At 39.3% G+C, this 72,089-nt stretch overlaps 1 protein-coding gene and 1 long non-coding RNA gene across 4 annotated transcripts; both read left to right on the forward strand.

The window, feature by feature from the left end:
• The first annotated feature begins 3,635 nt into the window (after positions 1–3,635).
• bsdc1 (BSD domain containing 1) lies at positions 3,636–14,379 on the forward strand. Its single transcript, XM_047345542.1, has 11 exons — positions 3,636–3,778; positions 4,282–4,336; positions 6,318–6,434; positions 6,522–6,689; positions 9,518–9,572; positions 9,856–9,971; positions 10,069–10,137; positions 11,498–11,582; positions 11,668–12,126; positions 12,223–12,326; positions 13,020–14,379. Exons 1-11 carry the CDS (start codon positions 3,768–3,770, stop codon positions 13,050–13,052), a joined length of 1,272 nt encoding a protein of 423 aa, XP_047201498.1. The 5' UTR covers positions 3,636–3,767; the 3' UTR covers positions 13,053–14,379.
• Positions 14,380–14,886: 507 nt separating this feature from the next.
• Positions 14,887–56,284, forward strand: LOC124855577. 3 transcript variants are annotated; one of them, XR_007035110.1, is made up of 8 exons: positions 14,887–15,040; positions 15,354–15,491; positions 43,490–43,710; positions 47,882–47,980; positions 48,065–48,380; positions 48,456–48,593; positions 55,495–55,653; positions 56,116–56,284. It is a non-coding gene; the product is annotated as an uncharacterized LOC124855577 (long non-coding RNA). The 3 variants fall into 3 exon arrangements; XR_007035109.1 differs by lacking the exons at positions 55,495–55,653; positions 56,116–56,284 and adding an exon at positions 54,498–54,553; XR_007035108.1 differs by lacking the exons at positions 55,495–55,653; positions 56,116–56,284 and adding an exon at positions 49,089–51,387.
• Positions 56,285–72,089: the final 15,805 nt, after the last annotated feature.

Consider the following 72,089-nt stretch of genomic DNA (forward strand, 5'->3'; position numbering starts at 1 on the left):
ATTTGCCTAAGCTATCTAAGCTGCAATGCATTAATTAAGTGCCTCAAAGAAATGCATTTAACAATCCAAGAATGCTGTCATAAAGTATTACACATTCCCCTTTTTGTTAATTTAATGTCTACGCCCATGTGGACAGATGGATAAATTAACTGCTTCAGATTCTGATCAATAGAGGGCTGTTTATCCCAACTTGGCTCAGGCCGACCTGCGCTGACAGAGTTAATTAGGGAACTGAAAGGCCCAATTAAGGGGACTGAGGGGCTGGATGGGGGGAGACATATTGAAGGACATACGCACACATTGTGCAGCGTCTGGAGAAAGGGGAACTTCAATTAAGGGAGAACACACTTCCAGAGGCTTGTTGCCTGTTCCTATTCATTTGATGCTCAGTAAAAACACCCCCTTCTATCCTTTTTTTTCTACACAGAATACTGATGAGGGGAAAAGCACAGCTGCTTGGGGTCAACACATATATCCAATACGGTGAACACTTTTGCTCACAGATGTACAGAGAGGAGGAGACTGATGATAGGATTCCGGCTGGAATTGCTAAACGCTGATTAGTTTACATAATAGCTGAAAAAAGAAAGCTTTGGTCTCGGTACATTTAGCTTATTGCTTTAATTGGGTTTCACTGACAGGCAACTATTTATATGTGCTTAAACTGCAATAATCCCTTGCTGAACGTTTACTCTGAATATTATCCGTATTTTTTGATACACTAAAAACTATTCTTTTGTATTGCACTTTTTCACATTTTCGCCATGTTGGAATCACACAAACTTTGACATATTTTATTTGGGTTTTAGAGAAGAAAGGAAATGATGCATGGCTCAAAAATAAACACATCAAACGTATAAAGGGGTATTTGTATTCATGTTAAATGGGTGAATAGTTTGTGGAACCATTTCTTGCTGCAAGTCTTTTGGGTTACATCTCCTCCAGCTTTGCAATGCTAGAGACATCTAAATATGCTAGAGATGTTTTTTGCTGAATAGATTAAGGTTTGGTCAGGTTGGATTTAGACCATCTGTGAACAGCAAATTTTAGGTCTTCCCACAGATTCTCAATTGGATTTAAAAGAAAAAAAATAACATTCATCACATGTATGTGTTCCTTTTTGTCTGTTTGTTATATAGGTTTGTGGTTGAAATGTGACAAAATCTTATTAGGCTCAAGGCGTGTAAGTAATTTTGTAAGGGTTTGTAGGCTTTACTTTAAAACGGAAACATCCAAAATAATTATTAAAATGTGAATGTCAAAAGTAGCCTCACTGAGGAAAATTAGATTTGAATTGTCAAGGAATTACATTTAAATTATCATAAATTATTATTAATTTCATTTTAAATAAGCACAATAATTTAATCAGATACTGATTTCGTAATTTGTCTGAAACATCCAATGATTTTCCAGGAATAAGAAAGATAAATATATTTTTTCTGATTGGAGCAACCTTGGCACTTGAAAATCGAGATTATGCACAATATAGCCTCATTTGAAGAAATTTTGTGTGTTCTTAGACTCAGGTTTTGTGCATGCGAAGTTTGCACTATACAAGAAAAAAACACCATGAATAGTCATGTATGCTTTTAAATATTTTATCTTTTGTATATTTATACAAATGAGAGCAAAGTGCTTGCAAATTTAAACATTGCACTACGTAAAAAATGAGGACAAATGTGTTGTCGTTTGGTAATTTTCCCTAAGGAATTAAATTTGTTTCAAATTGCAATTTGCAACGTTTAATAATGTTCTTGTTACTTGTAATAATATGCCTTCTAGGCCAGATGTTTTTTTTTTTTTTTTTTTTTTTTTAAAGTTGAATCCATTTTTTTAAAGCTGTTTCTGAATCACAGTAGCACTTCCGTACGGAAAGCAAATTCCAAAAGATGCATCCCACTTTTTTATTTATATGACACGGTTAACGGAAAATTTTAACACAACTGTAAATATTATGACTTATTTTCTTGTTTAAAAAGTGAACATTTGTCTGAATCCATTCATAAAAACATTACATCTGGCTTATCAATGATAATACAATAATATTGACTGGGTCATTAATATACTGTTTTGTAACAACGGTGTTTATGAACAGTTCAATTGTTTAAAACAGAATTTTATAAAAATATAACAGGAAAACAGAATTTCCTGCCTCCACTTGAGGCAGGAAATTCTCTCCAACCTTGTCCTCTTCAGGTTGAAGGGGAGTTCCTGCCTCAAGTGGAGGAGTTTAAGTATCTCGGGGTCTTGTTCACGAGGGAGGGAAGAATGGAGCGGGAGATCGACAGACGGATCGGTGTGGCTGCCACAGTAATGGGGGCGCTGTGCCGGTCCGTTGTGGTGAAGAGAGAGCTGAGCCGAAAAGCGAAGCTCTCAATTTACTGGTCGGTCTACGTTCCTACCCTCATCTATGGCCATGAACTTTGGGTCATGACCGAAAGAACGAGATCACGGATAGAAGCGGCTGAAATGAGCTTCCTCCGTAGGGTGGCCGGGCACTCCCTTAGAGATAGGGTGAGGAGCTCGGCCATCTGGGAGGAGCTCGGAGTAGAGCCGCTGCTCCTCCACATCGAGAGGAGCCAGTTGAGGTGGCTCGGGCATCTATACCGGATGCCTCCTGGAGGTCTTCCTCAGGAGGTGTTCCAGGCACGTCCCACCGGGAGGAGGCCCAGGGGACGGCCCAGGACACGCTGGAGGGACTATGTCTCTCGGCTGGCCTGGGAACGCCTTGGGCTCCACCCGGAGGAGCTGGAAGAGGTGTCTGGGGAGAGGGACGTCTGGGCGTCTCTGCTGAGTCTGCTGCCCCCGCGACCCGGTCCCGGATAAAGCGGAAGACGACGAGTACAAGTACGAGTACAGAATTTCTAAAAAAGGGGGATTAGTTAAAAAAAAAACTTACTATTTTACAGACGACCCAAAATGTAAATTCCCCTTTCATTGTAACTATCATATAGTTTCATTTCACAATCTGGGGGAGTTATAATTCTCAATATTTCACCTTTTGTAATTAAAATACATAAGCCAACCAAATTTCTAACAACATGACAGTATCATTAACAATTAAAACATTTAAATGAGGCTGCTTGGCCTTTTTGAAATACTGGAAATAAAATAAACAGAAGACAAAAAATAATCACAAATAAAAGTTAAAAACTCCCTCACCATCCAAACCCAAAATTTATACAATGTAATTATTGTTTGAAAATAGTGAAAAAAATGTATTTTGCCTCTCTTTCGTTCTTTTTATTGCCTTTTCATTATTTATTTATTTTGTATCAACTGAAATTAATAAAATTTCCAGATTAAATTTTCACCTAGAGAAATTTAAATGATCAGTACAAGATGAGCAGTGCAGTTAAGTCAAAGTTAAATGGCTTAAATGCCACAAAATAAGCATATGTTTAAACTATCATAAAGTTAAGCTTTTTTTCTTTAATAGAGATAGCAGTTTAAAAATTTGTTTTCACTGCAGCGTTTTTTTTTATTTATTTAATCTCCTTACGTCAGCTTTTTGCGTTGCAGAACCGTTTGTTTCTTTGCAGCCACCGTAGTTGGCGCAGCAAACGACTTTTTAAACATTTCTAACACTAAAATGCTTTTTCAAACTGTTTTATCAAACGGTTTTATCTGGTCCTATATGCTTCGGTAATGACGACATATATGTGTAACTGGCAAACACAATGTTAGACAGAATGACGTGGAAAAGGTTTGATATCTACGGATCGGGGTCGGAGTTCAACATTTACTGATGATGTCATCGTCTGAAGATGGCTGAAGGGTGAGAGAGAAGTCGCGAAATACTTATTGTTTTTCGTTTTATTTCATCTAATGGGTGGAAAATTACAGTTGCCATGTTCGTTGTTAAGCTATGTCTTTAAAATGTGTATGTGGGTAATTTGTTGTAACTGTGGCGAACTGCAGTTTTTAGAATGAGTTCAGGAAGTGGATTTGTTTACCAAAACATAGCAGCGTTAGCTTTAGCTTAGCCTGGTTAGCTTTGAATTAAAACAGTTCAAATATCTGAGTTAAAACTCCTAAACTGTACACATTCGTATTTTTCAAGCCAGACGTTCGCATTCAGCAGTTTAAAGTGCAACACATGGCATCCCTCGATATTTTTGTCCTATATTTGTCGAACAGTAGACGCTGTCTTAGACGTTATCTCGCTCGGCAGTGTTTGACTAACAGAAACATGAAAAATAGCCGCATTTAGACCGTGCGAACAGTAACACGCTGTTTCTATTAACATCTAGTATGCTTTGATGTGTTTTTTTCCAACAGAGAAGGCTGGTGGGGAGGCTGGTTTCAGCAGAGCTTCCAGGCCGTGAAAGACAAGGTAATCATGTCTCTTAATCAACCCTCATTAAAATAAATGAATGTTCTGTCATTATCCGAAGCACCAGCCTTGGCCTGTCCAGTTTTTGCGGTGTTTAATTGTACTGCCATGCAATTATTTATTCTCTTCCATCTATATCTGTCTGAGCAAGATATTTATGGATATGGGCAGATATTTATCAAAACATTTTTATAATTAAGTTGAACTCATTTGAGAACTGTGCATCTAGACCTGGGGTCTTCAACCTGCAGCCCTAAAACCACATGTGGTTTTGACAGTAGGGATGGTAGTTCTTCTATCCTTTTCCATTTATCACAACAAATTATACTAATGGCACAAGTTTCATTTTTATTGTATAACATTAGGCTGCAAGCGATGTGCATCGTTTTTTTGTTTTTTTTGTTTTAAGCAGGCTATCTTCGGTAAATATCGAAAGGACCCAACTGGCCTCTCTACATTAAAGTGTGTGTTGTTTTTACCTTGTAAAGTTTGATGTTTTTTCTTTGTTTTCAGCTCTAACAATTAATGAATTTAATTTCTGAATGAAACAAAACAACAGTATATAGTATAGTATTATTGAAAAACTTGGCAAGTTATTATTTTGTAAGAGTAAAGATAATTTTGCAGCTTTTTACAAAATAATTTTTTTAGGAATCAGGGCAAACATGACTCTTTGGATTGTAAAGATGGCTGATTCCTGGTTCAATCATTCAACATATACCTGTGCACTCAACCTGAGAGGCTTTTGTTTTAGGTGTGTTAAGAAAACTCAAAGAATTTTATATCAAAACAGTCATTTCATTTGTAAGATCTTAAACTAAACATTTAAATGATACTGAAGTCGTGTATTGAGGTTAATAATTAGGGGAGTGACAGCATTTTAAATCACGGGCACAAAATGTTGCATTGGCTAAAAAATGTATGTGCTAATGTATTAAGTCAGTTGATTTTTGCTATTTAGGTCATTAAAGGAAAGTCAACCAGACCATGGTTTGTCATAGCAGCAGACCTACATAGAGACCACATGTTGCTAGGGGCAGCAAGGCATCTACTTTTTGGTTTTAAAATAGATAATGTTGTTTTATAAGATCTTGGAAAACATAAAATGATAAACTATTTGTTTTTTGTTTTTTAAATATATGGATCCTAAAGGGGTGATAGTAGTTACTTTAAAGTGTTTGGTATATTTCCTCTAGAATTTTGTTTAGGAGAAAACATAATTGTCTACTAAATTACAACATGATGTTTCTCTTGTTTTCATAAAACTGTAAAGAGAGTTTAATTATTATCATAATGTATGCCAAATCCTAATAACTTATTTTTTTTATGAATTTAACCTTTTATTTTTTTTTTATGCTGAAATCTAAATATGTTATCATATTTCAAATTAGCTTCCTGTATCTTTAAATACCTTGCAACTGTTCTGACCTTGGCATGTGTAAATTGATGCAAATATGCAACCGAAAACCCACAGGGGCACAATTCAGGATGGATACATTCATTTAGTGCCAGATTAGTGTAAACTGTTCCACGTATATAAGGGGCTCAAGTAACAGTGGTGAAACTCTATGCCTAATTTTTTATGTATAAGTGAGTAAAGGTCCTTTTTTTCACCTTCTTATGGTTTTTTGCTAAGTGTTAGATTTCATTTAACCAATAAATATGAAAACTGATTTTGTGACCGCTCGCTACATTTGAAGAGAGAATTTCCCCAACAGAGACGTCTGCAACATTTCACAAACTGTGACATGTTGGTTGAATTCTCAGGGCTGATGTTAGTATGAAATCTGTGTTCTGATCCAGGTATCTGTTCCTGAACTGCTTTGATCACTTTAAGTTGTTCACATATTTATGTTTGAAACGTTATAGATGTTTTGGTATCGACTTTTAGTTGTCCATCTTGTCACTGACTTCCATGTCTTTTTTTTTTTCTCCCTCGTTATTATTGGCTCACTCCTTGCAACAACTCTCTGCCCTGCAGTCATCTGAGGCCATAGAATTCCTAAAGCGAGACCTGACTGAGTTTTCCACAGTAGTTCAGCATGACACGACCTGCTCAATTGTGGCTACAGCCAATGCTGTCAAAAACAAGCTGGCTGTAAGTCTATGTCATTGTGTCATTAAAAGAGTGTTCAAATGAAGATGGTTCCTTCACTCCTGCTGTAATATGTATGCTTCTTTCCAGGTGGAAGGGTCTTCTGAGACAACAGAAAAGGTCAAGAAGAGCCTGTCTAGTTTCTTGGGGGTGATAACAGACACTCTTGCTCCACCTCCTGATAAAACCATTGATTGTGATGTGATCACATTGGTGGCAACGCCAGCAGGAACCACAGAGGTCTATGACAGTTCTAAGGTCAGTATTGAATAGTTTTAGCAGGGCTGATGGCACTCCGACGGCATGTCGGATCTTCAGCGTACCTGTGTGATACTTTGTGCGCAAGGAGGCTGCTGTGGGGAACTAGCGGAAGAAAATTTCTGTCACGACACAAATCAGACCCTAGTCAGAAAGTAGCTGTCCGAGCCATTCAACACACCTCACGTAGCTGCTGTGGCTGTTGTTCCCGGCAACAACCATTTTCCACCCTCATTGGCTGATGGTGCGACTGCTTTAAAAATTAGAGTCTGGACCGTCATTGCTGAGCTAAATCTGTCATTTACTGTCGCTCCTCCGCTCGTCAGTTTAGCGGAGGATAAAATCACCCTCTTGCATCTGTCTGTTTCAGGGGAGCATGTATGTAATCACAATATCTTAGCAGAGTTTTGAAAAGATCTCTTTGAAATCTAAAGAGTAGCATGTTTCCAGCCAACATCGATGAAGCCGTAGATAATGGTATGGAAAGAATTTTAAATCTATTGGTCCGATGTTGCAACGAGGAAGTGAAAAGATAAAAACTGACACTGTTTAGGAGGCTGACATTACAAAAACTAAATTATACCTAATGATAACAGTCACGACCATTAAGAGTGTCATTTATGTTCTTGATTAATGTCATGTTTATGACAGGTTCATGTCAACCCATTTAAATAAAGTCTTACTGTTTTAGTCATTTTTGTCACTCTTGTCAATAGAAAGTGAATTACTTCCACCGATTTTACAGCTTCAGTAGCTGCTGTTGTGTTCGCACAGTAACAGCAGTCGGCAGGCAGTGAAGTGACTAGTTAAAAGCAGGGATGGATTACCGAACTTGTTTACCAGGCCCAGGGGCCTTAGAGCTCAGGGGGCCCCTGAAGCCTGGGCTCTGCCCAGAGAATCTACTGCATAGGCTCAGATTGGGTTTGTTCATTCTTGTGTTGTCCATTTATATCCACAAAATTCTTCAGAATATAGTATTTTATTTTTCAAAATTTTCTCTCGGGGAGCATACTCTCAGACCCTTCCTTGATGAAAATGTATGGATGACCAGGGTTATAAAGACTTTTTATACATTTGGGCCCAGGAGCTTACTAGACCATAAACTGCCCATGAGTTAAAAGGGTTATTTTCATATAATTATTATGTTATTTGTTAAAATGCGTCACATACATGGCACCTCCCACCTCATGTCCACTTCCCAGGCATGGAAAGGCTCAGGCTCAGGATTTTTTTCCACTGTCAGCCCTGAATATGTTTAAAAAAGAAATGAAACAAGTATTTTAAAACAACAAAAGATTTTTAAATCTTTTTAAGATGTTCATGTTAGCTGTCAAAGCTATATAAACCTTTTAAAGAACTTAATTTAGTACCACTTTAAGACATTTTTAAAACATTAAAACATCTGTGACGTGAATGTGCAATGGTTTGCATAGATATTTATACATACATCATAAACTTTTTCACATTTACTCATGTGAGAGACAAAATGTGAAAAAGCAAAGTATTATTCAGGAAAGCAGTCAATTTCAATTAGTAAGATCTGCAGTGATCCACAGTCCAGGAGAAAAAATCTGTGAACGAGACATGGCGAAGAAGGTGCTCTGGTCAGATGGGACCAAAGCTTAACTTTTGATCTACATGCAAAACCTTTGTGTGGCAGAAAACTATGACTCCACATCGCCTTGAACACAACATCTTCATATTGAAACACGGTAGTGGCAGCATCAGGCTGAAGGGATGGATTTCTTACACAGGAGCAGGGAAGCTGGCCAGAGTTAATGGAAGATAGATGGAGATAAATGCAGAATAATCCTGGACAAAATCCTGTTAGAGGCGGCAAAAGACTTCAGACAGGGACCAAGGGTCACCTTTAAGTAAGACTCTAAACATACAGCAATGAAATGGTTTAGAGCAGAACATGTTTATGAGTTAGAATGGCCCAGTCAAAATCCAGACCTAAATCATACTGAAGATTTGTGGAATTCAAAAATGATGTTCATGATGATGATGTAAGTACATAGCTCGAGAACCAGTGCTGTAATTGTAGGAAATCTGGTTCTGCAAATGATTGATTCAGGAGGCTGACTTGTTAGAACTCAAGTCTTCATCCAAGGCTGCAGGACGGAGCAGGTCGTATGACCGATAAAAATCAGAGGTGCAACTTCACGTGCTGCAGAATCTTTTTTAGGTCCATAAAATTTCAGCAACATCTGGGACTACAAAACCTGATCCTTGTTGATTAAAGTATATGACGTATATGATGTGTGATACTTGATTTGTTTTAGCTTGATACTTTGTTTTTATGTGTTGTCTCTGAAGAAGCAGTATTTCCACTGGTTTTCCCTTGTTCTCTCTGCACAGGGACACAAACAGTGTGGTTTTCTATATCAGCTGCCAGCTTGTAAAAACATCTCGTTCTAAGAGTTAGTGTGCCATTACAGTAAAGCAATAATGTCTTCGAAGCTCATATTTTTTCCTGTTTCACTTGAACCTTTCTCTTCACTCTCCCGGCAGTATGATTTGATAGTACTCTCAAGTATATGAGTCAATAAAACACAAAACAATAAAAAGTGTGAAGTCTTGCCTCAGCAGGTATTCCTCTGAGATCAGCTGCTAACCTGACAGCTGGCTTTTTAAGGACTTTTCTGAACACAACTTGCTTTTGTGCAGGTTTTATAGGGAGTTCCTCTGCAAGCATTGAGCAGCTGGATGTTCTGGGTGTCTCTGGTTTAACTTTGTTCACGACTGGACCAACAGTTGAAAGTGAGCACATGATTTCTATGTGTGAATAAAGCAACCGTTGTTCATTGATTTATTGTCTCCTGCAGGCACGTCTCTACAGTTTGCAAGCTGACCCTGCTACATACTGCAACGAGCCCGACGGTGAGATGGGGTTTAGTGAAGCAGTTTTTATGAGGCCTGAAACATTGTCTTTAAGATTTGATTTGTTAATATGTTAAAAGGTCGATTTTTCTGGCTGGTAGGTTTTATTATTTATCTTCTTCATTTTCTTTATTTATTCTTTGAAGAGATTTTACTAACTCTTCCCGAAGTAATTACTGGTATTTTAAAAGTTGAAATTTAAATGTTACAATATTTGTGTTAAACGTTTTTTATGGTTTTGTGAAGCCTTTTTACTTATTGGTCATTATTTTCATTCCTGCAGGTCCCCCTGAGCAGTTTGAGAGCTGGCTCTCCAGTTTCAGTCTGGAAGAGAAGAAAGGAGAAATCTCAGAACTTTTGGTCAACAGTCCATCTATACGGGCGCTTTACACCAAAATGGTATCCCCTATGATTCTCAACATTTTTAACCTCCTGACCTTTGCTCGTCTTGTTTTGATATAAGAAATCTGGTAAAAGGAGTTTGTTTTTACTCCAGGTCCCAGCTGCTGTATCCCATTCAGAGTTCTGGCAGAGGTATTTCTACAAGGTCTTCCAGCTGGATCAGGTACACTCCAGTGTTTATTTGAAAATATAGAAGAAATAAAGTAAAGCCATAATGAAACAACTGCATGTGGCTTTTCAAGATGCATTTAGGCTTCCAAGATGGACAGCTGCAATTGAAATATTTGTCATGAGTATTATCCCAAATTTTCATGCCTTACTGAGGAACTATGTGTGTAAATGTATGTGCAGTTGGAAGATATTCAATACGAAGAGCTTTGATTGAAGTAACACATGGTGACACAAGATATAGGTCAAGCTTCCAGAAACATTGGAACAAGTCTGTATATTTTGTGATGGTTTCCATGCTTGAGAATCAATGTTTGCCCATGTGTTTTTTCTTTATTGATATATACCAATTTTGTCTGAAATGAAGGTAAATGTATTTCAGCCATTAATTTTACTAGTACACGTGTTGAGTGCCATCTGCTGGACAGCTTTGCAATTGCCCAGGCTTTTCAGGCATTCAAGGGTAAACTGAAGTGTCACACCAGAACCAACTTTAAATTGGTTCTGTTGACACTTTACCAGCAGCTTGTCATAAAGGCAAATTTGTTTCCATTTCTTTGGTTGAATCAGTGTTCTGAAATCCTGTTTTCTGTCTTTGATAAATAGAACATTAAATCACTTAAAACTTGGCAAACTGTGTTTTCCACACTGGCAGAAGGTGCCCCCCCCCCCTCTGCTGTTTGCACTCATGCTTACACATGTAGGCATGAGTCTTAAGAGTGAGTCTTTATCACTCTGCGACAGTAAAGAAAAACTCAAAGAAAAAAAATCAATACAAATATCAATTAAAACCATCAGACTAAAATGAAAAAAAGCAATCGCACTAAATCATATTTTAAATGCATGTAGTGAGTGAGAAAATGGATAAATACATAATCCATATTTAGTCTGTCAGAGCTTATCAGCTTGTCCCTTGGTAATCCATAACCTCCCTGTTATCCTCCTAAAATGTTTTTATTCACTCCAAATTGATCTGAAAACAGCTCATGACATATAATGCTTTGATTCCCTCGATCAGGAGATGTGCAGAAGTCAACTGAACATTTTCCTCCCAAAGCTTGTTGGAAGCACTAATGAACACGGAACTAAACTATGACCTAAGCTTTTTAAATTTATTTTGCGCATGGTGTGCAGGTCCCCAAAATATTCTGACTTGTGAGCTTTGTGAGAAAAGACGAAGTTTAACAGAATTTCAGATTTAGACCATTTAAAAACTTGTGGCTCCTTGGAAGCAGAGTATAAAGAAACGAGGGCTGGTGTAAAACATTTGACAGTAATGTGAAATATCACCAACAAAATGAAATTGGTATAATATTTAGAGCAATAAAATTTCAGTTTTTCTGTGCCGTCTGTAGGAGGAGGCAAGGAGAGTTGCACTGAAGCAAAGAGCAGAGCAAAGTGCCCACACAGAGACACTCGGATGGGAGGAGGAAGAGGAGGGTATGCAAGCAGCATTTTAAAATCAGACAGCTTTCCTATAAAACCTTTCATTGAATCTGCTCTGTTGTTTCTGATCATATTTCAGATGATTTTATTGGAGCTGCCTCTCCATCTCATCTTAACCTCAAACACCCATCAGACAGTAACCCACTCAGCACCACTACAGCTCCTACAGAGACGGCCATGATAAGCCCTGTCCCTTCTCCAAGCGAAGAGCCCAACACCACCCTCTCAGTCAGCAGCGACAGCGTCAGCCTGCCGACGCAGGTGGAGGTGCAGCCTCTGTCCATTGCCACAGAGCTCACCAAGAAACTGAATGAAGTAACATTGAAGGATGTTGTTGACAAGAAACAAGAAGAGCAGAAGCCTGGAAAGAATGACTCCCCTCCCGAGGCTCAGGTGGAACCATCCGGCGGGACGGCAGTGCGAGGTCCCGTTTCCAAACAACCAGAGATTGCGAAAGAAGATGGTCCGCAAGACCTGAGAGTGTTCGAGCTCAACTCTGACAGTGGAAAGTCAACGCCCTCCAACAACGGCAAGAAAGGTACAGTGTCATCAAGGTTAATGTTACCAGTTACTGGATACTAAGAACCTGATAGTTTTAGAAGAAGCAGCAGAACAAAACGTCTTCTTCTTCCAGGGTCCAGCACCGATGTGAGTGAGGACTGGGAGAAGGAATTTGACCTGGACATGACGGACGAAGAAGTCCAACTGGCTCTATCTAAAATAGGGGATTCTGGAGAGGTAAGTGTTTCTAGATCTAGATATCCTGCAGGTAAATTTGTCTTAGACAATACTGCTATTTGCAGCTCCAAACATTGGCGCCATACACAAACTTTTTCACATTTTGTCAAGTTATAACCACTAACCTCAATGTATTTTGTTGGTATTTGCGAATTCTTCTATACAAAATCGTTCAAGCTGATGCATATTTGATGGACAGCATCCATGAGCATCAATTTTCACATTGTGGCAAAAATTTTCAGCTCAGTCGTGTTCCAGGGTGTTCTGTTCTACTACATGAAATGCTTTGATCTAAACCCTTCTATGGTAGCTCTGGCTGCATGTTTAGCATCCATTGTCCTGCTGAACGGGGTCTCAATTGTACACCCTCTCAAGCTGGGCTCACACTGAGCCTTCACCAGCTGCCATGCCTAAAAATGGCGGCAATGCTAAGCACTGTGAGGACATCAGTAAAAAAAAAAACAAAAAAACACCAGCTGTCATAAGAGTAATAAAAATGTATCAGTTAAGAAGATCTACGGAAGAAAAGGAAAATTTGCCTTTTGTTCTTAAATTTACTACCTCTGAACGGGCAACTGTTCATATTAGGGATTGTATGGAGTTATCTAGAATTTTATTTGTGTTATCTTTGATAAATAGTCATGCATGAAGTTGGGACTGTTCTGCTAACTCTTTCCCTCCTTCTCTTACCAGCTGGATTCTGAAGATTGGGAGAACTGGGAATGAGAGCCTCGCTAGCAGAAAGTGTCTCGCTATCAAGGCGGTTCTTGGCAGATAAACCATGCTTCTCGTGTTTTAACTCTTTTTCCACTTTGTCACCATGTCATGATTGTCAGTGGGGGGGTTTCTGGCTGGTTTGGACCATGTGGTAAACCGGTTGAAAAGAGAAACACGAAAAACCCTAGGGAATTGGACTGCTTCGTCAGCTGTCAGATTAGTGTAGATAAACCTCTAGAGAGCGTCTCCGAGTGTCCTCTCATTTGGAACGCTACTGACACTACTGTACAGCGGGTTACAATTCTTCTGTCCTTGAAGCTAATCAGCATTCATGGTCAAGATGGTACGTTTTGCAGTGGCAGAGGAGTTGTAATTTTTCTCTTTATGCCATTAAATTCATCTCATGTTGAGTCTTAAGTGTAGGCCATAAACTGTAATGCTGCTTGTCACCTTTCTAAGATGAAAGCAATCATTGAATGGTGACGCATCTTGTGTCCCCGTCGTTCCTCATTTTTCATATTTTATTATGCAAGCAAATCCAGGAAAATGGGAAAAATATTCTGGCCACCTTTTCATTTTGGATTCCTCCTGCCGTTGGTCACAAGGCCTCGTAAAACACACACAGCAGTGTGACGACTTCATCCAAATGTTTCCTTTCCGTGTTTGCTCCATCACATCATCTAATTGAATATTTTTGCTTGTTGCCGACTGTATGTTTCTTTGTGTCACCTTCAAACATGTCAAATGAGTTATGAATGTGTTTAATTAGAGGGAACTTGTTAATCGCCGGCCACTTTTGAGAATGGAGAAATCAAACTGGTATTATATTCGGTCCTTGAGTTTGAGGGAAGCATCTCTTTCTATTTACTTATTTGAGAAAGGATCTATTAGGTTTCTCTGTTGGTTGGGGAAGCTCAGCAGATGGTGTGCCAAGCAGACCAAGGAGTAATCTTAGCAAACTCCAACCTTTTTTTTTTTTTTTTTTACCCGTACCGTATCTGAGAAAAGTAAGCCTAGAGGTGTAATATTTATACTGGAGTAAATGCTTAATTATTGTAATTATCTGCTTTTGATTGGATGTCTGTGCAATGATATTATGCAAACATTGTACAGATGGTCAATGTTGAGTTCTATGTGTTTTTGTTTGTTGTTTTTAGGCTGTTATTCAAGTCTTTGTTGCATGTCTGTAATTTTCAGCTGTGTATTCCCCTCAGTTTAAGCTAATCAGAGCTGTTCTGCACACATCTGTCTTCAGAGCTGTTGGGATTTTTTTTTCCAAGAATTTTAGTTGAGCTCTCAACTCTCTATAATCATTAAAAAAGTCATGCATACTATAGTTTGTGTCATGAATTGCAGCATATTTCTGATTATATAGTGGAAGTTCATGCATAAATGCAATCAAGCCCCTCCATCATCATACAGAGAAGTAAGATTCTCATTTCCTCTCTTTTACAAATGGGTTTCCTGAAAATAAAATAAATTTTTTTTTTTATTTCTTTCACAAGGAATTTCATGTTATATATGTATAAAAAAAACGAGCAATAAATGAAAAAGATAGAAAGAAAAAACTTATATGGTTACCCCTTTAAAACAAATTAAAAGGTTGGCTAAATCTCAGGCTGTTTAAGAGAATACATTTTCAATGTAGAATAATCCGGTTCATTGAGTTTTAGATCATGAACTGGAACTAATCTGTTGCAGTCCAGATTCCTTAAAAACTGAAATAATTAAGGCCCTGTTTACATGAGAACAATCCATTGAAAACTAGATTTTCTTGTTTTGTTTCTGTTAACACATCTACACGACAACGTTTAAATTACAATCTTCCGTTCACATGGCAACAGTAGAGATGTGAAAATGGTGCAATCCCCCCCCCCCCATGCTATTACTTCTTGGTATGTTTTTGAAACTTAGCACTTCCTTATTACAAAACGGGGGAGAAAATTATCACTTTTTTGAAGAATCGTTTTTTAAAGTCAAAAGACTCAGCAGCACAAGTAGGTACTCTGCAATCCGACATTGTTATTGTTGATTTCTTTGTCTCCTGTGGGTTTTAAACTGGTAAGCAGCCGCTACGTTGTGTGGTTTGTATGAATTTCTACTGATTTCAGTCATACTGTGCATACTGTGTCAGGGCTTCCCACGGTTTTCCCGTTTACATGATAACAGAGACAGGGACGTTTTTAAACTTACACTTTGGAACCCGTTTTCAAATTGTGCCGTTGTCGTTTAAAACAGTAGAAACACAACTAAGATTTTCTGTTTTCACCAGAAAACATGTAATCATTTAAACCGTAATCATTTTGGCAGGAATTGCTTTAAAATCCAGCATGTGCACTGTGCACAACACATGCACTTCCTGTTGACCCGTTCTTGACCTCCCATGCTCTTCCTGACACAGTGGCGCCCTGGGTACAGAGCCACAAAGGCCATGTCGACAAGCTACAGGTAATAAGTAAACATTTTTACACTTTCAGAAAATAACCTTAACCTCACTCACTGCTACAGCCACAGTATCTATGCAAAATAAAAAAAATCTTTATGGAGGAGTCATTTTAAAGTTGTAAAGGGAAGAAAGACAAGGTAGAGGGGATTAATTGGTAATAATTGTACATTTTCCCATATACTGTGGTTAAAAACTTTACAAACTGTGCCTTAAGTAATTACTGCATGAAATACTATTATTATTTGTGTTTTAGTTCCAAAAAGACTGATCATTAGTGCCTCTGACTTTATGCATTTTAAAAATCCCCCCCCCCAAAAAAAAATTCTTATGCCTTCAGAAAGGCTGGAGAAATATTGATTAAGACCATTTCAATATTTACTCACTACAGTTAGAAAAATCATTAAGGCTTTTAGCCTACAGTGTGCAACATCATTCAATATTTTACATTAGTGGATCAATTTTGTGATGACAAATCCAACCACCAGACAGCGCTGTGTCTCCATCCAGTGATCCTCAGTCATAACTTGCCACTCCTTTTCCTTCAGCAGCAGCATCCATCTCATCTCTCATTAGCCACAATGTTTTTCTCACATAAATGTATGTTGTTTTTTTCAACATTTCTGAAAGGAATCATTTAATTAATTACTTTGACTTGCTGTCTCAAGGGAGGAATTTTGGAAATTTGTTGTTGGGGTGTGTACTTGGAAGCATCAGACGCTTAAAATGTAGGTCACGGTGGAGGGACACCTGTGCAGCGTGCTGCCTTTGCAACATGGATGCTGCTTGTAAAAATGGCTACTGTTTGAGTAAGTCTGACACGATTTTTTTTCTCTCCCTTTTAGCACAACAGAATGAGTGTGGTGGATGTGTTATTTATTTCCTAGGATGGGGGCTATTGAATAAGAATATTGAAATTTTAATTACTTTCAGTAATTTAGTTGAAGTTATTCTATTTGGGTTAAATACACATGAAATTATATATATTTTGTTCTGTTAATTTTGATTATGAGTATGGCTTACAGCTAAGGAACACCCAGTTACTCAGAAAATTCAAATATTATGTAAGACCAAGAAAAAAAAGATTTGTAGCAGAAATATTGTGCTATGGCCTACAAGAGTGCTGAACCATCCATCAAGAAGCTAAACCACAAAAGATGGAAGTGGAAGGAAAAAATGAAGACAATATGAATTTCACTTTTTAAACCTAATTACTGAAATAAAGTAACTAGGGATGTACTGATTGAACGGTTTTGATTTACTTAATTATAATTGGTTGCGATCGGCCAATCACCCAATCTTACCGATCTTATCTACCTCCGGAAAGGTCTGAAAATGTGAAAATAACAGACGAAATAAACCATTTCTTTTTGTTTAGTTAATTGGATTGTTTGGACAACAATGCTCTAATCTTTTAATTTATATTTGAAAGCATTACCTCATGTGCAGTTAAAACAAGTTTGTATTGTTTCATGAGTATTGAATTATTGTATAAATCAATAAAATAAAATTGGAACATTGACGGTGTATTGTGACCTTATAACACCTGACACTGTCATTTGTAAAAATAAATCGGTATCGGCCAAAATCGGAATCACCAGGTCAGGCTTTTTAAAGATTGTAATCGGTGATCGGCCAGAAAACTGCAATCGGTGCACCCCTAAAAGTAACCTTTTAATGATATTCCAATTTTGCGAGATTTGTCTGTATATTCCATTAACTGCTAAATTACTCAGCATCTTTGGTAACATTGTGAATATAACCACATCTGTAAGTGGCTTTGAATGACTACATTCAGACCGTAAGACGAAAAAATTTTAAAATCAATGTTTGTTTTGTTAAAAATGGAAAAACCACCACATTTATCAAGCATTATTAAAACTTTGTACTTTAGAAATGGAAAGAAAAGGAACAAAGTTGGAAATAAAAAAAAATCTATTCTCAGGTTTTTTCCATTATTATTCAAATCTGAAAAGTGATAAAAGCTAACTTCGCACATTATAGGAACTTGCAGGGCATTGCTGAAAGGAAGATGAGAGACATCAGATACAACCAGGTATATAATGTACAGAACATAACAGTATATTTTTCAGCAGAATGACATTTCTATATTAAAATAATTTTTGTTAATCCAATTTGATTTTCTAACTTCTTTCACCTTTTGGATTTCAATCATATTTTCATTTATTGAGATGCACTTGTAAGAGTCTTATAGGATATATTTAAAAGAGACTTCTCTTTTGTCATCTTCTTATGTTAATATTAATCCATCTTTTTCATGCTTGCGACTGACTGGTAATGGCTTGCACATATGCTGCCCTAAGTGGACCCTAAATAACCAAGCACCGTATATGTTACATTCTTCTTCACTCTGTTCCCAACCCGGAGGCCTTAGTCAGCAGAAAGGATGTAAAGGAATTTCCTGTTGTAGCCCAATGCTCCCTGCGCCCACCACCGGCTGTGTGTATGTGTGTTTTACATTAGCACCGGCTCCCACTGATGTCAAGTACAGACCATTTCACAGAGGACAGTAAAGAGGAGGCCAATCAGACTGTTGAAAAAAATACTTCTCTCTTGAGGATGCTTACAATTGCTCCAAACATCCCCCCCATACTCTATCCTTGACCAAACTCTTCCTGCCTCTTTATAGTGTATATACTGTCAAAAGATGCAAATCAACTCGCAGATCCTAAAAAAATGCAAGCGAAATCAGGAGTCGAGATGAGGTCATTGTCATCAGTGCGACCATTATTCTCGACACCCTGAAGGGAGAAACCCTGTAACCCCTCTGCCTTTCAGTAAGCACAAAGGAGCCCCCCTGAGAGAGGGGGGAAGTCATGGAATGTGTTACCAGGGTTTTCTATAGAACTGGTCCCCAAATTCAAATCCAGTTCAGACTGTCTACATGTTTGGGAATTACTTTGTGTATGTTTTCGGTTCTAAAATTTTTACAGGAGCTACAATCTGAGTGAAACACGTTGGTATGAGGCAAGAAGTGTTGACGTATCCCTAAGCATTGTGGAGGAAAATAAAATCTTCTGAAGTGCTCTTGAGATGCTTCAGGATTTTTCCATGACAAACCCATCGCCTTTCCCAACGTGGAGCAGTGGGAACAGGCTACTTTGTTTGTCTGGGAAGAATGCAGGGTTTAGCCCAGGAGGGGATGGTTGGGGAAAAAGCATGATAACTCCCACTACCATTCAGATTTATGGTGAAGACAGAGGGGCTCCTCTGGATGTACGTCAAGGGACCAGCAGAGCACCACCCCCTCTGTTCCGGGCCAGCCAAAGCAAATGTTTGGCTGAACAAACCCCTAGCTATCCCTTACTTCCCTGCTTCTTTGTCTTCCTCTTGTGCACGTCTCTCTCTGCTCTATCTTATGGGAAAGCTGTCTGCTGTTCTCCTGTACATGCTTGACTGCATTCATATTTTAGTATGCGCTTTGTATAAACGGGTCATGAAGGTTATTCAAAAAAACAAAGTTCAAGAGGCTTAATGTGAGAGGTTTTGAGAGAAGAGAAAAGAGGTTAAAGGCCTTTGATAAAATCTCCTGAACAGACTACTTTTTGCTTTTTCCAGTTGCGGCTGTCCCAGAGAAGAAAATTGGATATGTAACCAATGGTCAGTACTGCTCTTAGGAAATAAAATCCAACAAGAAATTAATTTAGGACATACCCATTAATCAGGTGTAGCATGTGGCTATTATATTTCCAGTTTTACATTTAGAAGCGTTACATTTCAGTTGTATTTCATCAAAGTCTGAGAGGCGTAAGGCATTTAAATGACTAAAGGTCTCAGAATTCCTCCAAATGAGCCCAATACAAGCGTGGACAAACCTCAACTTGGATCTGTTTTCAGTTTATCATCCATTTATTTCTTTCTTCCCCTTTAAAGATCCCATTCCTTTTAACTGCCACTACATTGTTCTTCGTTCCATGATTCAGTTACTGCCCCATACATTTATGAATCCATTCATTTAATCCCAGGTTTTCCATCACTTCTTCAGAACACCTAATGCGCTATTCATCTTATTCATATTATGTGTTCCTCTTTGCCTCCCTGGTCTGATCAGACAGTCTCCCTCTCCCTCATCCAAATTGAGGTCTGTAATTGAAGCCCAAATTGTTTTACAGAAATGCCACCAAGGTCTTTAAAAAAGATCAAAATTTGTATTTGTGGTGAACTTGAGCACACAAGATTTGCAGAAAGTTTTGCAGGAAGTTTTGTTTCAATGCCCCAGTCATTAAAAAGGTATTAGGACTTTAGTAATACATAACTGATATTTTTGGACATTACTGTGTTTTTACTCTAAAGAAAGCATTAAAAGAAAATTGTTAATTACTGGCTGGATCTCTCATGTTAGAAGAAGTTAACGTCTGATTGGTTGGTCAGCCCCTTGTGACAACTCCTTTCCCAGAGTTACATGCTGCTGATATTTAGCAAGACTGAATCATACCATACAATTGCCTCAACCATACAATTTGTTGAGGCAAGAAAAATATGGTAACGAAGACATGTGTTGGGCTAAAGGTTCAAAAGAAAATGCTTATCATCATCTAACATGGATCATGCAAGTAAAGTGTGCTTATTGCTTTTTCATTAAAGGTCATATAACAATGCTAAGGTGGATCGACCATAAAAAACCTCAAACAAAATTAAAAACTAAATCAGCCCTGAAATACGAATCAGGAATAATATTGATTATTTCTGTCTTGCTGTCTCACCTTTTCATATAAGAAGTGTTTTTATTTAAGATAATTTGCTTTTGCAGAGGTTTGCTATTAGGAGACGCCTTCTACTTTACCTGAGGCAGTAAAATTAATACTTAAGTACCAAACAATACTGTCACAGAAAAAGTAAAATAATCGCCCTTGGACTAAGTATAGCTTCAAATCTTGGGATAATGAGAATAACTAGAAAGTGTGGCTTCATGTTGTGAAAATTTCTACAATGAAAAATGTGTCTGTAAACACCTATCTTAGACCAAAGGGTGTTTAGATATGTATGTATCTATGTTTTTTTCTATATAGAAAGAAAGAACAAGAGTGGCTAATCCTAATCCCAGGCTACTGCTATGTCCAATGTCAGCCTCTGTGCTGAAAGTCATTTGTAGGCCTTGGCTTTGCAATGAGATAAAAATGTGACTGGACTGTCTGTATTCAGGCTCCTGACACTCTGGCCCACCAAAGCTGCTGATCCTGGCACTGAGGTTGACAGCTTCCAAAAAAAAAAAAAAAACCTCTTCCTCTGTCCCAATCCAGGAGATCTGATTGATGCTGTGCGAGTGCCATCTGCCCCTGGACAAGATTACGCAGTGCACTGGGCCAAGAAATCCTCTAGATTAAATATGAAATATAGGGCAGGAATGGCTGTGTCTAGATTTAGTTGGGCCATGCTGTCCTATCCACATTCGTGCATCTGAAAGATTGTTTTTGCAAAATCATGTCACAAATTTTCTTCAGTTGTCTGATCGCTAATTTATTGTCTGAAAATCTGCCAAAGTGATTTTAATCTCTGTCTTTTTGAGCTTTAATCAAGGCAGTTCACATTTACTTTATTCATATATTTAGCTAGTTGGTATGTTAAACTGCAGGAGGAACAGAAAGCTAATTGACAAAAGCAGAGAGTGAACAAAAACAACTTAATCCAAAATGGGTTACTATAGAAACTGCCCGTTTCCCCCTCCTTTAGCTGGTTTGAAGTTGCACATTTCTAACAGAAATAACAAATTAGCACCACCCACTTGTTTTGTATTCTTCGAATTTGCTAATGGCACAGAAGTAGTCAATTAAGGATCCCTCATTGAACACACAAAGGTTTTCTCTAGTTAGAAAACAATATTCTTTGACACTAATCAAGGTCCTTTTAAAGAAATCTAAGAGCATTGAACAGTCCCAATTTTTAAAGGATTCTACTTTTCATTTGTTTTCTAACTGAATAAATGAAAGTGCTGAAGAGCTTCAGTAGAAAATCCCTTCCTCAGTAGCCTAAGAAAAAAACTGGTCTATTCAGTTGGCAGCAATCTTCTTAACCACAACCTTTTTGGTCAGGGCTCTACAATTCGTCACATGGTTAAAGTCCTGAGGGAGTGTTTTTTTTTCTTCTTAACCAAATCAGTTTTAATTTTATTTAGTAGTCAGTTCTTGCTGATAGCCATTTGGTTGTAGTCACAGCTGCACCTTAGAGGAAAGAAGAAAGGCTGTTTAAAAGTTTGAAATTGTCATAATGCCACTGGCGGTTTTTGATATGAGCAATAAGGGCAGTTGTCCAGGGTCGAATTAGACACCAAATATTACAGATACATCTCAAAAAGTTAGATTATCATGAAAAAGTAAAAGAAAAAGATTTGTCACTCATTTCTAAAGTGAAAATCATATTGATTCAATACACATAGGGTAAAATGTTTTGATGATTATAACCTATATAACATGAAAACCCAAAATTCAGTTTCTCAGAAACTGTGAATATTACATTAGATGAATAAAAATGGATATCTTATCAGATATGTCAGGCTTTTGAGTAGTATGTGCATTTCCGTACACAATTGGGGTCAGACTTCGTTTTGCATGAATGCTGCATCAATGCAGTGTGGCATTGAGACAATCAGGCTGTGGTTCTGCTGAGGTGTAAAGGAAGCCCAGGTTGGTTTGAAAGTGGCCTTCAGGTCATCTGCAGGTCTGGTCTGGTGTCTCTCATTTTCCTCTTGACAATACCACATAGATTCTCTATGGGTTTCGGGTCAGGCCAATTTGCTGGCCAGTCAAGCACAGTAACACCATGGTCATTGAACCAGGCTTTGGTACCTTTGGTGGCATGGGAACGTGCCAAGTACTGTTGGAAAATGAAATCAGCATCTCCATAAAGGTTTTCAGCAGAGGGATGCATTAATTGCTTAAAAATCTCCTGGTAGATGGCTGCATAACTGTGGACTTCAGAAAACACAGTGAACCAACAACAGCAGGTGATATGGCACCCCACTTTCTACTAATATGCATGGATAGAGCCACTCTGAACAACCACCCTTTTAGCAAAGCCCTTTTGTGGGTGACCCCCTTTACAAGGGCGTCAATGATTGTCTTCTGGACATCTGTCAAGTCAGCAGTCTTCCCCATGACTGTGTAGCCTACTGACCCAGTCTATGAGACCATTTAGAGGCTCAGGAAACATGTGCATGTTTTTTGTGTTAATTACCCATTTAGGGTATAATACAATGACTTTACAATAGTTTTTCACATACTTTTTCATCATCTGTAAGCCATAATCATCAAAATTACTAGAATTAGAGGCTTGAAATATTTCACTCTATGTGTAATGGATCTACATGATGTACTTATTCATCATTCGTTTAATTAACTGAAACGAGTGACAAAAATATTGATCTGTTTTACGATATTCTAAATTTCTAAGTCCAGTATAGGGTCAGGGGCTGAGAGGTTGGTTGAGGGATTTGGGTAAGTCTGGGTAGACAGTAGGGGCCTGGATGCTGGGAGCACCTGCATGGACCTGCGTGGTGGCTGCGCTCCAGGTTGGTCTGGTGGATCTGTGGATCCTGGACTACCGGCCGTGGGCTGCTTCCCTTGGCTGGCCCGGGTTCTCCATGGCCTGCTCCCGCAGTATTTGGTGATCTCTGGAGGTTAGATTATACACAATTGTAGAAACACAAAGTGTGAATCATGTGATTTTACAGTGTTAAACTGTTTTTGAAATACCTACAAAGATTGACCAGAATTCACTGTACAGAAACATTTGAAATAATTACATTTCAAAGCCCTATTTAGCAATAGCACCACTGATCAAAGAGTCTAATGTCACTAATTTGCATCATACCTACATTTATATTAACGGTATCTGCATATTTAAATGAATCATCTCTGCCTAATTTAGCATCTGCTTGAGAACAAAAATAATATTTTTTGGGTGTTTGTAAATACATTCAGGCACAGTGCTCTTGCAGTAATTGAATCGCCTTCTTAAAATGCTTACCATGTCACATGCTATTGCCAGTTAACCTTTTGTTATAATGGTGCCATCTCTGTTTAGTGTCAGGTTCCAGTTTATGTTGTGACAATGAAAAACATTAGTTTTATGTTCCTGTTGTAGCTCATTTTAGATGTATATAAATAGTTTTTACTGTGCTTTCTATTTTTTTCTTTACATTGTTTTGTTATTCTCTTCCCACCACACAAAGCCAATGTTCTCCCCCACAAACACTCTCCCTTCTCCCGTCATCCCGAGCTCATCAGGCCGGGATGCCAAGCTGTTTTCACTGAGTGCCCATTTGTAGATTACTCACTAAGAAATCATGTGGCACAATTGAATTACCAGGGTTTTGAGAGACTGCTGAGGCATCTTAGGAATGCACTTTTTAACCACCCAATTGCAGCCTAAATATCCATGATCCTTGTAAACAAGGAGACCTTGTTTTCTTTCCCTGGCGGCCCCGGGCGCATTTCTGTAAAAAAAATTATATTTGGTCTGGATGAACATCTTTGACACAAAAGGAGACAGAGAATCCAGAAAATAAAGCTGCTTTATTATTATTTTTTTTATACGTCTTCACCTCTGAAAACTAAGTTATGAAACCCAGGTGTGTTTTCTGAGTCTGTTGTTTCCATCAATCCCTCCATCTTTTTACCTTTGTCTTAACAGTCCTGAAGGTATTGACAGCTCTTCCACTAGTCCAGATGTGTTTTCTATAAAGGAATCTCCCATAAAGATTTCATTTGCAGTTCTAGGTGTTGAATTTAACCTACAAAGACATTAGCACTGAAACGGAATCTGCAGCAGTCCTTACATTAAAAGTATGGGGCATTCATACTTTCATCTTTTATATAAATCTCTTAGAGAAAATAAAAAAAAACCTTATCATGTTGATTATTATTTTTAAACATATATTTTATTACTTTTTATGGTTCAAAATACGCTTTTGAAACTGTCCGTATCTGCATGACTTTCTGTTACCTTTAATCTCATATGATCTGTTTTTGGTTTGACTGTACCGATGACTAATACACAGATTGAGCAGCTGCTCAATCTGTGTATTAGGAAGGCAGATGCCATCAGGCAGGTGTTGAGCAAATGTGTTCTTGATGTGGATAACTATATGAGGTAAAGCCTGCAATACAAATGAGCGGTGTCAGCTATTTTGAGAACTGTATCTTTTGTGAGAAACAATCTCCCTTTTGGTGTTTTTAAACCTGCCCAATCCACCAAAAACAATACAAACTCCCAAATGAAATGCCAGTATCAGCAGAACACACCAGTATGGGAATGGTTCTACTGGTAAACTGTTTGACGCTATTGTGTATGTGGCTTTTGTTTTAAAAGTGTAAGAAGACATGGTGTCATAGGAAAATACTGCTCATTGCCTTGGATTGGATTTAAAAATACAGCATACACGATTTCATGTCTAAATAGACAGGCCTCCACAGAGTTTTTTTTAGACATACCATTTTGGGAACATTTTAATCTAACGCCATGCTATGCAGATGCTTCACCCAACTCTAGAGGCAAAATGCTTAAAACTGAAACTTAGGCCGTCACTCACTGTTTGTTTAATTTGGCTATGAATTAGCTGACCTCTTGGAGACACTGACATGTTATCCCCAAGATAATTGGTCCTTAAATACAAAACAGAACATTTGATGAGATAATAACATCACAGACTAGTAACACTCAGTAATGATGCAACAGAACAAAAATAGGAAATGACATGATGACACCTTAAGGGATGTCTTTCCTGGCGTTTTTAATGCAGAAAGCTTAATAGTCCAGTCATGTCAACCAAATCCAGAATTCTTTCAATATTGCTTTGATAACAAGTGCTTATTTTGTTAGACAAAACTAGCAGCAGGTGTATATAAACATAAAGACAGACAAGAAAAAAAAAATGCAATCTTGTTTACAATGCATGTGCTGTCATACAGCTACCTTTCAAAAGGAGGTGCCATGTATACACATAACAGACAAGATGATCATGGGAAATGATGTGCTTAGTTTGTACACTGAGGTCCGAATTCCAGTTTAAACATCCCCTGGCCAACTTCAAGTCAAATTCAAGATGGCTGCCACGCAAACAAAAAACATTACAAATGTTTCCAAGCTAAACTGTTTATCAGGACTTCCGATAGTTTGTATTTAAATAAACAAGCAATAATTAATTTTAACTCTATTTTTGTTCCTTTGGTGTTTGAGGGCATGAAAACGAGAGAATAAATTGGTATCAGCTTCTATCAATGATAGTGGTTAGCTTGATCACTGACCACAACAAATAGGAAATCCCAATGATTTTCCAACATGCAGCTTGAACTCAGTCACATCAACCAATTATTGGTTGTTTTTGTTTGGATGCAAAAAACAAACAAACAAAAAGTACTGGATAATTTGTTGTAAAATTTTTTGAAAGTGAACCTTCATGATGTTCATTTTCTTTGGAGGAATAGGACAGGCGTGGTAAGGAGTATTCATCAATTCCTGTTTTCGCTGTTGCACTCGGTGGATTGTAGGGTGTGTGAAGGCTCTCTCGTTTAATCTGATTTCTCTCTACTGTGATACCTCTTACTTGTTCGAATACATAAGCACGTTAAAACACATACTTTCTGTTGCTGCTTTTAACCTTTGGGAACTTTCCGTGTTTTACACGTTTTTTTCTAGTAGTGGTAAAGGGTCGTTAGCTTAGCGTTAGCTTTAGCTACACCATGGCTACCCGTTCTGCTGTTTCTCTCTCTGAGTCTCCTCCTCTCTCCTGCTTTCTCTGTCAGATGTTCAGTTACTCCTCTGCCTCCTTTAGTGATAATGGTACGTGTAATAAATGTAGCATTTTTGTAGCTTTGGAGGCGAGGGTGTCGGAATTGGAGGCCCGGCTCCGCGCTGTAGAAAAACCAGCAGATAGCCGAGGCCCCTTAGCCAGTGCGGAGCCACCGAGGGTAGCTCCCCGTAGCAGTCCTTCAGCAGAGCCCACGCAGCCGGGGCCTCAGGCCGGCTGGGTGACGGTATGTAGAAAGCATAGTCCTAGATCCCAGCCCACAGGTCACCACCAACCACCAACTATTATAGTTAACATTCATGTTGACACTGAAAGTGATAGCTTAAAAATAGCCTTTAATGCTATCTTAGACTCAATTGGCTTTGCTCAAAACATTAACAAACCCACCGACCTTTGTCTTCATTCTCTGGACCTTGTGCTGACATATGGCATTGAGTGTAAAGACATAACTATTCTCTCATAACCCTGTCCTGTCTGACCATTTCTTAATAACCTTTGAGTTGAATTTAACCGAGTACTCCACACCTGAAAGAAAATTTCATTATAGTAGATCATTATCAGACATTGCTGTAACAACCTTTAAAGAATCTGTTCCACTTTTAATTTCCTCATTATCACAGAAAAACACAGTGAAGGGCAATAATTATGTTTCTGCCCCTTCACAAATTGATTCTCCTGTTCATAGTGCTACTTCATCATTGCGTGATGTATTAGACAATGCAGCCCCCTTGAAAAAAAAGGTAATCATTCATAGGAGGCAGGCTCCTTGGTTCAATTCAGAGCTGCGTACTTTAAAGCACAATGTCAGAAAATTGGAGAGAAAATGGCGCTCTACACACCTAGAGGATTCCTACTTAATCTGGAACAATAGCCTACTGTTGTATAAAAAGACACTTCACCAAGCTAGATCAGCTTATTTCTCATCATTAATAGAAGAGAACAAGAATAATCCTTGGTTTCTCTTTAGTACAGTTCCTTAACTTACACAGAGTCATAGCTCTGTTGAGCCATCCATTCCCTTAGCTCTCAGCAGTCATGACTTTATGGGATTCTTCCAAAATAAAATTTATTCTATTAAAAAGAAAATCTTTGACATACTCCCGAAGATGACTACTTCATCCTCAGCAAGTGAGACAACATTGGAAGTAACTGTAGAACCTGATTTGTGTTTGGACTGTTTTGATCCTGTGAAGCTTCCTGAGTTATCGGAAATATTAGCTTAATCTAAACCTTCAACTTGTATGTTAGACCCAATCCCAACCAAATTATTTAAGGAAGTGTTCCCTCTGATTACCAGCCCCATTTTAGATATGATTAATCTATCCTTAGTAAATGGATATGTACCACAGGCTTTTAAGGTAGCTGTAATTAGACCTTTACTTGAAAAGAAACCTTTGCTTGATCGAGATGACTTGAAAAATTACAGACCAATATCCAATCTTCCATTCTTATCTAAAATTCTTGAGAAAATAGTTGCTAATCAAATGTGTGAGCATTTATATAGCAATGACCTGTTTGAAGAGTTTCAGTCAGGTTTCAGAACTCATCATAGCACTGAAACAGCTCTGCTGAAAGTCTCTAATGATATTCTTATGGCCTCAGATAATGGACTTGTGTCTGTACTGGTTCTGTTAGATCTCAGTGCTGCATTTGATACAGTCGATCACAATATTCTCTTAGAAAGGCTGGAATATGCTGTAGGGATCAGGGGAACAGAGCTAGGCTGGTTTAAATCTTATCTGTCTGACAGATTCCAGTTTGTTCATGTAAATGATAAATCATCTTTAAACTCCAGGGTTAATTGTGGAGTACCACAGGGTTCAGTACTTGGACTAATTCTCTTTACTATATATATGCTTCCAATAGGTAAAATTATCAGGCAGCATAGAATGAATTTTCACTGTTACGCTGATGATACTCAGCTTTACTTATCTATGACTTCCAATGAGCCCAACCAGTTAGATAGACTACAAGCATGTCTTGAAGACACAAAAACTTGGATGACCTTAAATTTTCTACTTCTAAATTCAGACAAGACAGAAGCTGTCATCTTTGGACCGGAGTCTTTAAAAAAGAAACTGCTTACTCAATCACTTAACCTGGGTGGCATTAAATTGACCTCCGATAATAAAGTAAAAAACCTTGGTGTTATTTTTGACCAGGACATGTCATTTAAATCCCATATAAAACAGATTTCTAGCGTTTCCTTCTTTCATCTCCAGAACATTGCCAAAATTAGAAATATCCTGTCCAGGAGTGACACTGAAAAACTAGTTCATGCATTTGTTACTTCAAGGCTGGAATATTGTAATTCTATACTATCAGGATGTCCACAAAATGCAGTTAAAAGCCTTCAGCTGATTCAAAATGCTGCAGCAAGAGTTCTGATGAAAATTAAAAAGAGATCATATTTCTCCTACTTTAGCTTCTGTTAAATCCAGAATAGAATTTAAAATTCTCCTCCTCACATTTAAAGCCCTTAATGATTTAGCTCCATCATACATCAGAGATCTGATTGTTCCATATGTTCCAAACAGAGCACTTCGTTCTCAGACTGCAGGTTTACTGGTGGTTCCTAGAGTCTCTAGAAGTAGAATGGGAGGCAGATCCTTTAGTTATCAGGCTCCTCTCTTGTGGAACCAGCTCCCAGTTTTAGTCTGTGAGGCAGACACCCCGTCTACTTTTAAGGCTAGGCTTAAAACTTTCCTTTTTGATAAAGCTTATAGTTAGAGTGGCTTAGGTTATCCTGAGCTATCTTCCTTATTTTTTACCTCTATCTTCTTCCCTCCCTGTTGGATGGAGTAAGGGGGAGTCAGGTTTAGCCTAAACCAGCTCAGTTATGGTTGAGGTGCAAACACACCCTCCATTTCTGCTACATGTATGACCCCTTCTCTTTTCCAATGGTTATGGTCAATCTGACAGAGAGAGGTATCCCAATCGTTGTGGTTTATAGTATAATAATGGCCATCAGTGGGCTCTAGATGGACACACTGTCTACTTTTAAGGCTAGGCTTAAAACTTTCCTTTTTGATAAAGCTTATAGTTAGAGTGGCTTAGGTTATCCTGAGCTGTCTCTGTAGTTATGCTGCTATAGGCTTAGGCTGCTGGATGACATAATGACCACTTTCACCCTCTTCGCTACATTCTCACACTACTCTCTAATTCTGCATTATTTGCTGTTATTTCAGTTTTTTATTTTATGTTCTCCTTCTTTTCTCTTCCTAGAAGCTACAACTGGCTTGACTCTGTGTCTACCTGTGACACCTTTCTGGAGAGGGGCATCGTCCAAGCGTCTGCTGGCAACAATTTAATGCTCACCCTCTACCGATGACCCACATAGCCCTGTCTTTCGGTTTTAACCCTTTCTCTTTCCTAGATATAGCAATTGACTGAGCTTTTACTGTAACTAATTATATGTGCTCTCTTTCAGACTATATCATTGAAAACTGGCTCAAAGTTTATCTGTTCTTTTTTTCTAGATGAAACGACTAAAGGAGCTACATCCACTAACATTTACTTTTCCTTCCCATAGAAAGTACTCCTGGATCAGTGCTTCCTTGTTCTTTTTGTGTCTCTGCTCTGTTCTTTCAAACCCCCAGTCGGTCGTGGCAGATGGCCGCTCACACTGAGCCTGGTTCTGCTGGAGGTTTCTTCCTGTTAAAAGGGAGTTTTTCCTCTCCACTGTCGCTACATGCATGCTCAGTATGAGGGATTGCTGCAAAGTCAACGCCAATGACTGTCCACTGTCTACATGCTCATCCAGGAGGAGTGAACGCTACAAATCTCTGACTCGATACAATCTGCTGGGTTTCCTTAGACAGAAAAACATTTTATCCAATTTGAATAAATAACTGAATCTGACTGCACTGTTCAATGGTTAGGATTAATTGGAATGTATGAACCTGACTTTTGTGAAGTGCCTTGAGACGACATGTGTTGTGAATTGGCACTATATAAATAAACTGAATTGAATTGAAACTGAATTGATGTGAAATATGAATGTAAAGTTTAGGGAATCCTAAAATATTTTCCGTTTAAATGAAAAAACAGAATTTCAGAGGTTCATATTGGCAGAATACTAAGTCACTAATCCCAACCACAATATACAACATGGCAGCTTCAGGCATAAGAAGTGGTTATAGCAGAAATTATAGACTGTTAATTACATTTACTGTTCTGTTAGGTTATTGTAAACCAGTCAATCATAGTTGCGTTTTTTCAAATTGTTGTTCATAAACAAAATCCCTTTTTCACATTTACACAATACTTTGTGTTGGTCTATCACATAAAATTCCAATACAATACACCAGAGTTTGTAGTTGCAACATTAGAAACTGTGAAAAGGCCCAGGGGATATGAACACTTTAGCAAGGCATCGTATTCCTGCAAGAGGTGTTCCATTTTCATTACAGGGTTGAATATTTCAACTGGTCTCCCCCTGAGCAAAAACACACTTGGTATTTCTGAGAGGCAGCAATGATTGTGCAATGAAAAGTGCAATGAAAAGTACACTGAATCAGTTAAATCTGGATCAAAGTGTCAGACTGACCACAGAATAAATGTCCACACCTCCTAAAGCAACAATTTCATAAAAGGAGAGGGGACAGAGAAGAGGTGTTTAGGTTTTTCAGTGTATGGGTGCTGTTCCCCAGACATTTTATTACAAGGCCATTTCCCTTTTCAGAATGAAAGATTTATATTCATAGAATTCCTATTGAAATAAATACCAAGTCTTTTAAAGGTTAATAAAATAGCCCAGCCACTCTTCAATTACCGTCGCCAGCGCCGACCTACTGCGGGCTGCCTTGGCAACACAAACTCAGTTGATTTATACTTCAGATAATTAGGCGCAAAGATGACAGAGCCCAGAGGTGTGAACACAAACACTCACATTCATTAAAACATGCAGTCATAAACACACACTGCTACAAAAACCCATGACATAGTGCTTTTGATTATAAGATTTAATGTCCCCTCCAAATTTGGTAAGCCCGGTCATCATCGTTTATTCTCAGACTGGCAATTTGACTGGCTTTCACTGCAGATGCACTTTCTCACGTTACACGCACACATCTGCCACTACCGACATAAGAGCTCCTACGCCCCTATTACTGTGCAGAAAGAAGCGGCGTCCCTTTGTGGGGAGGAGGCGGAGCGAGGAGGTTTTTTTTTCCCTCTTCATCACTCAGCTTTCTGAAGCTTGCTCATACTGATTGGAGGCTCTCTATTACCTCAGGGTCCTACTGAAGGTGTGAAACTAATCCAGCCAAATGGGTTTCATCAAGTGAAATGGGAAGGTAATGATACCTCTGGCACTTTGGGCCTCTAACTGTCTCCTTCACTATCTCTCTCTTTGCCTTTTCATCTCCTCCGCCTATGTTTTGAGAAGTTTCAGGTTCCTGGTGGACATTGGTGGGGCTTCTCTAAGTGTTTTTTGCAGCAATACCTTTCTACTTATGGTATGGTACACCCATGCACACACAACAACTAATGGGTATAGGGCAAAAGAGAACTGAAAAGTATAATCCTTCCAGCTGACAACCAGTTACCTCCCTCTGTACTCCCCAAAGGGCCTTACTAAAGGGAATACCCAATAGAGTGAGTTTCAGCACTCAAATCTGCAGACATATGAAACACACTCATAGCTGACATTACCAGATGGATGATGGGGGCCCATGAGAGGCTGAGGTCCAGTTTATCTTAAAAGAAAACACACACTCTTACCTGATGCACCTTTCATACCCACATATGCACACTGCAATGCAGTTTTATGCACACAATGCATAAAACTGAAAAACTGAAACTTTAGCTAAAATTGGACAAGAAATTTGACCCTTTGTTTTGCATTTTTCTTCCTTTACCTTTTTCCTACTTCTACATCTCGCAACAAAACTTGCCATTCACATTTCGTTACATGAGAACCGCAAACTTTAAAATATTTCTTTAGGATTTTAGGTGAAAGACCAACACAAAGGAGCTCCTAACTTTAAGGTGGAAGGACCAGAATACAAGGCTTTCAAAGTTTTTACAAACAAAAATCTGAAAGTGTGGTTTGTGTTTGTATTCAACCTCCCTGAGTCCATCCCTTGTAGAACCACCAGTAACTTCAATTACAACTACAAGTCTCTTGGGGTTTGTCTCTACCAGCTTTGCACGTCTGCATATTAAACTTTTGTTCATTATTTTTTGAAAAATAGCCCAAGCTGTCTGTGGAACAGACTGGATAGAGAGCAACTGTGAAAATCAGTTTTCAATATTTGATATAGATTCTTTATTGGATTTAGGTCTTAGCTTTGACTCAGCCATTCTAACACATGAATATACTTTGATTTAAACCATCCCATCTTGGTCCTGGTTGTATGGTTGTGGTCCTGCTGGATGTTTTCTTCCATTTTTCAATCATCTCTGACCAGCATCCCTGCGCCTGCTAAACATCCCCAAAGCATAATGACGCCAACACTATAAGGATTGTTTGTTCAGAGTGATGTATAGTGTTGGGTTTCCTCCACACATGGCATTTGGAATGTAAGCAAAATGGTTAATGTTGCTCTCAATTAACCATTGCACTGTCTTCAACATGTTTGCTCTTTCCCCTAAATGGCTACTTGCTACCCTCAAAAATGCCAGTTGAATGCATGACTAATTGCTGTCCTGTCAACAGATTCTCAAACATGAGCTGTGTATCTCTGCAGCTCCTCCAGAGTTACCATGGGCCTCTTGGGTGCCTCTCTGATGATGTCCTCCTTGCCTGGCCTGTCAGATTAGGTGAACGACTATGTCTTAGTAGGTGGCAGTTGTGTCATATTCTTTACATTTTGAGGTGATGGATTGAACAGTGCTCTGTGAGATGTTTAAAGCTTGAGATATTATATTATTTTATAACCTCACTCTTTTAACATCACCACAACTTTATCTCTAACATGTCCAGCATGTTCCTTGGCTTCATTGTTCAGTGATGTTCTCTAACAAATCTCTGATGACTTCAAAGACTAGTTGGTTTTTTAATGTGATTAAATACCATTTATTAAGAAACTGACTTCTGAAGAAAATTGGGGTTAGAGGAGCTAAATCCAAATGGAATGCACATATTTCAGTTTTGTATTAGTAAAACATTTTGAAAACCATTTTATTTCCCCTGTTATGCACCAATTGGAGTAGGTCTATCACATGAAATCCCAACACATGTGCAAGAAAAAATGTGAACATTTATATGGGTATAAGCATTTGGGCAAGACACTGTAGCTCAATCTTTTGAAACTGTCTGGGAGTATTTTACTGAGCTCCAGAATCAACCTAAACAACAATTTTCAGTCCAATTCGTCAGTCTGTCACCTGTTGGTCCTCTCCTAAACAGCCGCCTCCTTAAATCCTCACTGCCAACATCGACATGTTGTGTTTGAGTCCACATGCAGAATTGTTCCCCAAATTTTAAAACACCATGCACACAGTTAATGTTTTAAACTACAACCGCAACACTCAAAGCCAAATTAGTCTTCTCAGCAAAAATCTCTGCCTCACAGCTCCTCAGCTGTTTTACATCACTGAAAACTTGATTCTCAACAACTTAAAAAAATGTGAGAGCTTCAGTTCCAAAGCAGAACATCACAATAAACTTCCACACCCCAAACTCTGGGTCCTTGCCAAACCTCAGATATTTCCCTTTTGTCGACAAGACACTTTATATTCCCGCACCCCCCCCCTTTACTGCACCCCCTTCCCTGTTCTCTCTCTTCACTCTAAAACTATCCATCCCCATGTGTGCAGCACTGCAAGCATACTGTAAACTTGGATTAGGAGTTATCACAGATGTTTTGTTGGACGTCCAAGCTGTGGCTGAGGCTGCTCTTTAACGCATTCTCGTTGCATATGGAAGTGTTTACATTGGGGCGAAACAAAAACTGTTTTAGGGGTCGGAGCCTCTTGAGGCTGCAAGATAGAATGTGGGACGGTGCGGGAGAAAATCAATTATTTCTTTCAGGCTCACATAAAAATGATTGAATTATGGTAAAGGCAAACTTCCCCGCTGACCGCATCTTTTACTCACATATGTTTCTTATTACAGCCCCCCTCAACTAATTCCTTTTCTCCTTATTTTCCACTTGGAATACTGACCACCTGGACTGCACTCATGCATGACCAATGAGATGACACAACTGAGAAATTGATATTTTATTTCACCTTAATGCATTTTCTGAAATATTCTGTCATTTTGTTCAGTCCCTGATACATTTAGAGGCCTGAGTGGTAAAAAAAAAAGGATGCTTATCTCTTGGCCTGCTCCTTCCTAATGAATAGAGCTGTCTTCACTTTGATGTGTGGAACAACTCTGGACTCATCTCTGCTATCTGGATTCCCTCAAACAAGAATGAAATCCTCAAGCTTGCTAAGAGGAAGGGCCCATGCTTTCCATTAAACATCAGCTGGATTTACATTAGCCAGCTGTCCACATGTTTCTCCTCGGTCTGCCTCGTCTCAGCCATTCCTTCCTAGGAATCTCCCTTTTTCTCAATACTCGGAGCGGGCTTGATGGAATAGAGCAACTGAGCTGTTATGTAGAGCACAAAATAGTGAGTAAAATCTTCGTCATTAAAGCCCTAAAATGTTCAAAATCTGCTAATCTATAGTCTATAAAATAATGTAGTATTACGCAATACCGCAGTACCGCAATGCCGTCCGAAAGTATTTATACGCCTGCATGATGTTGTTTCGTATATATGTTGCTTCTTTATGCTGAGGTTTTTTTTTTGCAATCTCAAACTGTATCCTGTTAAGGATAAAGTGTGAAATATGATTTTTTTCCCTCTTCTTACCTAATGTGGTCTCTTTTCTCATCTATCTAAATGTGTGATTTCATTACTTTTCATAGATTTTCAGATTTCTCAGAAAGATTACCAGCGAAAACCAAATATTAGTATTTGAAAATTTGGACTAAAGCTGTTTTTACACCAATGACCAATTTTAGATTTCTTAAAAGGATTGTATTACAACTATATCATACCAGTGACAGCCAAACATTATTAGTATTTAAAAAGTTTGGACTAAAACTGTTTTATACCAGTGACCCAGCTTATTTAAATGATGGGACCACAACTGCCTCATACCAGCGACCTCAAGGATTAATATTATCGTTTTTCTTCTAGCACCGGATAAATTCCTTACCACAGAGGACTTAATGAGCTAATTACCTCTATTAGAGAGACTGGATTAGAACCAGCTCTTACCAGTAAACTCCCAAGGATTATTAATGTCATTTGATTTGTTTTCTGTGTTTGATTTTTTGTATCATTGTAATGTTTTTCCTCATGTGCAGCGCTTTGAGTGCCTTGTTGCTGAAAAGCCCTATATAAATAAACTTGACTTGACTTGACTTGAAATTTGATTGACTGATACAGTGTTGGTGGCGAAAATGGTAGGGTTCGTCCTGTAACCAGTGGGTTGCTGGTTCGAACCCCCTCTCTGTCTGCCTCAGTTGTTGTGTCCTTGGGCAAAACACTTCACCCGCCTTGCCTGCTGATGGTGATCAGAGAGTTGGTTGGTTGTATGGGAGCCCCACTTCTGTCAGTCTGCCCCAGGGCAGCTGTGGTTACCACTGTTAGTGTATGAATGGGTCAATGAATGGGTGAATGGCTGATTGTTGCGTAAAGCTCTTTGGGGAATTGATAAAGCACTATACAAGTGCAGGCCATTTACCATTTAAAAATTGGAACATAATTGTAGAGTGGAAGATTAGGGATACATGGATTATACCCAAATATAAGTATAAAAAGGGTGCCCTGCATTTGTCTTCAACCCCATTAAATCTGATGCAGTTGTTCTGTGAATGCCTCGAAGGTTTGTTAGAGAAGATTAGAGAACAAACAGCATCATGAAGACCAAGGAACACAGCAGATAGTTTAGGGATGAAGTTGTAGAGATGATTAATTAACTGTTAAATTAACCATCTGAAAATGGAAAGAGTTTGACACAACTGTAAACCTTCCAAGACATGGTTGTCCACCTATACTGAGAGACCTGGCAAGGAGAGCTTTATTTAGAGATGTCAGGGGACCTGTTGTACCTCTGGAGGAGCTGCAGAGAGCCACAGCTCAGGTGAAAGAATCTATTGAGAGGACAATTAGTAGTTGTGTTCACTACAAATCTGGCCTTCATGCAGAAATTGCCCAATGGAAAGCTATTTAGACGTACTCCTTGCAGTTTTCTACAAGCCATGTGGCCGAGAAAGCAAACATGTGGAGGAAGATGCTCAGAACAGATCACATCACTATTAAACTTTTTTTGCCTATATGCAATGTTTGGTGAAAAACTAACCTTGCACATCACAGTGAACACCTCATCTCCACCATAAAACAGGGAAATGTTTTATTCAGCAGGGATGGGGTAGCTGGTCAGAGGTAATGGGAAGATGAATAAAGGTAAATAGAGGGCAATCCTGAAAAAAACAAAAACCTAGTTGAGGCTGCAAGAGACTAGATTCTGGGGTGGATGTTTACCTTCAGACAAGATAACAACCATAACGATACTGCCAGAGCTGCTTCAAAATGGTTTAGATAAAAGGATTTTCATTTGTTAAAAAGCTCCAGGCAAATTTAAGACCTAAATACAATTGAGAATCTGTGTGACTTTAAAATTGATCGCCGCAGACACCATCTATTTGACTGAAGTCTTTTGCAATGAAGCATGCAATAAAAAAAAAAAAAATCATTTATTAAAGCCGTACCCCTCAAAAACCTGCAGCTGCAAATGCAGTGAAATGTGGTTCTACAAAGTATTGACCCCTGCCACTACTTTGTGTAACTGATTCACATATATTTCCAATGCATAACACAGATGTTGAATATTTCCTCAAGGCAGGGCATGCAAAAGTTGTCTCTTGCGTCTAAGCAGATAGAATTGTTTAGACCTTCAGACAGTCTAGAGAAAAATTCACGAAAGCCTCTTTTAAGACTGCTTGAAAATCTGACTATTTGGAAGAAAAATAAAGAAACTTGGGATGGTTTATACTTTAACTCTGAACAGTATTTGTCTAAAATAACTTTACTCAAGAATGTTTACACTATAACAGCAATAGATTGTCAAAGGCGTGAGCCAAATTGTCTCATACTGTTAATATATTCTCTAAAGACAGTCCACAACCCAGCCCTTCCTTGGCTTGTGACTGGGATGACTGGGTTGGCCCATGGTGAGTGTAGAAGCTGTCTTAGATGGCTTTTTTAGCTGTGAGTAATGAGCGTCCAGCCTTTTCTAAAGCTCCCTCAGCTCCTGATCTCTGAACACAGAGAGCAAATCTTACGTGAAGGCCAAATGTCACACGCATCCACAGTACACATGGAAGGTTTTTAGTCTTTACATTTTTGGAAGTCAAATCTAGATTTTTGAGTGTTTTTGGAGTGTTCTTTTAACTATTGAAGCTTATTTGCTATCAGTCCCTGCTTTGGGTCCTCACAGAAATTATCCTGCTATCTTAGCACATCTTTATTTTTCTTGAAAGAAACAAAGCAGGTAAACTAGGCTGGATGGAGTTATCAGTTCTGTTGTGACTCTTGTTTTTTTTTTTTTTGCAATATTTTCCAAAACACAGAATCTGTTGGAAGGTTACCATGCTGTGTGTACAGATGCAAAAGTAGTAAAAACACAAGCTATAGGTAGGTGAATGTAAAATGCACAGCTCAATTTTCAGATTTTTTGCAAAATAAAATGTGAATGCCACCTTCACCATAATGCACTATTTGGTGTTGGTCTATCACATAAATCCCTATAAAATAAACTGAAGTTTTTGGATGCAAAGTGACACCTGACAGTGGGTCTTGAGTTGGGAAACACTCCTATTTAAGTTAATGTAGAAAATGAGTAGATTAAACTATATAATCATAGACACAGATATGTGGGGAAATATGGAAAAAAGACTAAAAGCTTAAAGGTTAAATTTACCTAATAATACTAAGGTCACATAAAGTCAAACAGCAAGAACACAAATAATGCAGAAATATATTAAAAAAACAAACTATAAAGCATGAAATGAAAGAAAACCTATAGACATTCACAAGGTGGGCATACTTCAGGAGCCCCTCTTTGAGAATGTGCGAGTACACCTTCTATATTGTTCTGGCTGCCAGAGGAGAAGAAATACCATCTGGACCCTTTACCTCACTCCCCCTGAGATCTGGCCCTGATGCTGAGTACAAGCTGCAAATCACCTTCTAAGCATGAAATGATGAACTAATGTGGGAGGTGTTGTTAACTTGTTAACTTACTCAAGTTGGAGCTGTTTGGGACTGACTGGATGGTTAATTTTAATAGAGGTGTTGTTTAGGAGTAAATGGGCAGGAAGTAATGTCAATACTACTACAAATCTTTCAGGATTTTCCATCAGTACACATGTTCAGTACACAAAGCAGTAAAAGTTTATTATAGGATGGAAAGTAAATCCCAAAGAGCAGTGCCAACATTTCTGTTTTCTGCTTTCTCTGATATTTGCACACAGCAATAATGGAGGGAGTCAATGCAGAGCTGTTAAAAGTCCATACCAGGATGGTGTCATCTCTCTTTCTACTTCTTACTACTTTCTAATTTCATCTCTTCAGTCCCAGGAAGTCTGGCTGATAATGGAGCTCTCTGCCAAAGACTGCGAGAGATGGAGATGGTAATTTTCTAAATTCAAAAGAAAGGCAAAACTATGAAGTCAGTTTTAGTTTTGGTACTTTGGCTTCCTCCCACAGTCAAAAAACAAGACTGTTAGGTTAATTAATTTCTCTAAATTAGCCTAGGTATAAGTATGAAAGTGCATGGTTTTTTACTTCCGCCAAGGAGGTTACGTTTTTGTCTGCATTTGTCTGTTTGTCTCTCTGCCTATTTGCAAAATATCTCAAAAAGCTATGAATGGATTTGGATGAAATGTTCTGAAAAGGTGTGTATTAGGACAAGGATCAGATGATTAGATTTTGGCGGTGATGTGGTGAGGATGCACCATCTGGATCCAGGATTTTTTGGAAGGATTCTTAATCATTGCCAGGCCATGGTGCGACCACATGGAATTCCCACACGTATCTTCACCATGTCAGCAACAGACATACAGTGGCCAGAAGTCATCCAGAGTATAGCTCATCAGTATAGAACAAAGCTGACCTGTGTCAATGACTATTGCCTTGGCTGAGCTTGGGCTCTAAAAGTGCTTTTCTAGTTTGCCCTGTGTGACTCTATGTTGCCCTGTGATGGACTGGCGAAATGTCCAGGGTGTACCCTGATCAGTTTAATAAGAAATGTCTAATCTAGTTTTTTTTTTTAAATCTCTGGAAATTAAGTTTATTTAACTACAGGTAAATAAAAAGATTTTTTTGTTTGACTCGGAAAACAAAAATGTGTAATCTACATGAGGAAAAAGTTAGGACACTACCTCATTTACCACAGCTAGTGTTACCCCCTTTGAAATAACTTCAGTGAGATGTCTCTTGTAGCCATCTACGTGTCTCTGACATCTAAGGAAAGTTTGCCCCACTCCTTACTCTCAGCTGTGAGACGTTGGAGGGTTTTCTTGAATGCACAGCCTCTTTCAAGTCACTCCATGGCATCATAATGTTCAGCTTAAGCTTTAATTGTTTTACATATCAAGAGTGTAATGGTGCACACGGTACAGTATGTTTTCGTTACGCTTCAGTCAAAAAAAGAAAAAAAAAGAAAGATAATATATTTGTACTTTGGTCAGTGGTAAATAAAGAATCTTGAATAAAGAAGCTTTCCAGGTGCGGCTGGTAATTTATTTTACCTCAATTGAACTCAGTGTTGTTAATATTAATATTATAATTTCCAATTATTAGAAAAATACACACGATGTCATAGGCTGTAATACTTTTTTCACATGACTGTATGAATTAAAGACAAATGATTAATTTGTGTTTTTGCTGCCAGAAAGGCAGAAGTCTTTTTGTGATAAATGTTCCTTTCAGACATTTGAAGGGGAGACGGATGAGTCTGTGGTCGGGGAGTTTGTCTGTTCCTCTTGTCCATCCAGCCGTTATTTTTGTTTTCAGACACCTTGAGTTTCACTCTTACTGTGTACACTGCCTGAAGACATAGCTGCTCTACAGACACAGGTCACATCACCTCCAGGAGCTCTAATAGGTTTTTCCCTCGTTTCTTTCAGGTCCTTCAACCAAAACACTGAAAAACGTTGACCCATTTTTGCATGCTGCTACTTGGAAAAAAAAAAAAAAATTCTACAACAACAAAAGCAAACTTTACTTTTAAATTTAATAGCTAAACTAGAGCTAATATAAAGGAAGACAAATATATTGAGGCTTACAAGATATACTACATAATACTGTGCAGAAGTCTTGAGTCATTCCTCTTTTCTTTATAATTTCCTTCTAACAGACATTCTTATAATCTTGTATTTCTTGTATTCAAAAATGATGTTGGTCAGTAGTTTTCTTAATTTTCTGAAAACCATTTAAACTTTTCTTTGAACTTTGACTCATTTTCTGTCCAGTATCTGACCATAACCATGTGTTACTTTTTTATACAAAAAAGTAACACAATCTGACAGACGGAAAATTACTGTTTTGCACCAACAAGGTGAACTAGAAACTAAAAAGTGTCAATGATCAGCCAAAGGATGCTGCATTTCCAGGTCCTGTGTCTGTAAAGATATGACTTTCAGAAAGTGATGATCTGCTTTTCCACCTGAAATAAAAGGTTTTATCCTCCACTTTCCTTTAACTTTACTTTGAAGTACCCAACGGACAGTATACTGTCCTATTTGGGTACAAGGACGGAATTGAAAATGAAAAGAAAAGCAGTCAAACTCTCCCCCTTTAGACCCAGATTTTAAACACATTAGGGGTTGTTTAAAATGCACCTGATTGAACATAGGTATACATATTCATATTCATATAAAAAAAAATGGAATATGCTCTCCGAGGAGGCTAATTTGTCACAATAAAAGTACATTTTGAACATAACCTTAAAGCAGATATTAACCATAGCTTTAATTAATCCCACATTTTTGTATTAAAATGTTTTGTATTGGTCTGATATAATATTCTAATCATAAAGGTCATGTTTTCATCAGCTATAAGCAGATCATCATAATTAACAAAAATAAAGGCGTTAAAACATCAGTCAGTCTGCATGTAATTAATTTATATAATGTGTTTCGCTTAGTGAACCGAGTTACTGAAGTAAATTAACTTTTCAATTATATTCTAATTTATTGAAGGAGTGAACATAAAGGCACATCTCATAAATTCAGAATATCAATTTTCTGTAGTTTTATTAAAAAAGCTGAAATGCATACATAATAGTATCATTACACAAAATGATCTATTTCAACTTTATTTCTGCTGTTGTTGGTGATTATGGCTTACAGTGACTGAAAACCTACAATTATGTTTCTTAGGAAATAACAAGATTAAAAAATATATTTCTACTATAAAAATGTTATGTCATGGTCCTTCTATGGCCTCCACAATCATCGGAAAGACTCCTGACTTACTGACACTCTTCACAAGGGTAAGCCACAATAGGTTATTGATAAAGGTTCACAGAGGACTGTATCCAGTCACATTATTGGAAAATTGAGTAAAAGAAAAAGGTAAAATAGAACAAGATATACCAGCAACAGGGATAACAACAGTTTTGAGAACATTGTAAAGCAAAGCCAATTCAAGAGTTTCACTTTGTCAAATTCTTTGTGTTACATCCCTCCTGACTAACTTTAGAACTGTAGAGAGAAATAAAGAACTGTACTGTTGCTCTATGGTCTGAAGTCCTTTTTTTTGAGGTGAATTTTGCATTTAATTTGGAAATCAATGTCGCAAAGTATGGCACATGAGTGGAAAGGCACAAAATCCAAGTTCTTTGGTGTGCAGTGAAAGTTTCCACAGTCAGAGATGGTTTGGAGAGCCTTGTCATCTGCTGGTGTTGGTCCACTGTGTTTAATCAAGTCCAAATTCAGGGCAGCTGTCTGCTCAGAAATTTTACAGCACTTTATGCTTCTGTCTGCTGGCAAGCTTTATGGAAATGCTGATTTTATTTTCCAGCAGGATTTGAAATCTGCCTGACCTAAACCTCGAGAATGATAGAGTATTATTGGTTGGACGATGAAAGGCATCAGGCCCAATGATGGAAATGAGCTGAAAGTTGCTTCTAATTCTCTGTTTGAAACATTTGCTCTGTGTCTAAATATACACAAGCGTTTGAATTTGTGTACTTAATCACTTAATCTTAAAAATTTACTTTTTAAGATATTTTTTACTTTATTGAGATACACCTGTATATTTCTGCTGTTTTGCAGAAAGTAACTGCAGTCTGGATCTGGTGCAGGAAAGTGTTTTGCCAGGCTTAGTGTGACAGAGTATGGGCAATTTAATCCTCCAGTGCTTAGAATTGATTTGGTGTTCCTTGTTTCTTGGTTTGGCATTTAGAGCCATATGGCACAGCAGGGTCACAGTTTGCCCCTGAAGGACTCAGCTTTGAGCCTGAATCGAATCAATTAAGAAGCCCTGCAGTAACGTTAGACTAAAATATTTAGAAGGAATGATACTTAGCATGTATTTATTGATCATCCAGTCAAACTCTGACACCTCTGATTGACATTTATCCCTCATAGTGTCAAGTCAGATAAAGTTGTCATTGTTTTCGGTTCATAAAATTACAAAGATTTTAAGCTATGTGTGGCTGAAGTTGTATTATGTTCTGCCTCAGTTTGGAGGGAGATGAACTGACATAATGCTGTTGTTATTTCTGCACTTTAATCCTTAAGCCTTTGGAGAAGTCTTTGCTGCCAAGGCAGTAGACAAGACTAAAATCAAAAGACTGCATGTGAAAAACCCAAACAGCATGATGCTGACACCCATGTACTACATAGTTGGGATGTTCTGATGTTTGTGAGCTTTAGCCTTTTTTCTCCAAATGTAACCATAACCATTATGGCTAAACACTTCAGTTTATCTTTTTGTAGATAAGCTTCAGTCAGCATGGTAACAAGGACATTTGCTTTTTCCTGGCCCTCTAAAACTGCTGTAAACCATAGTATTCTTGGTGTGGCATTTAGCAAATAGAAACAATATTGGTTATCCTAACTGCGCACAAATATGAAATGCTATGTCTAATTTAATGCCAAACTGTGAGAAAAATATTACACTGATTGCCTTTTAATGTGCTGCATGTGTATATCTTTTTTAACTGTATAAACATTTGATTGATGCATTGGAACAGTGACTCAAGCTGACCATAATGGTGCAGTTTCTCCAGCAACAGAGCCTTCCTGAATATCTTGGGAGCAGACGACGGTGCCAGGTGTCTGATTATGACTGAGTGAACAGACGACATGTTGAGAAACAATGCAATTATCTCCTGCGTCATCTCACCAGGAGAAGAGCTGTGAGGGTGGAGTATGGATAGTGTTCGTCATCTACCGTGTCCCCTGCATCCATCAGTTTGATAAGAGCTGCTTTTCTCAGGAGGTTGGCAGTTTTGCACATGAATACAAATTTAGAATATATTCTGTCATTACATGTATCATCCACCATGTGTCTTTTTCTATTATGGCACAAAATGACTTTTTACATGGTGCATTTAGGATCAATAGAGTCCTTTTTTATCTCTGCAAGACATAAATCATCTCAAGATATCTTTTGTTGCAAATGGCATCTTTTCCAGTTTCTCTCTATATTTTGTTAACCTCTCTAAACGACCCCTCTGGGATGCTGGCTCTGCTTTAATTCAGTAGTAGATTAAGACAGGATATGGTATCTAAAAGCAGCAGCCCAAGTAAGAAGTGACTTGAGAGACGGAGCACAGAAGGATCAAAGCAAAACCAAGACAAAGAAAGAAATTGAGACCAAGAGATTGATGGTAGCAGAACTCCTGGTAAAGTAAGCAAAAGAGAATCAGATAAAGTAAAAGAGGGACACAGTGAGAAAAGAGACAGGCATCGATTTTTGTTGGCCCCATGGGGACAGTATTGGACCATTGCCACTAAAGTCCTTTTAGTCCAATATGTCCTTGGTTAATCTGAATTGTTCTCTGAGTTTCAACCTTTACAAGTTTGGTCTCTACATCAGAGGCCAATACTATGCCCAAAACAAAAACCAAAAACAATCCACAGGGCAGTTAAAACAATTTACAGTATGTCCATCCATCCACTGTCTTTTGAGATTAGATTGTAGAGGTAGAGATGCCCGACATGCAGAGGCTGTTGGTCCTCGACACGGCCATCCTGGGTTCCTTTTTGCTGCATGTCTTTGTTCCTTCTCTCTTTGCCCATCTCTGTATGAGAATGGTGGTAGATAGTCACCAGTGACACAACATTTTCAAAATTGGTTGCTTTGTACTTTTAGGTCTACTCCACATTCTCCCAGTGGGGAATGCTCTGCAAATTTCTCAGTAAGGCACCCCGGATACATCCTGTTCAGATGCCTGAACCACCTCACTGTAGTAACAATTCTACTGCAAGCTTTTCCACAGAAGATGAAGGTGTTCATCCTATCACAAAGGCTATTTTAACAAATTCTGAATGCTACAGAATGGCATTCAGAATTGCAAGGGTTAAGCAGCTCTATCAAAGATCTTAAAGTCTCAGCAAACATGGAGACTACTGAGTTATTCTGCCTTAAAAAGATAAAGCTCTTGGCCAATTCAATAGTGGAAAGAATCAATACTCTTTCCTTATTTCTTTTCTGTAATGTAATTTTCAACTTAGGCATTATCAGAATGGCTTTTTCAGATTCTTTTATATGAACTTTAAGCTTCTGCTGGTGAAAAGGGAAAATCATTCCGTATTGTGGGCTTTGAGGATTTTTAATTTGTCAGTGCTTGGGAAAAGCCCTGACATATAGCACTGGAACAGCTGTCTAGTTTATTCATCAGTGCTGTGTCCCTAAAAGTCTATTTTAATAGCTTGAGCCTATCTTTTCACTAAGAAGTTATGCTGACTGTGTGATCAACTCTTGTCAATACAAATAAAAATTCAACTTTCTCTGTGTACTTGTTCAAATAGAAACTGATTGGTTAAATTTACGTGTATTTCGGATTTCTCAATAAATGAAAACAAAATGAAATTTTGCTAAAAAATTACTTTTGCCAGCAATAACTAAATATTCCAAAAGACCCTCAAATTATTGAATTTGCACATTAAACAGGCTGCACTGAGAGCTGTGGTCACATTCCCTTTATTGATAATGAAAATCCCAGTAGAGGCATCACCCTCTTTTAAAATGTGGAAGGACACACTTCGATGTTTTGTCTTTTAAAATGACAGTCTTGTAAAATTTTGAAAACACAATTTATTAATTAAATTGCTGGTCAAGCCCTTGGGCTTATGTCCTTGCCTCAATTCAGTGCAGCACTGCATGAATCATAGGGTTCAGTGCTCAGGTCATGTTTAGCTGCATGTTGTCATTCAACCGCAAGTCGTGTCCTGATAACAATGTGGGTGACACTGTTCAGACCAGGAAAACCTGGTCTAATCTGGAGAGACGGCATTCATCCTACTTTGGACAGAGCTGCTCTTCTTTCTAGGAATCTTGCCAAATTTATTAGTTCTCCAAAACTCTGACAACACATGTCTCTGCAGCTTTGGTACAGTTACCCACCCATTACCGTGTTAAGACAGTGTCTTGCCCACGGTCAAAATTGGACAAAATAAGAACTAATCTGAAAGGAGCAAGCCATGAAAATCTCATAAAAATAAACAACTCCAACTAAACAGAAACATAAAACAACTAAATATTAGTTATTAAACATAACACAAGAGGATTATGTTAGCATAAATAAGTCAACTTATTCTAATTACTAAAATGTTCACATACCTCAAAACCACCACTCCTATTTTAGATATGATTAATCTATCCTTAGTAAACGGATATGTTCCACGCATATGGAACATGCTGTTGGGATCAGGGGGAGCAGCACTAGGTTGGTTTAAATCTTATTTCTCTACCAGATTCCAGTTTGTTCATGTAAATGATAAATATTAAAACAAATATTCTGCTTCTAAATTTAGACAAGACAGAAGTTAATGTCTTTGGTAGTCCTTTAAAAAGCAGCTGCTTAGTCAATCAGTTAACGTGGTAAGCAATAATTATTATTACCTCCGGTAATAATGTAAAAAACCTTGATGTTATTTTTTTTCTAGGATGTTCTTCTTTCACCTCCAGAATATTACCAAAATTAGAAATATTCTGTCTAGGAGTGATGCTGGAAAACTTGTCCATGCATTTGTTACATCAAGGCTGGACTATTAATTCTTTCCTATCCAAAATGCTGCAGCAAGAGTTCTGATGAAAATTAAAAAGAGAGATTATATTTCTCCTATTTTAGCTTCCCTTCATTGGCTCCCTGTTAAATCCAGAATAGAATTTAAAATTCTCCTTCTCACATATAAAGGCCTTATTGATCTAGCTCCATCATACATAAGAGATCTGATCGTTCCATATATTCCTAACAGAGCACTTTGTTCTTAGACTGGAGGTTTACTGGTGGTTCCTAGAGTCTATAAAAGTAGAATGGGAGGCAGATCCTTTAGTTATCAGGCTCCTCTCCTTTGGAACCAACTCCAAGTTTTAGTCCATGAGACAGACACCCTGTCAACTTTTAAGACTGGCTTAAGACCTTTCTGTTTGGCCAACCTTATAGTTAGAATGGCTTAGGGTATCTTGAGCTATCTCTAGTTATGCTTCTTTAGGTGTATGCTGCTTGAGGACATAATGACCACTTCCCTCACTCTGCTACATTCTCATATTACACTCAAATGTGGCATTATTTGCTGTTTGAGGTTTTAATTTTATGTTCTCTCTCTGTTTTTTCTCTTCCAAGAAGCTATATTTGGCCTGGCTTTGCGTTTAGCTGTGACACCGTCCTAGAGGGCGGCATCAGCTGAGCTGCTGTTGCCATCAACTTAGTGTTCTCCTTCTACAGATGATACTTTGCCCTGACTTTCAGTGTTTAACCATGTCTCTCTCCTAGAAATAGCTATTAGCTGAGCTTCTACTGTGACTAACTGCTTGAGCTCCTTTTCATACTCTAGACTTGAGAGCTGACTCAGAGCTTATCTACTTAGATGTTTTTATCTACTAGATGAAGCACTAAAGAAGCTACTGCTGCCTTTAACGTTTTATTTTTCTTTCACATAGAAAGTACTCCTGTATCAGTGCTTCTGTGTTCTTTTGTGCATGCTCTGTTCTCTCAAACCCCCAGATGGCTGCTCACACTGAGTCAATTTCTGCTAGAGGTTTCTTCGTGTTAAAGGGGAGTTTTCCTTTACACTGTTGCTACATGCATTCTTGGTATGAGAAATTGCTGCAAAGTCAACGTCACAAAGCAGGCAAGCACTGTTCACTGTCGCTACATGCTAACCTAGGAGGAGTAAATGCTGCAAGTCAATGACTGGATGCATCTGCTGGGTTTCCTGAGATAGAAAACTATTTAACTAATTTGAATAATTTACTGAATATGACTTTATAATTTGATAACTAGGATCAATTGCAGTGTATGTACTTGACTTGGTATCCGTATGAGTCGATTTAATTGACTTTGTGATGTGCCTTCAGATGACGTGTTGTGTCATGTCACGGAGCTGAGCACAGGTCTGAGTGCTTTGCTGGTGTGTTTTCCCTTTCTCTCTCTCACCTGCAGGGTGCGACATTCAGGAACAACTACACAGCTGCTTTCCATCAGGGCTCATCAAGGACAGTGTTCATAAGCAGCTAGAACCCTGAAGGAGGCGTCAGAGTGGTAATCAGATCAGCAGACCTTGCTCTGTAAACTCTTGTTGCCTTGATCGTGTTGCTCACTAGAATTTTCTACCTTTGTTTCCAGAGTAAATAAGACCCCTGATGACTACTCCTGTCTGATGTTCCATGTCCAAGTCCTCCGTTGGTTAAAGCACTTAACTGTGTTTTTCCTACCAAGAGCCTCCTCCAGCTTCCTCGAACCTGCCTGCTCAAGAAAGTCACCAACCGCTCTCTCGGACCTCCTGTTTTGTGCCTCCCTGCCTGTCCAACCTCCAACATCTCACACCACCATCTGGGGTAACAAACCACAGAGAGTAACCCACGTAAACCGACTACCACTCCGACCTCGGCCTCCTTGACATTACTCACTTTCCCCGGAAACACTCCTGGAACCCGCAACAGTAAGATTCACTCACCATCAGTTCTGATATCCAGTTCTCCTCTACCAACCATACTCATCCCTCTCTCCTCCTCAGTGAACTGGCCCAAAGGAACCCCACTCCTGAACCATCCAGTTTCACTATAAGCCTGTTTAACCAAAACTCTGCCTCTGCAACCTGTTAGGGCTTGCGAGATAGAGGACCCCAGAATGCAGACTAGCAGGCAGCATGATGGTAAGTGCAAAACAATTGAATAAAAACAAAAACTCTCAGAAGAGGCAGGAACAAAACAATAAACGGACAGGCAGGACAGGCTTGGCATGATCCACAAAACAAGAGCATGATTTGGCAACAAGACATGATTAGAGAAATGTTTCCACACCAAATAACTGAACAGGTGTGTATATATGGAGTGTGAAACAGGTGGAGCAAGGAGACAGATTAGCTTGGAGCAGGTGAACTGGATAAGGTTAATTGACAGAAAGAACAAAACGTGGCTGGAGCAAAAACAGAGAATCTTGAATACAAAACAAAAACTAAAGCTTGACCAGGAGAATAATAAACAGAAGTATTATTCAAAAACTGTAAGAACATATAAGAAAAAACCAGAAACCAAACACCTAACAACCCCAAATCATAACAACCACACGTTTCTACATTATGACATGTTGTAAATTGGCACTGCATAAATAAGCTGAATTTAATTGAAATGCTCATGCTTCAATATAGGTAAACACAAAGAGCTAAGCCTGCAGGAGTAACCTCACTGGGCTACCAGTACTGTTACAACATGAAGGAGGTCACCTACAAAGCATACAATATGGATGGGGCTTTGTGGGGGCCAACACACAAAGAAGATGCCTTTAATATGGTGCACTAAATCTACCAATAAATCAAGTCATACTTCAATTTTACGTTGAATTTACTGAGAGATCCCTTTACTCTGATGACCCGCAAATCAAATCTGCTGCAACCTTTTGTGTTTAGATGTCACCAAATTTGAAATATCAAGCCTATCTTTGGGTAAAGTGGCAGCTGTGGTTGTGTGGGATAGTTTGTCATAACACAAGTGGAAGTGTGGGTTAAATTTCAGCTTCCCCTCTTGCCACATGTCAGTGTGCCCTTGAGCAAGACACTTCACCATATGTTGTCAACCAATTTGTGTACTGGTGCAAGAATGTGTGAACACTGTGAGTGTAGCTGACTGAATCTGACTATCGTATAAAAGTATTTTCAGTTGTCAGGTCAACCAAAGAACCACTATATAGATTCAGTCCATTTTATTTAGGCTCACTATAAATGCAGCTGTTCTGTCAAGACCTCAGAGGGTTGTTAGAGAACATTAGTGGAGAAAAAGTAGTGTGGTTTTCTGCTATTCGTGGTTTTCACGAATAGCAGCAGAGTGGTCAAGGATAAAGTTATGCTAAAGTTTAAAGGAGGATTACCAAGACATGGCTCTCCATTTAAAATGGCAGTAGGGAAGGAAAAAATTATACAGAGAATCAAGTAATACCGCAGCTGCTGAAATCTGCGGATCATGTGGAAAAATCTTTGGAAATGACAATTATTGGTCATGCAGTCCACCATTGTGGATTTTATTAAAAAGTGTCAGTGAGAGAGCTATTGCTGAGAGAAAGACATTTAAACTGTTCTTCATAGTTTTACATGAGCAATTTAGGTGGAACATAAACATGCTGGAGGAAGGTGTTCTGGTATTAGAACAAAATGCAGACAGGTAGGCTGGAGCAGTTCAGTGATTTGAAGAATTTAATAAATAACAAAACAAAACAAAAAACAAAAACTGACAGACAGGCACGAGGTGGACGAAGCTCAGCACAATGGCAAAAAACAGGTATGAACATGAGCAGACATGGCATGAAACAAATAGTATTCTCCAGTGAGGAGTAAACAGAACAGACAGTGGATGGCACAGGGGAAAACAAGGAGACTGATTGGCAGGAAATGGGTAGACTGAATGAAGCTGATTGTGATGGCAAGACCATCAAGAATAAACTAGAAAGCTAAATGCAAATAAATATATAAACATGAAAAACACCTTACGAGTCTGAGGAAAGAAAGGTGAACTGATATGACAAAAATAACAGAATATGGCAAAACCTAAAAGAACACTGCAACAAGAAAAATACTAAAAAAACATGAACACAAATGAAAACAGTTTCTGTTGATACAATCTTTTGTACCTTTACATACATTTACCTTTAGTGAAAATAAGCTAACAACAAGAGAAGAAAAAAGAACTTTCTTAGCATTAAAGATAATGTTAATGACAGATTCACAATCACAGTTATTTAGGGGCTATGAGTACAAAGATAGCAGGATAAACTTATGTCCAAGGAAGAAAGATGCAGTTCCCTGGTAAGAGTCTAGATCAACAATGAACGGCTTTAAAATAATTTCTCTCCATCAGCAGTCGGGCTGCACAACACTTTACAAACATCACCTTCAGGCAGCACCCTCCATCTCCCACTTTCTCTTTCTCCACTTTTCCCAATAGAGGGGCAGATGGGGGGGCTGGATGAGGAGGCGACTAGCACCCCAGTAACAGGTTTGATTGGAAAGCATCTAGCCCCTGGCAACCAATCCCCCAGCAATACCGCACACGCTCACACATACGCATCCGTGGGGTTTCTGTGGCAACTATGGTGCAGGGGGTAGACAGAATGATCCGGTCTGCAGAGCAAGTCACACTATGGTGATGAAGGGACAAGGCCTCTGGCAGGAAGAGGAGGGAGACCGCATTACTGGGTGATGTGGAAGAGAAAGAAGTCAGACAGAAAAGATGGCTTAATGTTGAATTGTTTTCAGAACAGTTTGAATGTAAAAGCAGTCACAAGCCCATAGAGGACAGACATATCTCTTATTAATTGTCTGGAGATAACAGGAGGATTTTCTGTAATAATCAAGGTAGATTTTCTCAATTATTATTCAGCTGCTTGCTTTCAATACTAAAGTTCCAGTATTGAAAAAGTGGCTATAAAGATTACCAAAGGCTTGCCATGCAGCATTTATTTTTTCTAACATCAGAATCAGAATCTGCTTTATTGCCAAGTTCATACATACAAACAAGGAATTTGACTTACAGAATATACACATATACAATGTACAAATATACACATATATAAATAAAAAATATGATGAAAATCAATACTGACCAATGCTTTGCAGTCAAACATGGTCTTCACCAGGGTTATTTTTTGCTATGGCATTTATTCCCTGTCTGTTACCTTAACAAGGTGATTGAACAAACAACGCTTGACCAATCAGAACAATTTAAATTCCAGCTGTAACATTCACTTCTGCATTTGAAATGTGCATTGAAATGTGCAGTCATTTTGTCTATAATGCTCGTCCCTCTTTTTTTTCTTTAAATTTTTTTTAGCTCAGGACTGATGAGCTGGCTGTCTAGATTGTTCCACTTGGAACCGGCTGTCATGCAGCTTCCAAAAACCAGGCTTTTTGGAGATTACCGACTGAACCAGTTCTCTCTGGTTACTAGAATGGGATTAACTGCTGCGGGTGCCTCTGTGCCCCTGTGTGTTCATGCATTCACACATGCACAAATATACACAAGGTCTGTGCATGTGTACAAAAAAAGAGAAAATGTTAGAACAAGAGGACAAGGCACAGAAAGGGACGAGTCATGTGTGTTTTCCAGCATCCTTTGTTGTCAGCTCTCATGAATGTTGGCTCAGCCCAGAGTGTTTAATATTGCCACCATTTTGCTGCCTGGTGATGTCTGTGGCTCCTCTCTCTCTCTCTTTACTTCGATCATGGCAGCGGTATACGAAGCGCCGGGCTTAATTTCCCAGAGTAGTAACCATGGCAACCTCTACAGACGTTTGTCAGTGACCATGGTGACAGATGATGTGCTGGCTTGACGTAGTTTTTTTGGGTATTTGGTGGAATTACGATGCACACTTTGTATCCACCCCACATTCATTCAGGAACCTGCTAGGCTGTGTCTGGTAGACCTTATGTTTATTTCTAAATAAAGATTGGGGTATACATTCATGAGTGGAAATTCTTTTTGTGTATATCTCTGTGAGACACCCTCATTTATGGGTGTGAAACTGAGTTTGCCCCTCAGACAGTGTCAGTGTGCACCAATCAGCACCGTCTGGCCTTAAGAGACTGAAATCTCCACTGAGGTGAGAGTTCTCAAATTAATTCATCCCTCAACTTTAAATGAATTGGATTTTTTATTTCTCTTCCCCCTACTTCCACCACAAAAGAATTGTAATTTAAAAAGCGCTTTGTGTAAATACTGCTATTGTTGGAGGTGTAATCAAACATTCATGAGAGAGAGGGATCCAGGGAGAGACAGAGAATCTAGGTCACGGATGCGCTCGCAAGTCTCAGACTCTTTCTTTCTAAACCTCTCCTTTGTCATCTGAGCTTGCTCTCCTGTTCGTCTCTCCTCCCTTCATCTTTTTCCTTCATCACAGTTCTCTTCTCTTTTTCTTAGTTGTATTCTTTCACCCCATCTCTTATCTCTTCATTGCTCTCTTCTTTATCTGACAAGCACACCTCACCGTGATTTAACATATAATTTCATGTTTTTTAAAAGATATCTGCCATTAAATCTAACTTATCTAAATGCACATATTTATCTGCGTAAACCGCACCATAACAACTACGCAGCTTTGAGTCAGTGGCTTAAATCATTGACCCTCTTGACCACCATTCATCAATGAGAAGGTCATCTTGTCAGTGCTTTTACAACCATCTCCAAGCCAACTGAGGCGAGCTGAGCAACACATTAGCAGAGCTGACCTTGTGAGCGTGTCCACAGCGTCAGAGAGGACAAGAAGAGCTGGTTTTCAGCAGCTCTGTCTCACAGAGGGATTCTCATTGATAACAGTCCTTTTGAAAGTATTCGCATCCCTTGAACGTTCACACATTATGACTCATTACAACCACAGACTTCACTATGTTTTATTGGGATTTTATGTGATAGAGCAACACAAATTAGTGAATGAGTGTGAAGTGAAAGAACGTGTGTCATACATTTGTATTTAGCCACCTTTATCCTTACACCCCTAAATGAAATCAAGTGCAAGGGAAAGATTCACAATAGAGATATTCAGAGCTCAGGTGGGAGAATCTGTTAACAGGAAAACAAGATCTGTGCTCTCCACAAATGTTGCCTTATATGGAAAAGTGGCAAAAGTAATTTCTGAAAGGAAATCACAGAACGTCCCATTTGCAGTTTAGGTCAAAACATATTCATTTGTTAGATGCCGCAACCAAAGTTCCTGCCTAAATCCATTTGAGCATCTATGGCAAGACTTAGAAACTGATGTTCATATATCCCTAAAGGCATGGAGTGTAATCGCAGTAAAAGCTAGTTCTACAAAATAAGGACTCAGGGGATTGGAAAGGGCTAAATAGAAATGGATGTTGCACTTTTCGTATTTTCCATTTCCTTCCTCTTCACAATTATACACTGCATTGGGTATGAGTATCACATAAAATCTCAATAGAACACACTGAAGGTTCTGGTTGTGAGCAGAATAAAATGAGTAAACAGTTCAAAGGGTATGGATACTTTAAAAGTCTCATCTCAAAATGATCATATTACAGGTCCTTCTCAAAATATTAGCATATTTTGATAAAGTTAACTATTTTCCATAATGTAATGATGAAAATTTAACATTCATATATTTTAGATTCATTGCACACTAACTGAAATATTTCAGATCTTTTATTGTCTTAATACGGATGATTGTGGCACACAGCTCATGAAAACCCAAAATTCCTATCTCACAAAATTAGCATATTTCATCCGACCAATAAAAGAAAAGTGTTTTTAATGCAAAAAACGTCAACCTTCAAATAATCATGTACAGTTATGCACTCAATACTTGGTCGGGAATCCTTTTGCAGAAATGACTGCTTCAATGTAGCGTGGCATGGAGGCAATCAGCCTGTGGCACTGCTGAGGTCTTATGGAGGCTCATTGCCTTCACCTGCACTGGGCTGCTCCTATTTAATCAGCTGCTCGTCACCAGCTCAGTGCGAGATCGTCTGTTGCCTCTGTCACAGCTTTCAAGCCTTGATTCATGTTTCAAGAGAGTTTTTTCTTGTTATCTGATCCTGCCTGTTTTTTGACCACAGATTTCTGCCTAGTCCTTCTGCTGTTCGGAAAAGTCCTGACCTCACGTTGCTGAAACCTGCCTGTCTCTGACTCTGTCTCTGGATTACTAGACTATCCCTGCCTGAAACCCTCCAGTGCTTTACCTTGGATTGTCTCCCGCTTCTGCATCTGGTTGGTGGAAATATTCTCTGTCTCCTGTTTGTTCCTGGAACCCCCAAGACCTCCTGTTGTCCACTTCCCCTTCCTCCCCGGCTGGATTTCAATTCCCTGATAAACCTCCATTCCTGTCCTTCTTGTCTGACCGCTTCAGTGGAACCTCTTCTACCCCATTATTATTATTATTTTTTATATTAAAACTTTTGGTTAACCATTCTCTTGTCTGGCTGCGTTTTGGGTTCTGGTTGAGTTGCATCATCGTTACAGTACGATCTCGCCAGTATGAACCCACAGCCGAATCCCGATTGGTGTTCTAAAGTAGAGGGGGCTATTACTGGCCTAGAATGAAATGTCCAGGAGCTTTTACGGGGACTTTCTTTTCTTAAAATCACCCAGGTCCAAGCGAGTTCCTCAGTTGCTCAACCACTCCCCTCTACTGTTACTCCGACGGCTAACGCAAACGACGAGCCTAAGCTTCCCCCCCCTGAGCGTTTTAATGGGGATCCTGAACAATGCAGACCTTTTTTGACCCAGTGTTCCCTGCTATTTGAACTCCAGTCCACTGCCTTTCATTTGGAACGGGCCAAGGTGGCCTATACAATCTCTCTACTGTCTGGTAAAGCTAAACTTTGGGGAACTTCTGAGTGGGAGAATGATGCTGACTGCTGTGACTCATTTATAGAGTTTTCTGATGAGATGAAGAGGGTTTTTGATCCTATTCGACCTGAGAGAGAGGCTGCCGGGAGACTGTTCTCACTCAGACAGGGCTCTCGACCTGTTACTGACTACATTATCAATTTCCATGCCTTGAAGTCTAGTTGTTTTTGGAATAATGAAGCCCTGTTTGACGTTTTTTACCAGGGTCTGTCAGATGATATCAAGGATGAAATTGCTACTCGTGACCCTCCCAAGACCCTCGAGGCCTTAGAAAGGCCGGCCACACGGATTGACCAACGCCTTCGTGAACGTAAGAGGGAGAGGTCATCATCTAACTATCAAAGACGAGTCTCAACCGTCCAGGTCAGTTCAAGCACTATGTCCCAAGTCTTCACTCCTCCTCCTGTTAACACTGAGGAGCCCATGCAACTGGGCAGGACCAGACTCTCCACTGAAGAGAGGGATAGGAGATTCAGGAATCAACTATGTTTTTATTGTGGAGAGAGGAATCATCGGGCCTTTAACTGTCCGTTAAAAGGGCAGGCTCAGTGAAGTTCGGGAAGTCTTTGCTGAGCCCTATCCTCAGGTCTCAGAACCCTCCCCATAATCGGTGCACCATCAGATTTCCCGACTCTCCTGAAAATAAGGAGGTACCTGTTTTCATTGACTCTGGGGCTGATGCTACCTTTATTGATGTCAGCCTAGCTCATAAGCTTGCACTGGAGTTGGAACTTCTAGAGAGACCACGTGAGATTTTTGCTATTGATGGGCATCTCATTGATCAAGTAACTCGCTGCACTAAGCCTGTTTCTTTACTCATTTCAGGAAACCACCACGACAGGATCATGTTTCTGCTAACCAGGTCTCCAGAGATTCCTGTGATTCTGGGACGCCCCTGGCTCATCAAACACAGTCCAGTCATCAACTGGCTCACTGGTGAGGTTCAGTCTTGGGGGCCATCATGCTCTACTAATTGTTTGAGGGAAGCCCCTATCATGACATCTTCCCGTGAGATCAACCTTGTTTATCCAGACTTGTCTAAGGTCCCTAAGATTTATCATGATTTGTGTGAGGTATTTAACAAATCTAAGGCCACTTCTCTACCACCCCATAGAGAGTACGACTGTGCCATTGACCTTCTCCCTGGTACTACCCCTCCTCGAGGCAAAATCTATTCCATTACAGGTCCTGAGAGAGAGGCAATGGAGGAATACATTTCTGACGCCCTCAAGGCAGGACTTATCAGAAAGTCTTCTTCTCCTGCAGGTGCAGGATTCTTTTTTGTTGGCAAGAAGGATGGTTCACTTAGACCATGCATCGATTATCGAGGTCTAAACGAAATTACAGTTAAGAACAGATACCCTCTACTTCTCATGACTTCTGCTTTTGAGCTCCTTCAAGGTAGTACTGTCTTCACCAAAGTGGATCTGCGTAATGCCTACCATCTGGTCCGCATAAGAGAAGGAGACGAATGGAAGACAGCTTTTAACACCCCTTCAGGTCATTATGAATACTTGGTCATGCCTTTCGGGCTCACCAATGCCCCAGCCGTCTTCCAGGCATTGATTAATGATGTTTTAAGGGACATGCTAAACAGATTTGTTTTTGTATACCTTGATGACATCTTAATTTTTTCAAAGGATCTTTCTACCCATATCAAACATGTTCGTGAGGTTCTTCTCAGGCTTCTCCAAAATAAACTATTTGTTAAGGCCGAGAAATGTTTATTCCATCAATCATCTGTAACCTTTCTGGTCTTTGTCATAGTTCCTGGCAGAATTCACATGGACCCCTCAAAGGTGGCTGCAGTCCTGGAGTGGCCTGACCCATCCAGTTTGAAGGAACTTCAACGTTTTCTTGTGTTTGTCAATTTTTACCGCCGTTTTATCAAGGGTTATAGTTCTGTGGCCGCCCCTCTTTATCAACTCACTTCTATAAAGACTCAGTTCAAATGGTCCTCAGAAGCCAAACAGGCCTTTGACAAACTAAAACGTCTCTTTACCTCAGCTCCTATTCTGCGTTTTCCAGATTCATCGAACCCTTTTGTTGTGGAGGTTGATGCCTCGGAGACTGGGGTTGGCGCTGTCCTGTCGCAAAGGTTTTCAGACGATGCTAGGTTACATCCTTGTGCTTTTTTTTTCTCGACGGCTTTCGACCTCCGAGAGAAACTATGATGTTGGGAACAGAGAACTATTGGCTATCAAACTAGCGTTAGAGGAATGGAGGCACTGGCTTGAGGGATCCACACATCCTTTTACTGTGTGGACAGACCATAAGAACCTGGAATATCTCAAATCTGCCAAGACACTTAACCCACGCCTTCTGTATGTTCCTGAGGAAATGGTGTCTAAAATCCTTCAGTTCTGTCATGGCTCTAAACGTTTCTGTCACCCAGGTATTACTAGGACCCTGGCAGTGGTCCAGTTAGGTTTCTGGTGGCCCACACTCAGAAAGGACACGCGAGAGTTTGTGTCAGCATGTACCACCTGCTCCAGAGTTAAGCCCTCAAGACGCCCTGTAGCCGATCTACTAAGGCCTCTTCCTATTCCACACCGACCATGGATTTTGTCACCAGCCTACCTTCTTCTCATGGTAACACTGTACTCCTCACTGTGGTTGACAGATTTTCCAAGATGACCCACCTCATTCCTTTCCGCAAGTTACCCTCAGCTCCTGTACTCGCTGATGTAATAACCCGAGAGGTGTTTAGACTTCATGGCATTCCCCGTAACATCGTTTCAGATAGAGGACCTCAGTTCATTTCCCGTTTCTGGGGTGAGTTTTGCACCCTTCTTGGCATTGACGTCAGCCTTTCTTCAGGTTTCCATCCTCAGACGGACGGCCAGACAGAAAGGATGAATCAGGAAGTTGAGACCAAATTACGCATCCTATGCATGGATGCTCCCAGTCGCTGGTCACAGAATTTACCATGGGTGGAGTACGCCATCAATGGATTATCATCAAGTGCCACAGGTCTGTCACCATTTCATGTTGTTTATGGCTATCAACCGCCTATTCTCTCTGTTCAGGAAGGGGTTACCCAGGTTCCTACTGCCCATTTAACAGCACGTCGTTGTCTCAGAGTCTGGAGAAAGGCCAGAGCATCTCTCTGCAAGACCTCAGCTGTCTATGCCCGTAATGCCAACCGTCACAGATCCCAAGCTCCAAGATACCTGGTGGGTCAGAAGGTCTGGTTATCCACTAAGGATTTACCCATCAAGGCAGAGAATCGCAAGTTGGCACCCCGTTTTGTGGGTCCTTTTCCTATTGCCAAGGTCATTAACCCACTAGCTGTGCGTCTCAGTCTACCTTCTTCATTACGTGTGCACCCCACTTTCCATGTCTCCAAGGTCAAACCTGTAAGGTCATCCAGGTTTTTCCCTCCTTCCAGACCCCGTCCACCCCCCCGACTCATAGATGGAGCCCCTGTCTTCACTGTAAAATGCTTGCTACATTCCCGACGTTGGGGCCGTGGCATCCAATACCTGTTGGACTGGAAGGGCTATGGTCCTGAGGAGAGGTCTTGGATACCTTCTCGCCTGATCCTGGATAAGGGCCTTATCCGCAATTTTCATCGCCGACATCCGGACCAGCCCAGAGGGGCGTCAAGGGCCGCCCCTTGAGGAGGGGGTGATGTCATGATTCCAGCCCTTCAGCTCACCTTGACTGTGCTAATTACTCATTGCCTTCACCTGCACTGGGCTGCTCCTATTTAATCAGCTGCTCGTCACCAGCTCAGTGCGAGATCGTCTGTTGCCTCTGTCACAGCTTTCAAGCCTTGATTCATGTTTCAAGAGAGTTTTTTCTGGTTATCTGATCCTGCCTGTTTTTTGACCACAGATTTCTGCCTTGTCCTTCTGCTGTTCGGAAAAGTCCTGACCTCACGTTGCTGAAACCTGCCTGTCTCTGACTCTGTCTCTGGATTACTGGACTATCCCTGCCTGAAACCCTCCAGTGCTTTACCTTGGATTGTCTCCCGCTTCTGCATCTGGTTGGTGGAAATATTCTCTGTCTCCTGTTTGTTCCTGGAACCCCCAAGACCTCCTGTTGTCCACTTCCCCTTCCTCCCCGGCTGGATTTCAATTCCCTGATAAACCTCCATTCCTGTCCTTCTTGTCTGACCGCTTCAGTGGAACCTCTTCTACCCCATTATTATTATTATTTTTTATATTAAAACTTTTGGTTAACCATTCTCTTGTCTGGCTGCGTTTTGGGTTCTGGTTGAGTTGCATCATCGTTACAGTACAATCATTACTTATACACTTTATAATTTGTGGAAAGGCAGGCTGTGATTTATTTATGCTTAAAAACTTTCCAGATTTTTAAGTCTTCTGCTTCTACAATTTGAAAATATTTTCCCAATATAGCCACTTCTTCAGGGTAAAATAATTTTTTAAGTTGCAAACTCTCTAATGTTTTCTAGAAGGTTCACTTTTTTTATATTGACTCAGTGTTGGCTCTGCTGTTTGGTGGATTATAAAAAGATCCAGTACCAATAATTACTAGTGTGGTGTAAATCAGACATTTTTTTTTTAAGCTGGAGATTCAAAAATTAATTTTTAGAAGCTTTCTTTCTTTTGGTTCATCTCTGCTGCCAAGCCTGTGATGCTTGAGGAGATGCTGAAATGTCAGTTTAAACAGTCTTCCAAATTTAAAACTAGAACAATCTGTCAAAAACAGTGAGAATTACTTACCATTGACTGGCCAAATATGAATACCCTTTATTTTTGTTGTTGTCAAATCTAAGAAAATAATATACTGTAACAGATGAGAAAGAAGTGTGAACATTATAACCTAATTGCTATCACATGCCTTCTATAACCTACCTGTAAATATAGACACTAATTATATCTGACTCACTGTTTGCATGTTTCTCACTGAACACATTGCAATTTTAATATCATCCTTGCCATATTCCATCTGATCAGGAGCCTAAATCCATCCCACCAGCCCCCCTCCCTTCCGCCACAGTATTAAAGGGTTCGAATCTGCCAGCCAAAAACCACCATCCAAGCCCAGCAGGCAAGCTTGCATTGAACTCCCTCCAGCTAATCCATTTGTATTTTTTCAATTACATATCGGGGGCAAGGGAGCAAGTGGACAGTAATCTGTCGGCCTCTGGCTGGAGAACTCAGCCCACCCATGACCCAAATATAAGGCTAAAGAAGAGGGCTAGAGTTGCTGTAAAATAAAATAAAAATAGGTCATAAGTTTCCATGGCACAGAATTGAGTTGCACTGAAAGGGAATAATTGTGGCCACTTTAAATGTCATAGGCCTGTTGCCCGACTGCTGGTCAGTCAGTGCGTCTCACCATCAAGTCTTCTTTGACAGGTGAACAAGCTAAGTAAATGACGTTAGCAGAGAAGTAAAAACAGACAATTAAATATAAAGAAAAGAAAAAATCGTAAAGAATTGCATGTTTTTGCCATGATACAAAGTGAGTTTAAAAGAAAAAAAACAAACAAAATAACGGTTTGATTTAACACTGAGCCTTTAAAAGCATCAAAGGTATTCTAAGGTATTATCCATAAATGTTGGTTCAAAGTGAAAATGCTGGGGTGCACTAGTTGATAAAGAGTTGTTACATTTAAAGAATTTGCATCCTATATTGCTTCTTTGAGCTTCATCTTTGTTTTGGTTTTACTTTCTCAGCAGCAATACGTGCTGTTCAGGAGGGGAACTGCAGTGGGGGTAGTGCAACTCAAGCAACTCTGTGTCATAATGGGGTTGTTTTGGGTGAGAGGCACAGGACCAAAGTGCAAGGAGAAGGACGAGAGTCGCATGGCGAGTTGGAGAATATTTTAGTAATGAACAACAGAAAACATGGAACTAATGCAGGAGCACAGAGATATAGATACAGGGAAGTGAGCAGAGGACCCAGCAGAGAACAACGAAAACCAGAAGGTATGAGTACTGGGTTAGAATGGAAAATGGACCAATGAACACTGGGAGATAATCAAGAGGGAATAAGAAACAACTGGTGGAAGAGGGAGGGTGGCTAATAAACACTGATGAGCAGGGGGTCTAGGGAGGTAGAAAACATCTAAGTGAACAGAAATAAGCAACTATGAAACCAACCAAAGAACTTAAACAGGGAGGAAATAATCTACAAGGAAATCAAACCAAAGCATCCAACTCAGGATCCCAGAATGTAATCTAAACACAAGAATGAAATCGAATAAATCTAAATGAACTGAAACAAAGCAAGTGAGAACCTGGCACTGCAGAGGAATTAAACAGAACTTAAACTCCAAACCCCGAAACACAGGCAGATTATGACGTTCTGAAGCATTTATGTCAAATTGTATCACTTCATCACCAATGAGGGAATGTGCTCTGATACTAAATAGTAAACAATGCAGCTTGTGAAATTAATAGGAAATGTATGCACATCTGGTTAAATTACTTGAGTCGAATTTAAGAAAACAAAAATGTGTTGCAAATTTTTTTTTAGACATCTAGATGTGGTGAAGCCAACATTCAAATCAGAATGTGTAAAATTTGGATTTAAACTACTGGGTTGGATTAATTCAACTATTGGATTTAAACTTCAAACTTTGCATGGTTGTGTGTGCCAGATTAATAGTTCAGAAACTATTACAGCTGGAATTTTCACACAAAACCATCTGAGATTTAGAAAGAATATATTCTGTGAATGACTGTCATGTGGTTGACAATGCCTTCTTAAAGTCAGACATCGGAGGAGAATGAGCAGACACAGCATGTCACATCTGTGCTTTGCAATTGGACAACCACACCAGGTACCACCCATGACAGCTAAGAAAAGGAAACTAAGACTTCAGTTCAAACAGGCTCAAAAGACCTGAAAGAAGATTGGAAAAACTTTGCCTGGTCGGATGAGTCCCAATTTCAGCTGCAACATTCAAATGGTAGCATCAGATATAGTGCAAACAATACCAAAGCATAGATACAGCATGCCATGTGTCAACAGTTCTGGTCACCAAACCTAATTATGGTGTGGTGGATATTTTCCTTGGTACTGTTCCTCAGTATTGTTGACCACCACTCCGTCTCATTAACACCAAAGTGAACAGACATTTTAATGGCTACTTCCAGCAAGACAAAGGACCACATCACAAAGCTCAAATACTCTCAAACTGGTTTCTTGAACCTGGCAATGGATTTAGTTACTTCAAATGGTCCACAGCATCACAAGGTTTGTATCTAATAGAGCGTCTTTGGAATGTGGGTGAAAAGGAGGTATGCATCATGGGATGTGCAGCTGACAAATCTGCAGCAACTGTGTGACACTATCATGTCAATATGGACCAAAACCTTTGAGAAATGTTTCCAACACCTTGGTGAACCTGTACCCTCAAGAAAGAAGGCAGTTATGAAAGCAAAAGGTGTCCATCTCAGCAGTGGCAAGGTGTCCCTTGTAAAGCTTAGGGTAATTAGAGGAAAGGCGAAAGCTATCAAAAATGGATGCCATGCAACACTGTCCAAAATTGATTAAATTTCCATCCATTTTATTTTGCAAAATAGTTCAAGCTCAATCAAATTGGATGGAGAGCATGTGTGAAAATCAACCATCAAACCTTGCCAGCAGGGGTGGTGTTTTTAGGGTGATTTTCTGTGTTTTCCATGAACGCCAAAAGGTTCACCTTTGGACTTGACTGATTAGAACTCCTCCAAATCCTGTGTCTGCTACCTGGCTTGCGAAATACAGACACAACCTTCTTCCTATCATTCTCACATAAAGGGCATATTTGTAGAGTGCAGAGATAATAGTTACAACTATTAGCAATTGCTATTACTGGATTGTATCGCCGTGAAGAGTTTTTTGGTGAACAGTTTTGAAAATTATTAAACCCTTTCCTTCTAATTCACAATTATGCACTTCTTGGTCTATCACATTCCAATAATATACATTGAAGTTTGTGGTTCTGACTTCAAAACCTCAGACTTTTGCAAGGCCCTGCAGAAAACTAAACGTAAAAGGAGGCAGAGTCCGAAGATCCTATTTGGAGCTGCTAGTTCTTGAGGATGTGTCTGCAGGGAACAAGTGGATGAGAGCTCTGCCTCTCAGGTGGTGTCAGGGGGGTCAGAAGCTGGGTGGCTGCTTCTAATTGGGATGTCTAAATGACAAGTGTATCTGCCACCGACCACTCCACATAGCACTGGGCTTAACTGAGCGAATAATGGGCCCCCAGAGAGAGAAGCGTGACCTCATAGCCCCTCCCTTTGGTGCTAGTGAGCCATTAAGGTGAACACTATGAAATGACAGTAGGGGCTTTATTCTTTCATTTCTGAGAGTGTTTCACATCTATGTGTGTGTGGTGAGTCTGGCTGAGTGTGGTATATGTTCAACCCAACAGAAGCCTCCCCACCTGTTCAGAAAACATTTACAGGGCACTAAGTGTCGAATCATGACATTAGTGCTTCTAATAGACCACTGGAACTCTATGGTAGATAGACAAAGGCAGCCAAAAGTCTGCTGTGGAGGGTGTGAACCAGCTTTTTCAGCTAAATCTAATTTGTCACGCTCTGTCGGCCCTCTATTACAATAGGCTGTTCCTATAAAACTTGCTTTCCTCCCACTTTCACCATTTCAGAAACATCAGTACATAAATCTAAGGCGATATGGGAGCATATACCAGTGGCTTTACATATGGGTGGGACAGCAGCGAAACATCTATACAATGGAACACACATACACAAAGTAGCTAAGCAGGGCGCTTAGCAGAACCAACATCAGGGAAGGAAAAATAAACACAGGGGCCACCAGTAAATCACCTCCATCTGCAGCAGCTCACCAGAGACTGGATGGTATTGGGAGGCCCTGTGAGAAACAGCAGCCAGAAAGAGGGGAACTGAAGGGGAGTACTTGTGGTATCCACAATGTGGATACTTGTGGTATTTTAAATACTGATCACAATCTGAGGTAGAGAAGTTGCAGAAGTGACTAAGTGAGTTGGTAAAAATTGTATACAGTTCCCTGAAAAATAATTTACCCCCAATAAATTTCTTCTGCATTGGCTTTTTTCTCGCACTTAAAAGTTTTACATCAGTAAAGAAGTATCAGACAAAGACAACCTGAGTAAATAAAAAGTGTAGTTTAAAAATGATAATTTCATTTTTTAAATAAAAAATGTTATCCCAACCATTCTGTGCCATCTGTTAAATGCAATTGCTCTTTTAACCTTCTAACTGTTTGTCCCACTCTTGGTAGTAACAGCTATCATCAAGCCTGTATAACCGCAGAGATTCTTTTACATTACAGTGGAAGAATTGTGGCCCACTATCCTTTGCATAATTGTTTTAGGAAGCAACATTTGAGCATGAACTGCCTATCCAAGTTGTCCAAGTCATACCTTTGATGAGGCCGCCCCAAAACCTTTTTTTTCTCTTGCTTTTTTTTAACAATTCAGTGATGAAGGTGCTAGTGTATTTTGGATCATTGTCCTACTGCAAGTCCGCTTGAGCTTAAGGTGACAAAATGATCGCTAGACAATCTCCTTCAGGATTCAGTGGCAGAGAGCAGACTTCATGGTGCTATCAATTATGGAGAGTTGCTCAGGTCCTGAAACAACAAAGCAATCCCAGACTTTAAACCACCAGCAACATGTTAGAACGTCAGTATAATGAACTTTTTTTCAAGAGCTCCTTTAGTTTTAAGCTAGATATGATGGGTTGTACACCTTCCAAGATGTTCCATTTTCTCAAGTGTTTGGGATCATCAAAATATTTTTGGAGAAATTAGAGATTGGCCTGTGTGTTCTTTTTGGTCAGTAGTGCCTCCTGCCTTTGAAACTCTCCCATGGTTGCATTTCTTACCCAATCTCAGCTGGTTTGCAATTACAATTAAGCCCCTACCAGATACACAGTTTATGAAGACCAGTTAGTCTCCTCTTATTGACACATGAAAATACCATTTCAGTAGCAAAATTGTGATTCCCACTATGAAAAAAGTGGGAATTATTATCTAAAGCTCCTCAGATGAGAAAATAGTTTTATTAATAACTGATTTAATGCTGTTTCACGGGAAACATTTTATCAAAAACTACACCTAAAATACTAGGACTCGTCTTTCGTCAGTCCTATATTATCTACCTGCTGTTAAAAGTCAAAGATCGCACTGGCCTATGCAATAGTTAAAGTTTCAGGTATTTCTGAGTTTAGGTTTAGATAATTGTTGCTCAATCACTGCTAAATTTGTGTTAAGCAGTTTTTCAAATAGGACCTCGGGGTCCTATAGCTGAATATCTTTAGCAAAAAGATGTTGGGAAACATTACTGAACTGCTGAATTATCTGACCTGAAGGATGAGCATATAACAAAGAAGCTAGGTCTGAGAACAGAACCCTAAGGAACTTCATGACAGGTCAGAAGTTTCTGGTCCGCAACTGGAAAGATCCTGCACCCAGATAACTGTGAGAAAAAAAGAAACACCTTTAGACAGATCCAGACATTCTGACTGGAACTCCAGTCTATTTATTTATTTAAGATATTGTGATTAACTGTCTCAAAAGCAGAGGAATGGTTAAACAAGTCCAAGGCTGCGTTTTCTGGAATCCGCTAAAATAATGTTGTTTGAAGTAGTACTGTTTCAATGAAATGCATTTTACAAGCAAAGCCGTTTTTTCTCAAAATTGGATATCAGTCAGATGGCAACTGCCTTCTCTAAACTTTTTGCCATCAAAATGAGTTTAGTTATTGAATTGTTATTTTTATGTGATGTTCGATCCAAGGTGGTTTTCCTACACTTTGTTTCCACAATAGTGGTTTCAAAACAGTTGGGGAACACGGCAGTCAGGAGAAAAGCAGTAACAGGTTTACTGTATATACCAGGTGGCTGAGTCAAAAATCTGGTAGGGGGGTACATTATATGAGTTTGAAGGATTCATTTTGACTTAAAGAGAAGATGTATCGTCTAATGTCACATGTTTTAATGTAGACCAGATGTGAAAATGTGGGATTTGGTCACAACTGAGTCATGTATCACACCAGCATCTCCCTTTCCCCTTCACGCCCCTCCACAACCATCATCCTGAATGGCAGGAAGCACGGCCATTGCCCTTTGACCCGCCAGGAATGTTTTCCTTCCCTGTCCCTGCAGAAGCAAGGCTCTCTGCCCCCTGTCCCGTCACCAGCTGATAGAGTGGAGCCTGACCTAATGCACTGTCTATCCATCTAGCCATCCTCCCATCTTTACGTATAGAGAGCCAATTTTTTATCCCCATGGTTGTAGATTTATGATATAATCAAATAACTCCTGGTCTGTCATTTCACAAAGTGTGAATAAATGTCTGAGGGATGGCACCTGATGTGATGTGACAGGTATCCTGGCAAACTCAGGCAGGAGCTTATCTGCACCCTGCCAGCCACAGAGTGAGGTATCGCTCCACATCGCTGGATGAGCTGCCTCTGGTAATGACTGCCAATGGGCTGCATCTATGGACCATTACTCTATAGACTCAGTTGAGGCAGCATGGTAATGTTGACTAATGGAGATGAACCTTTCGGCCAATGAATGTTACACCCCAATGATAAGGCTCAGCAGCAGAGTCGATCTTTGTTTCCTTATGCGAACGGTTAAAGCAGAAAATGAGCTGGCGCGGACCTGTGGATAACATGCTGCCCAATGGAGGAGGAAGGTTTTTATTTTTTCTGGGTGCAGAATAAACAGTAAATCTATTCAAGTGCCTGAAGCTAATGCACATTAATTTGGATATGTATTAACTTTATAGCAGCAGTGATATTGTTTTCCTGCAGTAAGCTCCTTGTTAATGAGATAAGCAAACACCTATAATCCAAATACAAACAGAATCCTCGTTCCTGGTAAGTATACCTAACCCTAACCCTATTACCAAAAGCTGCTAGACTAAGGAGTTTGTAAAAATAAATGTTCTTCCGTTTATTAAGCTTGATGTGCAGTGCTTTAAAAAAAGTTTTTCTAACTCTGGAACATTTTCACATTTTGTCACAGACTCAATGTTTTTTCTCAACTTTATGTCATAGGAAAACACAAAGTGGAGCATAAGTGTGGCATTAAAGAATACATGCTTGTCAAAATTTAGCAAAAATAAAAAATCTGACAAAAACGTATTTGTATTAAGCCAATATAAAAATCCAGTGCAATAAATTGCCTCCAGAGTCCATCTGTGTCTAGTTAAATCTGACAGCCTCAGATGTTCTTTGATTAAACTTTTCTTACTCTTTTGTTTGGGAACAGCTTGGATTAATTAACCCAGAGCTTTTCGTTTTCCAGTTCAGTCCCCTAATTTTCAAATATGCAAAACTTTTTCAACACTGTACAAAATGGAAATGCTCAGAAATTGATAACAAAGCCTGCTCCAATCTGGAGAAGCACTTTATGCCCATTGTTAAGTAAGGTGGAATTTTTGTGATTCTGTAGGCCTTGTTCTCTTTTGAACACACCAGTCATGTTGGAAATGAGGTGTGGCAACATTTTAAGCAGGGCTAGATTATAAGAAAATATCTGTAGCTTGATCATCTCAAAGAGCAATGTTAAATTCATCATCTGAAAATGGAAAGTGCATAGCACAGCTGCAAACGCAACAAGACTTGGTCATCTACTTGTCCTGAGGGCTCAGCTTATAGGGCATTATTTAGAGAAGTTGCCAAGAAACCTATGTTAACTCAGGACAAGCTGCAGAGATTGACAGCTCAGGTAGAAAAATCTGTCAAGACATTTATAAGGCATGCATTCCATAAGTCTTTATGGACATTATGTGAAACACTATGTAAAATGAAACGCTGACTTTGCACATCACCCTAAACTCACCATCACCACCTTGAAAGATGGCAATGAGAGCATCATTCTGTGGGAATGCTTTTCTTTAACACGTACAGGGAAGCTGTCAGAGTTATTGGCATAATGGACAGAGCTAAATACAGCCCAATACTAGTAGAAAACAGGTTGAAGCTGCAAAAGACATGAGACTCAGGCTGATGTGCACCTTCCAGCGGGACAACAGCCCAGAGCTGTAATGCAGTGGTTTAGATCTATGTCGGAATGGCCTAGTAAAAGCCTATTGCAGTTGCTAGATGTGCAAAGGAAATAAAAACAAACCCCAAAAGACTTGCAGTTGTAAGTGTAGTGAAAGAGGGTTACACAGAGACTTGACTCAGCGCACTGAATACAAATGGAAGCCAAATGTTTTCAGATTTTTGTTTTTCTAAGATATTTTCACAGCCTGTCATTTTCCTTCCACTTCTATGTTATGCATAACTTTGTTACTTAAAATTCAAATTAAATACCTTAAAGTCTGTTATTGTATTTTGACAAAGTCTTTTAAACCTTAATTGGTATGTTTACTTTTGCAAGGTATTGTAGGTGAGTTTTATGAAAGCGACCACCTATTTTCCTCCTGTCCGCCCTTCATTAAAATATTTCTGGTATTTCACCCTCTGGCGCTTCTCAGGATGGCTCAGTTTCCTCTTATCACCTATTAGATCCAGATGAGACTCAGGTCTACTCCTCCTCCTCACCACAACCCTGTCTCAGCTTATCACAATTCAAAACAGATGGTGGCTAAAACATGCCAAAGCCGCCTGTTAAATATGCTACAATGTGTGGTTGTCAGTTCACAAACCTTTTCCATTAATGGTAGTGCGAATGAAAGTCGGTGGCTGTTAGGCTGAAGTTAAGCTCAAATACTCGAAAGAAGTTTAATTTTAAGGATGTGAAATGTTGATTTTGCCTTTTATGCAACATAAACAGTTATGATTAGAGCAGATTTGGCAGAGGTATGGCTTTATAAACATTTGGGAGGGTGGGGGGGGCGGAGAAACAAGGAGACCCCTCCCATGTAGACACACATAATTACAATGCCACAAACCAAAGATTAGGAGCACATTGAGTTGAAGATCTGTGATATTATTGCATGTGGTACTAGTCTGATGTTTGCTCAGAAGCCACAAAGAGTGTTACAGTGCAATACCAAATTTATGTTTATTTTACTGGTAATTTATGTGGTAGACTAAAGCAGAATAGTAGTACATAATTATGAAGAGGAGGAAAAATGATACATGGTTTTTGAAAGTGTGGCACATATTTGTATTTAGCCACCCTCAGTCCCTTCATAGAACCACCTTTTTGCTGCAGCTACAGATGCCTTGAATAAGTCTTCAAGGGTGTGTCTCTATCAACTTTGCAAATCTAAAAACCTATTATCCATTCTTTATTGAAAAATCACTCAAACGAAACAGAGAGTATAGAACGTGTCAGTTTCAGCATCTATTTTCACGGTCTCTCTAACACATGAAGATGCTTTGATTTAAACTCTTGTGTTGTAGCTCTGGCTGTGGGGTTGTTGTCCTGCTGAGAGGCGAACCATTGCTCCAGTCTTGAGTCTTTTGCCGCTTCTAACAGGTTTTCTTCCAGAATTACCCTATATTTAGCTCCATCCACCTTCTCAACAACTAGCTTAGTTTCTCTAACAGCATCATGCTGGCACCATCTTGTAACATGGTAGGAATGGTGTGTTGAAGGTGGTGTTCAATGTTAGTTTTCCAAACTATGTTGTTTTGCATTTTGGCAAAAAAGTTTAGTTTTGTCTCACCTGACCACAAGCTGACTGAGCTCAGGGTTTCTGAGAAAGGTGGACTAACTAAATAAACAAGAGAACCGGAACAGGCAAAAGTGTCCACTCCACTTCTGAAGCACTAAAAGGTATTCATTCGTTTTGTCACAAATTCTGTGGGAAATATTACCAAAATTATTAATAAATAAGGATGTTTTATAAATGCTCCCTTTATTTGTCAGATTTGTCAACACTCGGCCGTTTGTGTGCTGAGATTGTGATGAATGAGATATGATAAATGAATGGAAAACAATAAGATAAATTACATGTGAAATCTGTCTATATGATCATTAATGGACCCTAATACATACCAGGCTTTTATAAATGAGGCCAACCATGTACAAACCCCAAGGCATAATCCATGCTTTAGCTATTTCATTGAATGTTAAAATAATCAATAATTTTACAGGTTTTGATGGCATATTCATAAACTCAATAAACATCTGAAGTTCTCACAGTTCACAAATAAATATTCCACATGGTGGTGATAGTTGCATGAAAATAATGTATTTGTACCGTTGTGAAACCATATATTCTAATGTCATTGCATTGTATAATCTCTACTCGTGAAACTTTTGCTGTATTCATTAGATACAGTCTGATGGATACAGCAAAAGCTGAGTTATTTCAGTGGTATAGATTCAGCCCCTATGTTATCTCTAAAACAAGGTTATCAGTAAATATCTTCAACGTTCACAAGGATTAGTGAGGGATGACATCAAGAGTTAAATTCTAGATATAGATGAAAGACCAGTAGCAGTCCAAATCAAAGCTGGCACTGACATTCCAGGATTCTGGACTCGTCATGCTTTGTGTGGCTGCTTCCCCTTCGTCTGCAGCTGATATGTTGGGGGTCTTTCCCTGCCTGTCTAATCTCTGTTTACGTTGCAGCCTGTCCTGTGGTTCCAGCCCCCATCATGTCATGGAGGAAGACTTCCTCTCTGACCTTTAGGTCTCTGGTTGACTTTTGGCCTTGTTCTTCCATATCTGTATTCACACTCATACAGTGTTCTGCCTACACAAAAGAATATAGTTCAGGAACTCATCCTAAGGAAGCAGAGAATGGACCAGCTGAGAACAGGCAGGGCTTGTCTGGTTTTTATAGCACATTCTCACTTTAGTTATATTGTTTTGAAATCTCTCTGTGTTTTTCTTTCTGACGTTTCTCATCCACCCTCCTGTTTTTCTTATTCTCTGATCTCCCTTTCAGCAGTTTTTAATTAAGATTAGGCCAAAGCGTGGTGGAGGGTAAAGCCTTTATTCTAGTAAATGATGAAATGATGTGATAAATTAATGGGAAAAAATTAGATGTAATAAATAAATTGTAATGATGGCAATAAAAAGAACACGTTTCCATTCAGGCTTCCTGGTCTGAAGGCAAGGACTTGAATAACTGAAGAATTCAAAGACTTCCCTGGGTTGTAGAAAACCGTTTGACCTTTGATGTAAATTTGTATTCTGAAAGACAAGATGATCAGTTTCACAGCTATTTCAATCTGAAAAGACTCACAAAGAGAGGGATGGCAATTAGAAAAGTTTTAATGATGAAAAATCACATGGTTATTTCTTTGGCGCTCGGACCTGGGAGGAAGACATGAATGCTGAGAATGATATGAGCTAAGATGATCATTTGTAAGGCTTAGATTTACATATGTCTTCCCCCTGATCTGACACTGGTGGTGGATTGGCGGCCAGGGAGCGAGGAAGCCAGGAGTAGATGTGAAGGAAGATGGTGGAGGTGGGGTGGAGGAGGGATGAGCTCAGCTGACAAGCGAAGATGAACACGGTAGAAGCTCCTTTAAAAGCAAGGCGTCGGAAGGTGATTGGATGGAGAATCAGACGGACAGGATGCTGATTGGAAGGCTGGGAGACGCACCGAAAAGTCACTGGAAGGTGGAAGCGGTGAAGGTCTTTCATTCTGAATTTTCGTCAAAACTCCATGTTCAGATCTTGCCATGCTTTGCCTATTGTATGTATTTTTATCTTTAAACAGCTACAGAAGTAGTTGGACAAATGGACAGTATTTAAAATAGGGTTGGAATTTTCTCTCACCAGGAAAGCAACCTGTATGTTACAGGAAAATAATCTTCAAATTCCAAAAAGTACCTTCCATATAGTAACTTCTAGTTCCTGGGAAGGTTACAGAAAAAAACATTTAAGTTCCTGTACCTGCAAACCTACCAACAGTACAGCCCCAACGTAAAATTCAACAGCAATAATAAATTAAT

The sequence above is a fragment of the Girardinichthys multiradiatus genome, chromosome 19 (genome assembly GCF_021462225.1).
Source record: "Girardinichthys multiradiatus isolate DD_20200921_A chromosome 19, DD_fGirMul_XY1, whole genome shotgun sequence".
In the NCBI taxonomy this organism is placed as follows: Eukaryota; Metazoa; Chordata; class Actinopteri; order Cyprinodontiformes; family Goodeidae; genus Girardinichthys; species Girardinichthys multiradiatus.

Coding starts and splice junctions, on each gene's coding strand:
- bsdc1 (XM_047345542.1), top strand. Junction 4,337..6,317: donor TCCAGGCCGTGAAAGACAAG/GTAATCATGTCT, acceptor TCTGCCCTGCAG/TCATCTGAGGCCATAGAATT. Junction 6,435..6,521: donor CTGTCAAAAACAAGCTGGCT/GTAAGTCTATGT, acceptor GCTTCTTTCCAG/GTGGAAGGGTCTTCTGAGAC.